Source organism: Trachemys scripta, chromosome 1 (assembly GCF_013100865.1).
Source record: "Trachemys scripta elegans isolate TJP31775 chromosome 1, CAS_Tse_1.0, whole genome shotgun sequence".
In the NCBI taxonomy this organism is placed as follows: Eukaryota; Metazoa; Chordata; order Testudines; family Emydidae; genus Trachemys; species Trachemys scripta.
Window position 1 is genome coordinate 86015167 of NC_048298.1, and position 71534 is coordinate 86086700.

A 71534-nucleotide genomic window follows, 5' to 3' on the forward strand; every position below is an offset into this window, starting at 1 on the left:
AGGTCAGAGCCCCGTCTGCCTCCCAGCCATCTCCCCAGCCAGCTCCTGAAACTCTGCCTTCAGCGACCCCTCCCACAGCCTTTGTTCAGTTTCCTGGGCAAAGGTGTCACCTGGCCTCTAACCCCTTCTCATAAAAAGAACAGGAGTACTTGTGGCACTTTAGAGACTAACAAATTTATTAGAGCATAAGCTTTCGTGGACTACTGCCCACTTCTTCGGATTCATATAGAGTGGAACATATATTGAGGAGATATATATACACAGAGAGCATGAACAGGTGGGAGTTGTCTTACCAACTCTGAGAGGCCAATTAATATCAAACTGTCTGTACTGGGCTAGCTTGATTATCACTTCAAAAATTTTTTTTCTCTTAATTGGCCTCTCAGAGTTGGTAAGACAACTCCCATCTGTTCATGCTCTCTGTATGTCTCATAGACTTTAAGGTCAGAAGGGACCATTATGATCATCTGGTCTGACCCCCTGCATGCTGCAGGCCATAAAACCGTCCCTACCCCTTCCCTGGACTCTGCTGTTGAAGTCCCCAATCCTGTTTTAGGTGACTTCAATCGGCAGAAACCCTCCTGCTAGAGATCCCTGCCCTATGCTGCGGAGGAAGGCGAAAAACCTCCAGAGGCTCAGCCAATCTGCCCTGGAGGAAAATTCCTTCCCGACCCCAAATATGGCGATCAGTAAGACCCCGAGCATATAGGCAAGAGTCTCCAGCCTGACCCCTGTCAGCCATTATACAATTTACCTACCATTTCTTGGTTTTCCTTGACTACTATGTTTTACCATTAAACCATTCCCTCCATAAATTTATCTAACTTAATCTTAAAACCAGACAGGTCCGTCGCCCCCACCGTTTCCCTCGGAAGGCCGTATGTGTGTATATATGTCTCCTCAATATATGTTCCACTCTATATGCATCCGAAGAAGTGGGCAGTAGCCCACGAAAGCTTATGCTCTAATAAATTTGTTAGTCTCTAAGGTGCCACAAGTACTCCTGTTCTTTTTGCGGATACAGACTAACACGGCTGCAACTCTGACACCTGGGTTCTCATGTTACATGCTCAGGTATTCTCCGTCGGTCAGTCTCCCATCCCCCAATGCAGACTATCCTAGCCACACTCCCCTGTCAGCATTCAAAGACCACAGTAAGAACAGTCCCAGTTCGTCACAATATGTAATAGCTCACTTGTTATGGGTTGTTGAAGTAGTTCTCCAAGGAGAAACAATAGGCAGTATGGATTCAATTCAGGTGACTACCCCATGAGTTGTCAGCAGGGACACATGGGAGGGACATATGGGTAATGACCCATTCTTATCTCTGGAGGCTGGCCCCAGAGGAGGGAGTGTGGAGGTAACCGGATTTTCCAGCTTCCAAACACAGGGGCAATAGGCTGCAACAAGGCTGTGGGTTAAGCAGTTGAAGTGAGCAGGCAGGCATCTCTGTGTCCCTGGAGAGAAACAAAGGCAAAAATGGCAGCTCCTTGTTGGGAGTGGGTTTGGAGTGATTTCAAAGGGCATAGAATCTGTCGCCCAAAACCAAACTCAGTTGTCAGGACAGACTCAATTTCTTTCATGTGAAGTAAATAGGGTCTTCCCTCTAGGCAGAAGAGAATAATAGAGGGTAAGGCTGCAGTGTAAGCATTGGTGATGGAACTTGAGCAAATATTCCCAGACTTTCTGGCACTTTAGTTTTATGAATTGCCTTCTAAACTCCTGACATTGAAACTTTTAACTCTTCAAGCTTAACTGCACATTTCTTGACTTTCAAACTTTTTTTTGAATGACATTTTAATATCATTGTAAATTAGTGGTCTGTTTGCAACCTTAGTGTTATTTTATCAAAGTTTGTTGCTTGGGCTTAGTAAATTAGATGTGTCCAATTTATATGTAAATCAGTGCATATCACTAGCTCACATTCACAATGTAAAGTAGGTAAATTTCATTTTTCATGCTTAGTACATCACTAAAATCCCAAACACTATGCTCTGCCATCCATGCATCAAATTGCATGAATTTGCAGCACGAACTATTTGCTCTTACTGGAATTTGACCCCACATAGCACCCCTGCCTAACTCTGAAGTTGGAGAAAGAGACTTTTTTGCATTTATTTAAGCTTTGGGATGCTGCCCTACAAATTGACAAGTATTGTAAACCAGGGATTGCTGAGGGCATGGGAGCCAGATATCCAGAACACAGAAATAAAGAGTCCAGATTCTCCAACTCCTCCATCTGCCTGCCTTCTGCTGCACTCTTGCTTTCAGCTCTAATCTGTTCCAGAAGCTGGCTCTTAGAAAGTACTTCTCTGCAGGACAGCCTTTTACCTCCTATATCACAAGTTTCCTTAACAGGTATAAGACTGATCCTGTCGGATTCTCTTCAACAAAGCCCTACATTTCTATGGTTCTAAAAGGCTTACATAGTCACAAGACTGTCACTGCCCTTAAATCAAGAGGGCAATGGGGGAGGAATATGGGGATTATGAAACTTCATGTGCTCAGGTTTCAGAGTGGGGCATAAACTTTGCCCAAATAAATTTGTTAGTCTCTAAGGTGCCACAAGGACCCCCTTTTTTTTTTTTCATGTGTTCAGGATCCTTCTTATCCAGAGAGAACTGAAAAGGAGAGGGAAAATAACTACTCTTGGTACAAAGGTCTTTGCCTCTGTAGTTTCTGCTGTCTGGAACAGCCTCACTATGGGCCTTCACCTCATGAAGGTCCTGATCCTAAATCCACTAACATCACTGAAAAGTGCCCCAATGACATCGAAACCAACAGGATTTGGATCTCTCCATCTCTTTCCAAATCGTATCTGAAAACATCTCTTCTTCATTGCGTAGACAGCTTGGCTTCACTCTCCCTCTGCTCTTCTTTTATTTATTATTCATAGCATTTCAGGATACAGTTTGAAGGAAAGGTGCGAAATAATTATTTTTGTTGGGGCAGAGCTTGAAGCAGAGGAAAGCAGAGTCTGATGTTAAGTGGCAGAGTCTGTTACCTGCTTCTGCAGCTCTGACTGCTACTCTTTTATTTGCTGTAAAACTGGCTTTTTCTTTAGTAAACAAAAACAACTCGACAGCTACCAAGCTGGTCACATTTGCAAGAAATGATGTTGTCTGGTAGATTCAGTCCAGGCCTGGGAATTAGGAACACTGACTCCTGTGACTTTGGGCAAGCCATATATTCTTTCTGCCTTGATCTCCCCACTGTGAAGCAAGGACAGTGAAACTGGCCTGCCTACTTCACAAGGCTGTTGTGAAGATTACTTATATAATGTTTGTAAAACATACCATGAAAGCACTCTAGTGTTATATATTATTATGAAGAAAAGAAAAATGCCCTAAAATAAAACAAAATAGAGAAATAAGATTTTGTTCAACCATGAACTTCCCAAGCTCAGGGCTAAAACATATATATTACACAAGCAGAATAATGTATGGGCTTTTGATTGTAAACCTTTATGGGCAAGGATTGTCTTCCTGTGTGTGTGTGTGTGTGTGGACATTGTCTAGCACATTATGAGTGCTGCTGGAATACAAATGATAACAATAAATAAATTAAGTGTGGTTGATTTGAATTAAGTTGCAGGGTCAATGGGGAACTCTGCAGGTCAGGGAATTTCAACAGCCAGTTAATGTCAGTGGGGCTCTGCACAGGTGCAGAGGTCCATCAATGTGTAACAGCTTGCAAGATTCAGGCCTTAAGCCCAAATCCTGCTAACACTTACACATGTTTTTAACATTACCTACATGAGAGTCCTCCTGATTTCAACACTACTCCTGTGACTAAGTTTTAACGTATGTGTAAATGTTTACAGGATTGGGTCTTACAAACTCACTAGCATCTCCAGCCCCACAAAAAACTCATCTGCAGCAGTAAAATGCTGCCACCACTCAACGACATTACCAAGTCTTGTACCATGTAGTGATTTACTTAAAGATATAGCTGCCAGAATGATTTGATTATGTGAGAATCTCAGGTGTTTTTGTTTTTTTTTTTAAGTAAATTTCTAGCCTCATGGTTGTGAAAAAACCTGGAAAACGAGAGCCGTAAGGCTCAAAAACCAGAAGGCAAATACAAAGAACCCCACATTACCCATTATTTAAGCACAATCTCATGATTTTTGAACACTTGGGTCCAGCGCTGTTGACTGATGGTAAAAAAATGCTGGTGTCAGTTAGTATGATTCTGGTTGTCTCTCAGTGTGCCTGACATTTGATCCTTGTCTCTCTGTATAGGGCAGAGATCAGCAGTTCTGTCTTTGCACCTTGTACAGCGACGAGCCCAGTCTCGCACAGAGAAGCCGAGGGGAGTCCCACATTAAATGTAACTGGTGGTTCTTACCCCCACCGTCCATTATTTTATTTTAAAATAGAGCTTCAACTTTAAAATAACAATGAAAGAGAAATATAACAATAACAACTACTAGGAGCAATGGGAACATGACCCAACGGCTCCGTGTGCCTGGCAGAGGTCTCTGCCCCGCTCCGCCCCGCCTACACCCACGCCTCCCGTGTGCAGCGTAAGCCTGTGTGACCATCCGGCTGGAGAACTACACTTCCCAGCAAGCCGCGGGCGGCCGCGCATGCGCACCGCGCGCTTTCAGCATGGCCACGGTGCTGTCCCGCGCGCTGAAGCTGCCAGGTAGGGAGCCCGCTCTGCAGGGACAGGCCGAGGGCGGGGCAGGAATAACCCGGCGGGATCCTGCGCGCAGGGGGGCCGGGACCGACCCGCGACTCCCTCGGGGGCCAAAAACATCCGGGTCTTTCTGCGGGGAGGGAGAGACCCCCTCAGGGACATCCGGGTCCGGGCAGCTTGGGGGGTGTCAGTGCCCCTGAGGTGGGGGAGAAAGGGGGGGGTCACTGCTCCTGAGGTGGGGGAGAAAGGGGGGGGTCACTGCTCCTGAGGTGGAGAAGGAGGTGGGGGTGGTCATTGCTCCAGAGGGGGGGGGGAGAGAGGGGGGGGGGTCACGGCCCGTGGGGGGGGGGGAACGGGGGAATCTCTGATCATAGGTGGGGGAGTAGGAGCTGAGTTGGAAGCCAATGGCGGGGCTGGTCCACTTGCTCATCGGATGCCCCTGACACTGCTTCTGTTGAATATCTTAGTCTCTGCACCCTGTCATGCACTCTTATAGCGCTATATTCTGAGATTAAGTAACAGTACATTTTTGCATACTCTTTGCAATACTTTGCTCTCCATTTCCTACAGCTCATATTATTGTGGAACATATTTGATTTTGAACAGATTTAGAACAATGTTTAAATTGCTGCCTTTTAAATACCTTTTGCAGTAAACTAATGCAGCGTGTAAAAAAATAAATAAATGAAGGAGAATGAATACCTAAAAAAGATAAAGAAATGTTTGTCTTTGTCTCGTTCGCTAGTATGTGTCATTCGTATAAATAACCTACTCTTGGAAATCAGGCTCCAAATTCAAGTTCTGTCTCTATATCAGGGTAAATATAAAAAGCCTGCCAAATTTGTTTGTATAATTTCCAGTAATCTCTATTTTATCATTTGTATTGAAAATGGGAGAGAAGAAATATATCTATACCCTGGTAATAGGCTATTCAGGAAAAGGGACTATTAGTTTAGAGAAGCACGTATTTTCGGAGGCATAGATACAGTCAACTATACATTTCTGTGAGAACATTAAAAGGGAATTTTACTGAAAACACATCTTGAGTGTCTGTATTTACTGTAGAACAGGCTGCCAAGGTTTTGTTAGAAAACGGGTGGAGCCAATACAGATGGCAATACTAAACCAATGGGAAAGTGCCCTATCAACTTTCATATCTATTGCTTGCACTCAGGAAAACTGGAACAGAACCAGCTACTGGCTGCTGGAGCTCCTCCCTCCTGCTGGGTCTCACCAGCTTCTTAGTGCTCCCATGGCTTTGAAGTGGAACCTAGTAGGCAGTTGACATGGCCTTCCTTCAGTGGCCCATGAGGACCAACCATGATGACACCTATAAGGCCCCACCTTGAGCATTAATCAATCCAGGGCAAGGTCTTCTACCAAACTGAAGCTCTGCTTTAGTGCTTTTTTTCATTTACCAAACAATTTGTTTGTTTGATTAAAAAGGATGGAACAGTTGTTCAAAGCTGTTTACTTGGGAAAAATAGAAGTACAAAATGGGAGAGTTATAAATATGTGAGCAAAGGGGCATTTTGCAACTGCAAAGACAAATTTCTCCCTAAATTTCTTGACATAACTAATAATGTGTATCCACCTGCAACTGGAAGACATTAATTTGGGTACACAAAGTAAGCTATTTTTAGTTGAACCCCAAGGCCTTTCAAGTGGATTTACAAAAATAATCCTTATATCTGTGCTCAAATTAATTTGTACTTGTGTGACTAACACATAGTCAAAATGTAGCTTTCAACAGCCATGAAAAGTCTGAACTGTTTTTCCTATATCTGCTTTTTCTTTCACTTTTCATTAATTTCGCAAATATGTGCTATCTTCTCTCCCTAAGGGTTTAGATATGTATATGTTGCATCAGCCAACTCCTAAGAGCAAAAAATAGAAAACAAAGTATGACACCAAAGAGGGTTCAAAGAATATTGGAAGCAGATTCCTGTTTTTTAATAATCAAGAAAAACAAGCATTGAAAATTACACTGGTGTAAAGTTCAGGATTTGCTCTCTTCAATCTAAAACCAGTGCTAAAAAAACCCACTGCTATTGGCCAAGAGATCAGTGATAGCTTGGTAGCTCTCAAACTGGCAAACCTTAAACTTTTCATAATGTTCATGTAGTTTTAATACAGGCCTTAATGGATGCCTGACCTCCAATTTATAATTGCATGAATGGAGCACCTTTTCTCCCATGTGAGATCACACAATACCCCTATGACAACCACAGCAGTAGCTTGCATAGAAAAGTAGTATTAGGAAAGTAGGAGATTTTTAAAGGCACAAAGGGCTGTTAGGTGCCCAGCTCCCATTGAAAGTCAGCAGGAGTTGAGCTCCTAACTCCACCTTCGGCCTTTGAAAATCTCCCCCTTAGTATTTGATTATTTTTAATGTCTGGAAACAAAAAGCCCAGTAGCATGTGATAAGTAGCTTGGCCACAGACTACCTGCAATTGGTCTATGGACCACAGTTTGGGAACCTCTATTTTATATCATTAGAAAGCTGAAAACCTTTTTTATATCTGATACTGCACAAGGTATCAGATTTTCTGATCACTGATAAATCAGAACCAGACAGTGCTAGATATTCTTTGGAAGACCAGTCAACTTCTCCAAGTGCTGGTCCAGGACCAGTGATCAGAAAACAAATAGTTTGATCTCTGGAGAGCTTCTCAATAAATCATAATTTCTTAAATGGGTGAATGCTTTGACTTATACAGATCTTAGTGCTGTTTATGTGTCTCTGCTTAAAGTTCAATTGGGGGCTTAAATAGATGGCCTGAAAGCATGGCTCACCCACTTATTTTCATGCTTGTTTGGTCATCTAGTGGGCTTTGCATCTTTAAGTATGGTGAGTTGAAAATGTAGCTGCACACATGATCTTGCCTGAATGTAAAACTCAGGCACATCTCTATGAAGATTTGGTCCAGTGCTTGGAGCTGCACTGACATGTCTGCTGCAAGGAATACAAAACACTGACAGATTGTAACAATAAAATTAGAATGATTGCTTTGACTTTGTAGAGAATCACATTTAATCGGTAATGGAAAATGGAGCCTTTCACCTTTAGGTTGTCAATTTCAGACTGGACCCTGGTCAAGGGAGATAATAGATGGCTCAAAGGATTAAGAATATAATATGGAACTTCTAACATACAAGTCACTGGTTTATTTTTTACCTAGGTCATTAAGAGCTAAAATCCATTACTGCATCTATTCGCCTGTGTCAAATGTGTTGGGGACATCAGACCAGTTTGTTGCAGGAAAGGTGTCCTCGTTACAGAACCTGTACTACAGTTGGCATCTCTGTGGTTGCTCCCAACAGGGAGCTCATGGACTGATTTAGTTATGGAGTCTGAGCTCTTCTCTCATCCCTGGAGGTGACCCTTCCAGGACAGGAGTGATTGAATGGAGGAAGCTTATAGTGCCAATGTTGTGACTGCTCGATAGATTTCAGTCTCCAGAGTGGACAACATGAAACCTTTTATCAGCCCTGAATTGTCTTTAAATTAAAGTGCCACTGGGTGAATCATGGCGTGCAGGCACAACAGGAGAAAGATATTTATATTTGTGGAAATATATGTTCCTATTCTGCATTGTGGTCTCTCTGGGCAGACTGCTTTCCATGCACCAAGCTCCATGGCAGTCAGTGAGGCTCCATGCTTACGCCAATGCAGAACTGGGAAGTAAGAGGTAGTCTGTACACAGGCTTGCACCCAAATGTCCACAGGTGTGAATGAAAACTGATTTAGTTTGGTGCAAGTCTGTGTGTGGACAGGCATAGATCACAATAGAAGTGGCTTTAGAAGTGAGTTTAGATAACTGACCTTAGCTAAATGTGACACTTATCTCCTTTGGTAAGGCTACGTCACCTAATGCAATGGCAAAAAACTAAGTTAAGGCAGAGGCAGTGTTGCTTGGTGGCCTGTCGTCCTCCTGCAGAATACTGAGTTGAGCAAAACTCAAAACATCTGAAAATCAGGAAATGTACAGTTAGGGTTGCCCGTGCCACCTTAACTCAGCCCTCTTTCTGCAATGCCCCACTGTGCTCCATTAATATATATACCTTTACTCTGCCAACCCCACAGTTGCTGAAATGTAAAGGTAGGTGAAAAGCTTGTACAACCCATTCACTCTCACCCACAGGATTCCAGCTAACACTTGCTGGAAGTGGGGAAGGGTTGTCCATGCCACCTTCCCTCTACCCTCTTTCAGCAACATCTATAATATGCACATACTCACACTGACCCTTGGCATTAGAAGATTCAGGAGGTTGCAGATCCTGACACACTTAGCCAACTTCCCAAAAAGAGTACCACATGTGTATAATTTAAGAACCACTTCACAGTCTTTTACAACTCCACTTACTCTCAGGATACCGTCACAACCTACACTTTCACTTAACCATCGTTAAAGTATTAGAATCCCCTCATATTCCATTTCACTGCTGATATCCTTTGCAATAAAAGCTCTCTGCCCTGCTAGTGGCAAAACCTACACTGTTCTGCATAGAAATGGTGCATACTTCATCTTAAAGGTACACATGCACTTCTTCCCTTTCCTCACACACATGAGAGGGTGCAAAACATGGAACTTCTCATATCACAGTCACTGCTGTGTCACACACCTCTAAGTAATCCACAGCTCTCACAAACACACCTTTATCAAGCAGAGCTAACTACTCCCTCCACTATTCAGTACAGCTACACCTGACACACACATTACCTGGAATGCATGCAGATAATAAATGCTTAGACTGCTGTCATATCCCAGCTTGCTATTGATAATACCCTTTGTAATAAGAGCCCTGTGCCCTGCTAATGATAGAATGTACACAATTCTGCATTGAAATGGTGCATACTGGATCCTGAAGTTACACATGTAGCTCTTCCCTTTGCTCACGCACATTGGAAGATGCAAAACATAGATTTTTGTCATATTATGGCTACAGGTCTGCCACACACCTCAAAGTAATCCACGCCCTCCTATCACAAATACACTTTTACCAAAAGCAACAGAGAGTCCTGTGGCACCTTTAAGACTAACAGATGTATTGGAGCATAAGCTTTCGTGGGTGAATGCCCACTTCCTCGGATGCATGCATTCACCCACGAAAGCTTATGTTCCAATAGATCTGTTAGTCTTAAAGGTGCCACAGGACTCTCTGTTGCTTTTTACAGACCCAGACTAACACGGCTACCCCTCTGATACTTGACACTTTTACCAAGCAGCCCCAACTACTACCTCCACCATTTAGGGTAGGTACATGTAACACATTGACTGCATTTTGAGTGTGTGCAAATAATTCCCGTTGGCTACTGTCAGCTCCAAGGGAACAGAGGAAAGATTACATGGGCAACCCTTTTTTGTCCTTTAATAGTGTAAGATGGAATCCTGTGGGTGAACGTGAATGGGTTGTCAAAGGAAGTGAAGAACTTGTACATTTCAGCAACTGTGGGTTGGGTAAAGATATGTGTGTTAACGGCATATTATATTTTCCACATTGTTGAAAAAGGGCAGAGTTAAGGTTGCTTAACGCTGCATTTTCTGGGTTTCAGAAGTTTTGAGTTTTGCTCAACTTAGCGTTCTGCAAGGGGACAACATCCTACCAAGCAACCTTAACTCTCCCTTAAGGTACATTTTTGCCTTTGAATTTTCTAGTTTTTTGAGCAGGAAAAGATATGCTGGTGATAGGAATTAGTAGTCATTTAGGCAGTTGTACACATCATGTCCTGCAATTTGCATACTGAGTCAGCTTGCCTCCACGCACGCACATCAGTCCAGACCTTGCCAGCCATGCCCCTGACCTGTTCACTGCATTCCCCATTCCAACCTGGCTCTCAATCCACTACTGTACCCAGCACACACACACACCCCCCCCAAGCAAGGAACACATCTCCCTGAAGTCTTCACTCCCTGGTATAGGAACACTTTTGTTGCTTTTCTTCCTCCCCTCCTATAACTCAACTGTCATGCAGTGCCTGGAGCGAAGGACAACTATGTTACAGTGGAATGGTATTCCTGGTCATGTTTCAGAGTGGTTGGAGGGTGGAGTTTGTGGCAGGACTGGAGAGAGAAATCACAGACAGACTGAGACAGTGGTTCTGTTCCCAGGTACTGACAGTTTTATGTTTGAGAGAAAGATCGTCTGACCCCTGTCCAATAAATGTACCCCATTGCCAAGAAACCGTGAGGTGTCAGAGTTTGTAATGTTTCTGTGTCATACAATACCCTTTTTCCAGGCAGCTATGAACCTTTCAGTTTCCTAATTAATGTTATTGGAAACACTTATTCATAACTTTCATATTATATATAGCAATTATTCAGGCGCTCAGCCAAATCAGAGAAAACTATCAAAGATCCTGGATATAGATCTCTGATGCAGTTTAAATCTGCTCTCATACCCAGATTTTGCCTGAGTGAATCACCACAAAGTCCGGTAGATCATCTCTTAAATCGCCTGTTAGACACTGCAGCGATTCTTAAATAACGGGTTGTTAGACACTGCAGAAAGGGCAAAATATGGTGTCCCAGTGCAGGCCACCTCTCTCCACCCAACTCCGTGTGTAGTCAGCGGTCCCCATGTCATGGTGTACTCCTGGCTCTCCCACAAACTCATGCAGTCTCATGATCCAGGAATCGCCCAGAATCCACACTTTGGGAACCCTGGCAGCGCACATATTTCTTTTCCCTCTGCAGTAAAGGCACAGGGCTGGAGCACCCACGGAAAAATATTAGTGGATACTTAGCACCCACCGGCAGCCAGCTCCCCCATCCTGTCCAGCGCCTCCCGCCCACCGCAATCAGCTGTTCTGCAGCGTGCAGGAGGTACTGGGGGTAGGGGGAGGAGCGGGGACGGGACCCGCTCAGGGGAGGGGGTAGAACTATGTGGGAAGAGGCAGAGTAGGGGTGGGAAGAGGCGGGGGGGGGGCATGTGTGGAGTGGGGGCAGGGCCTGGGGCAGAGTGGGGATTGAGCACCCTCGTGGAAAGGAGGAAGCCGGTTCCTGTGAGTCAAGGTACCTGTACTGTCAGTTTCAAACCTCTGTGCCTTTGAAAACACCACATTCATCTGCCCTGAGATCAGCAAGTAGCCACTTGCTCCTCACCCCCGTGTCTAGTAAAATACAGATTTTCTCAAACCACCAATCCGAAGTTTGCCTACACCTGTCCTCATTTCTCACCTTCTCCAAAGCCGTAACCTTAACTGTGCATTTCCTGGGTTTCAGAAGTTTTCAGTTTTGGTCAACTCAGTGTTCTGCGAGGGGACAACATCCCACTAAGCAACCTTAACTCTGCCTCAAGATAGATTTTTTGCCATTGAATTTCCTAGTTTTCTGAACAGTAAAAGATAAGCTGGAGATAGGAGTTAGGAGTCATTTAGGCAGTTGTCCATATCATGTCCTGCAATTATCATACTGACCCCAGAGGGGCAAGACCTCCCATATCCCAGCTCACATGGGGGGCTCAGACTGCCTTAGTGGTTCCAGCTCTTCCTTCCCCCCCCCCCCCCCCCTGCAATCTGGGCACACACATGGGAGGGGAGAATGTGGGGCTGACAGGTGCCCTTGCCCGTATTCCACCCCCTTCTCTGCCACTCCTCCCGCACATCCTCCTGCCCAGTATCCCACCCCTCCACTCCCCCAACCTCCATTTCTCCCTCGCTTGAGCCCTCAACCTCTCTCCACTCTCCTCTATCACCTGCCCTCATTTAACTCCCTCTCAATAACCCCCCTCTCTTCGCTGCAGCCCCAAATCCCTTTTCCCCCACTTCCTCTCCCCTGGAAGCATTCACATGTCTATTTTCCTCCTCAAAAACTTTGATTACATTTCCTCCAAAATAAAATTGCCATCCATGACTGTCAGATTGCAGCAATCTCTGGCCACTCAGTCCAAAACTCATTTGGTTTTAGGTGGGGGCTTGTGATTAATTTATCCTTCGGTATGTTAATTGAAGGGTGAGTTCACAGCCATCAGTCTCAGTGAGGTCTGTGATTCAACCAGTCATTAATACCTCTCAGTTTAACAGTACAAGGCAGCAGAAGGAAACTGGGTTTCCGGAGGATCCTGTAAATCAGGAATCCCTTGGTCAAATGTCCCCAAATTTGGATCACTGATCCTACTCTGCACTGTCCTGAGGCACACAAAATTTCAAAGGAATCTGATTAAACATCTAGATTTTAGAGGACTTGGAAAGATCAACTTTTATACAGAAGTTGTGACACAACCTTAACTATAACAGCGCTCCCGTGTTGCCTTAGCTAAGGCTGTTTCTATTTAGAGAGAGGCAGTTAAGGATTTACTGTGACTTAACAGTGTTATTTGATTGGCTTTTACATTAAAAAAATCCTATCGTTTAAGTTACAATTTCAAACATAAGAGAAGAAAGGAAAATGTGAAGGTTCTTTTATGGTACACTGGGTGCACTTCCAACATTTCTACTAGTTGGAGAGAGATTACTGGTTTGGCTGCTCATACTGCTAGAATCTTTCCAAACTGAAGAATTTAAGGATGTTAACTCGGCTGTGTAGCACAGACTGCATATTTTATACATTTAACAACATGACAGTTACGTGCTAAGCTGGGCATTTAAAGAGAAAAACAAATAGGAAAAATTACTTCTGAGCAGTAGGGTTGAATTAACATTACCATGAGAATCTAAAACTTTCTGATTTCTCTTCTTTGGATCATTCCCATTCATTATAGTATCGGAAGGTGGATACAATACACATTTTTGCAATTACCATATATATATTGTTTATATCTAGCAAAGTGTTCCTTTAAACACCTTGAGGCACAGTTTAGCATCTGGCATCACAGCTCGTTCCCATGGAAGCAGCTATGGTGTCACAGAAATTTAGATTGTGACATCACTGAGTGGATCAGGGAGGAGGAGCAGATGAAAAATGAGATATAGAGAGAGGACCCTGCCATGGATACACTATAAAAGCTACCATGTGAGGAAGGGCTCTTTCATGATTAGAGCTTTGAATTAGGAGATTGCTGAGGAGAGTCTGGGACTTAGGTATGCAGAGGGTTAAGCATGAAGATATGTAGGGTTGGCAGAATTCAAGTTTTATTTTTTAAAATGTTGACAGATAATATCAATGTTTATTTTTAAGCATTTTTTTATTCTTACCAATTTACATTTTCACAGGTGTGGAAAATTATGGGTGGGGGGGATTCGACATTAGTGGGGGTCCACCAATAATTGTTTAATGACACTAGATGTCAAGATTGAAAAAGTTAAAGCTTTATAACTATTCAAACCCAAATTGTCAACATCACATTTCAAAATACACAAGGTAATATCCTTAAATCCAAACTCTCTAATAAGTTCCCAAGTAGCATTTTTCTTACTTTGCTTCTCTGTAAATTTCAGTTATTATCGATGGAAATATTTTTTCATGGGTTTGTGTGTGTACAATGAAATCAGCATTTATCAATGTATACCGATGAGATTCTAATCCTTTCAAGCATAAAGACATAGTACGATAGCTCCATGGAACTGTTTCTCATTACAGACCCGGAAAGCTTTAGAGGAAATTAAGCAAATCCTGGAATTGTTTTTTTGCCTTGGGGAACTAAACTGTGGGGATCTGTTTTCTTGTAGCCCTCACTCTGAGACCAGGTGGATGTGCATGGACCCCGCCTTCTCCCTTACACCTCATCCCCTCCAACCATACCCATCATCTGAGTAGACACAAAATACAGACATCCTGTCTTCTCTCTCTCACTCTCCTCCCTTTGGGGCCTGAAAGCGCAGAGATCTTGTTCTTTCTTTCCTTCCCACCAGCCATGCTTGATTCTCTCTCCCTGCTTCTCTCCTCAGGAAAAAAGAGCCCGGACCTAGGGGAGTATGACCCCCTCACTCAGGCTGACAGCGATGAGAGTGAAGATGACCTTGTGCTCAACTTGCAGAAGAATGGGGGAATCAAGAACGGGAAGAGCACTCTGGAGGAGGTGCAGGACCCAGACTCAGAAGTGGAGGTCGAGGTGACAAAGCAGCGGCTATCAGAGAGTGCCCCAGATGGGTACCCTGCAGAGGCCACTGGCAGCCTGGAGCAGAAGACAGCCTCCTCCCTGATGCCATACCTGCGCACAGCAGTCTTTTTGCTTACCATGGTTATCTCCATGATTCTGGTGCTGGTGTGTGCCTTTCTCATTCCTTGTCCTCCTAGAGACTTGCATAACACCTGGAACCGCAACCTAGGCCAGGAAGCAGGTGAGAGACCATTAGGAACAGCAGCTGTGTGAGATTGGGAAGGGGGTAGCTCACAGGCTGGGTGTGGGGGAAAGACCCACCACCTGGGAGAATTTGTTTAGAGCAGAGGAGCAGCAACTTAATCCTCTTCACCACTGCAGATGCTCTGAGGCCATAAATAGGCATATGGCTCATGCACCCAGCCTTCCTCTGATGCCTATATGGTACACGTCACGGGCCAGTCGGAGATAAATCTGTTGTCTAATAAGGTCTTACTTTCTCCAGTGCCAAAAAAATAGCAGGGTTCTTCTGACTCTCCTCCCATGTCACCCCTCTGCCTGGATGGCGTTACCCATTTTGGAATTTGCCCCAGATATAGATGGGCAAGTCCACTTTGGTCCCCATCACTTCCCTATCCAGAGATTGCACTCCACAAGCTCCTCCATTCACATGGGATTGGGGGAGGCAGAGACAACCCATGTCTGCCAATAGTGGGGGGGGCAGAGTGAGGTCACTTGGCTTCAGCAGTATTAATGAGCATGCTCAATACAAGCCAGGCAGCAAATCTCAGGGGCGGGACATGATGCGTCGCCTGGGGTGGGGAGGAATGGATTTTCCTTTGTGTCCGCAAATTGGCTTGACTAAAGTTGTTTCCTCTGCATATTTCTCTCCCTGTTAAATCTATAAATCAGTAATTTAAATGTTCCGAGGTCTTTGTCTCTCCTCAAACAGCCATAGAATAGCTAGATAATCTGTGGTATTTTCTAAAGTGCTTCCCCTCTTGATATCTCCACTGAGACAGCAATGATTGGTGGCGTGATTCTGTTCGGCCCCAATGGGATTCTACTCCTTTTCCTTCTTTCCTCCTTCCATTTCTGGGCTCTGAGAAGCCAGTCAGATGTGGGGCCAGATCACTGCAGTGGGGGCAGATAATCATCTCTGATGGCTCCTGTAGGCCCTTGCTGGATCTTTGGCTGAGCCCAGTGCTGGAGCTGTGCCGTGTGGGGAGGGACATGACACAGCTTGGCTAAACAGTGAAATCCTTGCTGATCTTAAACGCAAGAAAGAAGCTTACAAGAAGTGGAAGATTGGACAAATGACCAGGGAGGAGTATAAAAATATTGCACAGGCACGCAGGAGTGAAATCAGGAAGGCCAAATCGCACTTGGAGTTGCAGCTAGCAAGAGATGTTAAGAGTAACAAGAAGGGTTTCTTCAAGTATGTTAGCAACAAGAAGAAAGTCAAGGAAAGTGTGGGCCCCTTACTGAGTGAGGGAGGCAACCTAGTGACCGAGGATGTGGAAAAAGCTAATGTACTCAATGCTTTTTTTGCCTCAGTCTTCACGAACAAGGTCAGCTCCCAGACTGCTGCACTGGGCAGCACAGTATGGGGAGAATGTGACCAGCCCTCTGTGGAGAAAGAAGTGGTTCGGGACTATTTAGAAAAACTGGACATGCACAAGTCCATGGGGCTGGATGCGCTGCATCCGAGGGTGCTAAAGGAGTTGGCGGATGAGATTGCAGAGCCATTGGCCATTATTTTTGAAAACTCATGGCGATCGGGGGAGGTCCCGGATGACTGGAAAAAGGCTAATGTAGTGCCCATCTTTAAAAAAAGGAAGGAGGAGGATCTGGGGAACTACAGGCCAGTCAGCCTCACCTCAGTCCCTGGAAAAATCATGGAGCAGGTCCTCAAGGAATCAATTATGAAACACTTAGAGGAGAGGAAAGTGATCAGGAACAGTCAGCATGGATTCACCAAGGGAAAGTCATGCCTGACTAACCTAATTGCCTTCTATGATGAGATAACTGGGTCTGTGGATGAGGGGAAAGCAGTGGATGTGTTATTCCTTGACTTTAGCAAAGCTTTTGATACGGTCTCCCACAGTATTCTTGCCGCCAAGTTAAAGAAGTATGGGCTGGATGAATGGACTGTAAGGTGGATAGAAAGCTGGCTAGATCGTCAGGCTCAAGGGGTAGTGATCAATGGCTCCATGTCTAGTTGGCAGCCGGTTTCAAGCGGAGTGCACCAAGGGTCGGTCCTGGGGCCGGTTTTGTTTAATATCTTTATTAATGATCTGGAGGATGGTGTGGACTGCACTCTCAGAAAGTTTGCAGATGACACTAAACTGGGAGGCGTGGTAGATACACTAGAGGGTAGGGATCGGATACAGAGGGACCTAGACAAATTAGAGGATTGGGCCAAAAAAAACCTGATGAGGTTCAACAAGGACAAGTGCAGAGTCCTGCACTTAGGACGGAAGAATCCCATGCACTGCTACAGACTAGGGACCGAATGGCTAGGTAGCAGTTCTGCAGAAAAGGACCTAGGGGTTACAGTGGACGAGAAGCTGGATATGAGTCAACAGTGTGCTCTTGTTGCCAATAAGGCTAACGGCATTTTGGGCTGTATAAGTAGGGGCATTGCCAGCAGACCGAGGCACGTGATCGTTCCCCTTTATTTGACATTGGTGAGGCCTCATCTGGAGTACTGTGTCCAGTTTTGGGCCCCACACTACAAGAAGGATGTGGAAAAATTGGAAAGAGTCCAGCGGAGGGCAACAAAAATTATTAGGGGTCTGGAGCACATGACTTATGAGGAGAGGCTGAGGGAACTGGGATTGTTTAGTCTGCAGAAGAGAAGAATGAGGGGGGATTTGATAGCAGCCTTCAGCTACCTGAAGGGGGGTTCCAAAGAGGATGCAGCTCGGCTGTTCTCAGTGGTGGCAGATGACAGAACAAGGAGCAATGGTCTCAAGTTGCAGTTGGGGAGGTCTAGGTTGGATATTAGGAAACACTATTTCACTAGGAGGGTGGTGAAGCACTGGAATGCGTTACCTAGGGAGGTAGTGGAATCTCCTTCCTTAGAGGTTTTTAAGGCCCGGCTTGACAAAACCCTGGCTGGGATGATTTAGTTGGGAATTGGTCCTGCTTTGAGCAGGGGGTTGGACTAGATGACCTCCTGAGGTCCCTTCCAACCCTGATATTCTATGATTCTATGAATAGTGCTGTTTCTGTGGTTTCCTGTGGATTCCATGATGCCTGGTTATTCAGACCTCTTTTCGTTCATGCTTGTCCTCATCCCCATTGTGCAGAGTGGATTTGGCAGCCATTCTGATAGCAGCTCCTGATTTGCTTTGACTGTCACAGGTGGAGTGCTGTTCCCACTGGAGCTCTCTGATGTGAATGGTGATGGGCTCCCGGACATCTTGCTCTCCTTCACAGCCCTGATGAATGCTAGCGTATTGGGTAAGATTTTAACTGCCAACTTCGCTTCGCCAGGGATGCCAGCCTTGATGGCTCTTTTGTCGGGTTGTCCAGTGATTTTTTTTCTTATTTTCTCCCTGTCAGCCTTTATGAATGGGAGGAGTTCCCCTAACCATCTGCAGAGCTGCCATGCTGTCCTCCTTCAGATCTCTCCTTAAAACAGCTCACATCTGCTGTGAAAGTCCCAGCTGATATATTGATTGATAGTAGTAATTTTACCACACCTGGCTGTTTAATGTTAAACAGCCCACTCTCCCTCAGCAGGCTGCTTTTCATTTCTCTGCTAACATTTGCATGGGAACACAGGGGATACCCCATCAGAAGTCTAGAAATAACTTAGCTTGTCACTGAGTTCTGCTGGTTTCCCACTGCTCCAAGCTTCCTGTTTCTGGAGCTTCCCAGCTGTCATTGTACTGCATCTCCACAGCCACCTTCATCTTGTAGTAACATGAAATCTGTTCCAGTCCCACAGACACAGTCAAGAAGCAAGGGCCCATTATGCTGGAGTGTACTGGCAATATCTGGTGTCTAATTACAATGATTGGTGTAATAGGAATACAGATAAGAAGGAAAATTTCCCTTCCCGCATGGCATAGTGCTACATAAGTAAGACCCCATGTACTCCATTACAAGTGAGATGTAAATTCCACTGCAGGGTCCCTGGAGTCCAAGGAATTCTGGTGCAGTAGATAGAAAATCCAATGGCAGGTTCATTTCAATTAAAAAATTGTGATTATACTGAATTAAATATGAAAATGACTCATTCAACCTGTGCGGGATTCCCCGTGTTCTTTATTTTACACTGTTCCCACATTTTCAGTTTTCAACATGAAGCAGATTTTTGTACTGGCCCCACATTAACTGCACTGTAGATGCTGTTAGGGAGAAGCTGGAAATTTTGCCACCTGGATAAGACCCATGTGGGGCTCTTAGCACCTTGGAAGATGTGGGGACTTTGTTTGGGGTTGTGACATAAGCGCATTAGCTGGATGTTTCTGCTAAAATGATGACCAGTATGTCTGATGTTAGGCTGACCTTAAACTTCTCATCATTAGGCATCAAAGTCAACATTTAATTAAAACATATTGGGGTACTTCATACTCCATTTAGCTATTATTTTGTGCTGTCTGCAGACTCAGGCAGACAACACTGTTTGACACTGTTTGCATGCTTTCAAGGTGTTTTTCACAACAATGAAGGCTAGAAACATAGAGGGGGGGAGGTTACCAAAAAAGAAAAAACTTAAGATTATGGAGCAAAATTCTGCTGCCACAGAATCACAGAACATACAGGACCCTGTGCATAACTAGCCAGGTTCCTAATAGAAGGGTAGTTGCAACTTCTAAGCATTAACCATTGGTCAGCAGAAGAATAAGCATTAAAAACAACAGTAGTCTAGTCTGGTGTGACAGCAGTTAGGGTGATGAATTGAATGGACCAATAGGTGCTCGGGTAGCGCAAATATTATGTTCCTTTGCCAACCAAGAACAGAAACATAACTTCAGGTGTTTCTATGGACAGTTACTGTCAGTTCCATTCCTGTGAGCTAGCAAGAGACTGACATAACCAAACTCATGGGATTCTTCTGACTGCAACTACTTTAACCTTTTCCACTTGGGGACAGCACAGAGTAGCAGCATAACTGAATGCAGTGTCCCCCTGAGATCACTTTGCCTTGTTCCTCTCTCTCCTTTGATTGCAAGGGACCTCACTGCCCCTCTTGTGTGTCTGCAGGTGTTTCTAGGCCATCGGTAACTGTGATGGCCCTTTCGGGTGTGAACGGCAGCACCCTGTGGTCCAGCCACATTCCAGAAGAGACTCGGAGTGTGCAGTGTAAAGGACTGACTCTCACAGCCCCAGCTGAGCCTGTCTGCCTTGTGACTGGAACATCCAAATTCCTCAGCCTTCTCCAGGCCTCCTCAGGTAGTTCTAGGCATGAATGTGTGGATGAACCGATCACCTTGAATAATTCAGCACCATGGTAGCAACATAGGAACAAGTCCATAGCTAAAAGAAAACGGCAGAGTAATACAGAAGATGATCTAATCTAGAGGTTCTCAAACTGTGGGTCACGACCCCATTTTAATGGGGTTGCCAGGGCTGGCTTAGACTTGCTGGGGCCTGGGACTAAAACCAAAGCCTGAGCCCCACCGCCTAGGACCGAAGCCCAAGCCTTGTGCGGCGGGGCTTAGGTTACAAGCCCCCTGCCTGGGGCTCAACCCTTTGGGCTTTGGCTTTGCCCCCCTCTCCACCAGGGGCGGTGGGGCTTGGGCTTTGGCTTTGCCTCCCTGCCGCCCCCCTCCCCCCCACCTGTGGCGGAGGGGCTTGGGTGGGCTAGGGCTTCGGTCCCCTCTCCTGGGGCTGTGTAGTAATTTTTGTTGTCAGAAGCGGGTCACAATGCAATGAAGTTTGAGAACCCCTCATCTAATCGTTAACAAATACCGAATTACAAGGAATAATATGTAATGTAATCCTTTGCACTTCATTAATGTAGCCCTATAACATCCCTGTGATATAGATAAAGGATATAGGAGTCATTTCACCTACCACTGAAATGTAGCCACCTCTTGAGTGGAATGCAGCAGCTCTTTCACAACAACACAGATGCACTAAACATCATATCTAGAGAAAGAGGTGAGGAAGTATGCTGTAGCCAGTTCCAGATTCAGGAGAATTTAGGTTGATAAAAGTATTTACTAGATCTGAAAGAATATTGCATTTTTAGTCATTTTGATTATGTTCCTTTTATGTTTACTCTTAATGGACATCCTCGCAAGTGAATTTGCTAGCAGAAATGTTCATGGGAACAGTGAATTTTAGGCAAATGTTGGAGAATATTTTTGGAGCTTGAATGAGCATTTGCAGTGGAACCCTGATTCTGAGAGTTATACTTATTCAGTTAGGGAACATAGAAATGTTGCATGACTTCTGTGCCCAACAAAAACTAACCAACACAGCTTGACTTTCAAACGGTTGTAATGAATGAATCCGGTGAGACTGTTCACATGTATAAATGTTTGCAGGGTCAGGGTAGTCTCTCTGAACTCAGTACTACTGCTTGTGTGAGTACAGTTACTTGTGTACATAAGCATTTGCAGGATCTGGCCCTAACTTTGTTCTGTACTTTCGAGGGGTGGGGAGGCTTTCCCACAGCAGAAGAGGGAGAAAAGCATGTTAAAATGTGATTGTAAAAGTATAGTAATTGGCAGAGGGACTCAGAGGGCAGGGAGAGCATCTGGAATTACTTTGAACTTGTTTTTTAATTTAGTTAGAAAATTTGTGAATCCTCTTTTACTGGGCCCCTCCGCGGGTCCCCACCAACAAACCGTGTTTAAAATCACTTCTGCTCACATACCTTTATCCCCCCATGTGGAGAGGATAAAGATGCAACAGGGGCTGTTTCCTGTTGGAAATTTTTCAGACACAGATTTCTATTTCCAAAATCTGTCCCTCCAACTATGAGTTCCCATCCCATTCCCCGGGAGTGTCTGCATAGCTGTGACATCAACAATCAGGCTTTACCACTGGCCAGTTAGGACAGCTGGTGTCCTGCAAAGCCTCTCTTATTTAGGATCTGATCCTGACAGTTGAACCTCAGAAGAGTTGCAGGTTCAGAACCAGACCCTGATAGAGATGTCAGAACGCTAATAAAGCAAAGCATTGGCAGGCTGTGACTCAAAAGCAGTTCACAGCAATGGGGAGGAAAGAATTCTACTTTCCACTGTGTGTGAATTCCACGGCCATCTGCTCTAGGTTGGATTTGTTACTCATGCTGTTGGGCGGTAGTGTCTTCTCTCTCTTCCTCCTTCAGGAAGGTTTAGTTGGACTCTCTGGGGATTCTCATGAATTCTGCTTTCTTGACGTGTTGAAGTGCTCAGATGTTCTCTCCTCCTATAGGGAAAACCATCTGGACACTGAACCCAGCCCACCTGCCAAGTGGGACCCTGGCTGCACCAGCCGTCATGCTGCCAGATTTGGATGGGGATAAGGTTGGAGATCTGGTGGTTCTGGCCATCGGAGAGACCCAGGTATGATACATCCCCACCAGAGCTCTGAATGGGCTTGAATCTTTGGAGGGGGAGCAGGGACATGGTCTAAAGAGAGTGTAGTGGGGGAAGGGCACAAATTCCTTCATCCAAGTAGTTTTCTTACCTCAGATTCCCCTTAGGTACAAACCTGCCTTCCTTCTCTTGCTCTGGAGAACAGGATCAAGTAGTAATTACATTGTCTGTATCTTTTATCAGCTGACAAATGAATGTCGTTGTTAAATTAATCATTGCCCACTGGCTGAGACGTGAAAATTGCTCTCTCCTGTGCTTCCCCCTTTAGCAGTTACTGCTTTTGTTTTTAAAGTGGTTTTAGAGCACTAGTGAAAGCTGACAATCTGACAGCCCAGTGATGTGCTCTGTTTAGCTATCAAAGAGACGTCCCTGTCTGGCAATCATGGTGCAAACTTCCCCTATGCTGCTCCGTGCACAATGACTTGGAAGGTACTGCCTTTAAGGTTGATGAGAGAGTTCAGGCTCCAAAGTCCATTCATTCACTGACATCTCTGCTACTGACAAGGGTGCCTAGCATGTTGGGGGTGGGGGGGTTGTGACAAGGATATCGTAACATAAGGAACTAGACCAAGACTAGTAGCTCACACAGGAAATCAAATAGAGGAGGTGAGAGGGAAGAAGAAAGATGCCAAATGATTTGTCATGTGATGCATGCTGCTGTGTGGGGAGGGAATGGCAGAGCTTTTCATTCTGGGGCAGAGAGGCTTTCTACTGTGTGTGAGTCAATTCCCAGAATTCCCTGCATCTCTGTCACCTTTGCAGCCAGACCTGTGCTTTATCCTGGTATCGGGTAAGACGGGAAACCCTCTGGGTGGGCCCGTGAAGTACAGCATCAATGGAGAAGGAAAACTGATCGGCCCCCAAGCCCACGTTACTAGCCGAGGAGCCATCTATATCCTGTTTGGCTTTGGTAAGATGGGCCACTGGCCTCTGCCACTTCCATTTGATCTCTTTTCTAAGGCATTTTAAAGCTGGGATCACTGTGAGCTCTGCCAGGATGTTCCTACCGTGCCTTCCACTGGTGGAGGCTCAGATTGGAGAAGATGGGAGCTCCCCACACCAGTGTAGGAAATGGCGCAGGAACAGTGATACCTGCTTGGAGCTCCTAGGACTGGAGTGGCTTGGAGTTCTCCAAAGCCATTGATGCTCCTATGCATCTTCCTACATTTTGTCCTTCCTGGAGAGGCTGAGACTCTCCTCCTGCTTTTGTTTGATCACTATCCACCTGTAAGTGGTCCCAGCTTCTTGTGCTCTCGGGACTGTCATCCAACAAGTGAGAATCTCAATCTTTGCTCTCCTTGTCACGTATCTGTTAGGTAATGTCCAAGCAGTCGCCCTGAGGGATCTCTTTGCCCAAGCCAGAAACCGTGACAGCTTCCCTCCTGTGCTGCAGCGGGAGGAGCCAGAGTGGGAGAAGCGCAGATCTGTCAACTTATCAGAGCTCATTGACATTTACAGGTAGGTTATGGTCTCTCCATTCGGGCTAAGCTGTGGTTCTGCCTGGGCACTGTTTGAGGTTCCCCTTCCACTTGAATATCTCTAGAGACTAACAAATTTATTAGAGCATAAGCTTTCGTGGACTACAGCCCACTTCTTCGGATGCATCCAAGTACTCCTGTTCTTCTTTTTGCGGATACAGACTAACACGGCTACTACTCTGAAACTTGAATATCTCTGTCCATCAGAGTCACCTAGGCAATGCCTGTGACATCAAGAACTTCAATTTCCCCCCTGTTCCAGTGATTGCAGTGGGCATATGCCATGTGTTATAAAGGGAACCTCTTGTTCCTCTGAGCCCTTGTTCCCCCCTTACAGCCACACATGCATAGGAATATGCCTGAACAGGGGAGAAAAAGTGTGTTTCTAAATCATTAAGAATCCAAGTTAGCAGCTCTGTCTACACAGCAGAGTGGGCCAGGGTCATGTAGGCCCTGCATGTCCCTTATTCTCCACGCAGTGATTCAATGCCCAGCAGAGCCTGGGAAATCCTTTAGTGTGACTGGGAACAAGAAGAAAGCAGCAGGCCCCAATTTAGATGAGGTGGTGAAGTGGGGATTCAGTCACAGGAAAAAACCTAGAACCCATACCTCTGTGGATTAGACACTCACATATTCAAAGGTGCTTAGAGCTTGCATTGGCTGTTTTTATTTAAATAAGTAAATAAAACCTGGGAAGCCCAATTGCCTCATGTTGTCTTTCTTCCTCTCCCAGCGGGGGCGTTGAGTTCCTGCAGATGGTGACGGCTTCAGATACTAACTGCAGCGACCTCCTCATCACCACAAAACACAACCTTACTCTGCTGCGAGGAGAGGACCTGGAGCCCCGCTGGAACCTGGAGCTGCAGGACATTCACAGGTTAGCTACCCTTTTGTTTTTTCTGTGTCTCCTTTTTCTGTTTCTCTCCTCCAGGCACGCACACTCCTGTGGGAATCATCTGGAATTATTCCCCAAGCTTGCAGGGATACCAGGGAGCTGGAGTCATGTGTGTGTCGGTATGTTAGTGCTGTGGGGAGGGGAGAATGGGAGAGGGAAGGAATGAAAGAAAGGGACAGACTGAATCGCCAACATACTAGATTCAAAGAGTGACGTCCATCTTAGTATGCTGAAAGGAAGAAATTCGTCCCTGTGCAGGCAGCCAGCATGTGGTCTATGCAGCACTTAAGCCCCTTGAGATGATGGTGCATATGCTCTGTGCTGGACCTCTGCACAGGGATATATTTCACTCAAAGAGTTTAAGGAAGTTGCAAAATCTCCTGGGACAATAACAACAGGTGATTTCCCCAGCAACCTCAGTATTAACTGGTTGAATGTACACCTGGGCATAGATGGCAGAAGTAATTTGTTGACAGCATAAACAAGAAACTTGTTTTGGTACCTACAAAGGTGGAAACAACTGTGAACTTAGTGTGTCCCTAGCCTCTGTTTGCCAGAAGCTGGGAATGAACGACAGGGGACGGATCACTTGATGATTACCTGTTCTGTTCATTCCCTCTGGGGCACCTGGCACTGGCCACTATCGGAAGACAGGATACTGGGCTAGATGGACCTTTGGTCTGACAGGTAGGAATTTATCCAGGAGGCAAGTGTAGAATCTTCATTAACCAATAGCGATCACTGTACAGTTGGGTGTTCTAATAGATGGCAATACACCTACGAGGATAGAGTGATTACTTTGAAAAGGGCAGATTGCAAAACTTATGCAGGAAAATGGTGAAGATGAAGTGAAAGATAGAGGTGGAAACATAGATCATGGAATCATCCTGCAGCCTGTACAGGACCACTGTGTTAAAGGCCCAGATTAGCTGTTTTTTTTTTTTTTTTCTCAGTGGGTAGATACAAAGAGTAAAAAGGGGAACAAAACATGCATAGTAAAGTAGAGAAGGGGATTAGTTTATTAGCGCTAAAAGACTATCATTTAATAAATGAAAACCCTGCTTAAACAACATAGCACAAAGTTCAAACTCTGCCAGGAAGTGTCACACATGAAACAGCAGGAGGGATGGTGTGTCAGACATACAATATCTAAACCCAGCAACTATTCCTGAAGGCTAAAGAATTTTGGAAAGGGGAACAAAGGAAGATTCTGGGGATAACAGATTGGGAAGCCTCACTTCACTAATAAGGATAGTGATGGCAATTCTCAAGTCTTGTCTTCGTTGGAGATTGGCTCCAATTAGAGCCGCCAGTATTGCCATACAAGCACAGGCATAGGGGAGACAGGTTAAGCTGCAGTTTCCAAATGTGCAGCTTACGCATCCCAGGTTCAATCAGGGACAAGCGCCACAGTTTCTAGTGCTTTGCCCATTTACCCTAGGGTTTTTGTACCGGTGCAGCTACACTGGTGGCTGGAATCCGCACAGCCCCCCAGCATAGACAAGGCCTAAGGATAGAATAGTAAAACACTTGGATAAGTGTCACTCAGAGTCAAACCCACACAGCTTCTGTTAGGGAAAATCTTGCCCTTTTGGAAAAAGGTAACAAAATACAATAAATGATAAAGGTGGCCTGGTTGATATAATTTTATTGGATTTTCAAACAGCTTTTGATAAGATCCTTTAAGATCATAAAGGAGAATCACTAGCCAGAAGGTAAGGGACAAAGTCTGGTGGACTAGAACTTGGTTAAGCAATCGAAAAGCGTGTTGTAAATGGATGATTTTCAGAAGAGAGAAGGTTTAATACAGGCTATCCCAGTAATTAGTGTGGTGGCAGAATTGGTTTGTTACACCACTGATTTGAAAGTGGGAGTTGATGTTGACTGATGGATGACACCTAAAGTATATTTTCAGTTTGGGGGAAAACGCCAGATGGATTCAAACCCACAGGGGAATCAGGAATCTTGATGGCAGAAGAAATTCACCTTAAATAAATGTAAAGTAACACACACAGGCAAAAAGTAGCCTCCACTTCTTGTTTATGCCAGTGTACTTTGAAGATACGGGATTCTCCACGGTCAATGACTTGGGAAACATTGATGCTAGTTTAAAGATATTTGCCGCTGGGTTCAGAGGCAATGAAAAAGGAAATGGCATGCTTGGTGCACTACAAAGGGGATGAGCAAATACAGAAAATACAGTGGTGATAATAAATTTGTTAGTCTCTAAGGTGCCACAAATACTCCTGTTCTTTTAGTGGTGATATTGTATGAAGAATTGCCTGCTCTTATTTGGAGCATTGTGTCCAGACCTGTCCAATTTAAGAAAGATAGAACTCAGATTCAAAAGCCAGAGAGGCAAGCAAGATGGTTAGAAAACTCAGGAGTTTACCTATGATGCAAGAGATCTAAATCTAGAATTATATCGCATAGAAGGAGAAGAATGAGAGGGGACTTGAGCTGAATTATTAAAGATTAAGAAGGGTTTAGTTAAAAAATGGCCAGTGACTCTTTCTCACACTGGCCCATAATAAGGGAACAAGGAGTAATGTGATAAAAATAATGCCTCACACATCATATAATCGGTCTGTGAAACTTACTACTGCAGGCGGTCTGACAACCAAAAACTATTGATGGATTATAGAAGGTCTGGATAATTTTATGACTGCTAATACAAATGTGTAGTTGTGCATGCTAAGGAAAGGGTAATAAAATGTCAGGCTGCATTATGGTAAACTGATTACCATATGACTCAGACAGGAATTTCCCTCTGTGTTTATGGCACTGAAGAATTGCTTAGGAGCACAGTGGTTATTTTTCCCTCCTCTGATATAACGGCAAATGGTTGCTGCCAGTCAAGGACTATGCTTGGTGAATTAAAAGCCTGATCTGGTTTGGCAAATCCTGTGTTAATAGCAGTAGGATGAGTGTCAGTCAGGGGAAAATTACCTAAAAGGGGGTGCATTGTCTCGCTCAATATTCCATGCTTTTCCAGTCACTGTTATTTTCTCAACATTCACAGCCAGCCTGCCCCTGGCTACTTCAATGCTGACCAAACCCTGGACTTCATGGTGCAGGCTCAGAGCAACGGCAATGTGAAAAAGGTAAATCCTGGGAAAGTTACCACTTGGGGAGGACTGTGGTGGGACAGAAGAGAGGACAGGGTATGTGCTAGCTGTAAGGTCCCTAGTCTCTGCCATAATCATCTGTCTCTTCCCATTTCCATGGCTCATGGTGCTCACGCTGTGTCCCCCTCCCTGTTTTCAGATTCTGGTGGTGGATGGTAAATCAGGCCTCCCTGTTTGGAGCTATGATCTCCCGTGTCACATGCAGGAATCTGATGCACTGTCAGTGATGACTTTGGAGAAGAAATCTGTTTTTCTCTTCTGGGCTGACGAAATGCAGCCTGCATTACAAAACTTGGTAAGCGAGAGAGAGCCCTGTTTCCACTTGGAAGCTTTCTGCCTGAGGAGTATTCAGTCTCTCCCCTTTTTCTTATTTCTTCTTCAGTTACAATGTTACTGAACTTAAAACCTTCCATATGGGATGGGTTGTGAGATGGGGGGTCTCTTGGTTCTAAATTCTGAAGGATGCATGTATACACACACATACACATAGTCTGTTTTTAAATCTACTACTAGATTATTAATATTTTTCCATAAATAGCTGCCATTTTTGTGGGCTCCTCACAAATGTGAGCTCCCCTGTACCTGTTCAGCAGTTCAGATCCATGCTGTCATTGATAATGATGTGGAACGCAATCAAGACCCCTCACGTATTAGTTTTTGACATGGGAGACAAGGTGAGACTAAAGTGTATATAGGCCAAGAGGGAGAACAGAAGTGAAGGAAATGCATTTTTGATGGCGTTACGCAAACCCACATCTACATGAAGAGGAATAACATAATGAAATCTTCCACCTGTCTAAGGTCCGGTAAAGTCAGCCATCACCATGGTATCTGAGTGAAGGGAGAGAATAAGTGTACAAGGCCTTCAAGCCAGTTCTATCTAAATTCTGCAGTGATTGTCTACAGCAGTTGAGTCTCACCCCCTAGTGGTTGTAGCTAATGGCTGCAGGGCTTGCTGTATGTCTAGGGGAGAAAGCAGTGAGAGAGCTCTGTGGGATGCTGCAGAAGCCTTTCCTAGTCCGAGTGTCACTGGGACAGTGTGCCATTGGGCTCCCTCCTAAGAATACAGTGTTCCTAAGCCCAGAACTCTTTTATTTGGAAGAGTGTGGGGGGGCGGAGGGAGGGGAAACGTTCAGCTAAACGTGTGTTTTCCAGGAACTCCAGGGCTTAGCTTCCATAATCACTTAAACTAGCATTCCACAGCTTGGTGGGCAGGCTGCTAGACTGGTCCAGGAGAGGGGAAAGCAGTGTGGAAGGGAGAACTAGTAGAGTCAAAAAAAGCTGCATGATCTTGGATCAAAATCACAGCCGTCACTTGCACCTGTGACAGTTCTCAATGGAGACAGTCCCATGAAGAGCTTGCGTGAACGAGCTCAGACAGCAGCCTGCCAAGCCAAGCCTCCCTTTTCTGCTATTCAGCATGCTTGCAAGAGCAGGCGCAGCCTGGCACTATGAAGCCACCAATGGAGGGCAACACCCAAGAGAATGTAGCTTTCTGAATGGAGGCTGGCAAGGGAGGAAAAGAACAAGAGCAAAAAAAAATTTAAAAATATAAAACAAAAAATAGACAGAAGACAAGAAAGGGGGAAAAAAGAACAGAGAGAGTGAAGGAAAGGAATGAGAAATGTGCCAGGGCGTGGTGTGAAGGGACATAGGGATGGGAGGAGGAATGCCTCACAAAAGGGGTTCTAGATAAAGAAAGTTAATAACTGCTGCCTTACGGCTTCTACAGAGTTGCCTTTCAGGGCAGGCAGTAGCCTACAGGAGCCTGAGGAAGGGATTCTTGTTTGCTCTAGTGACTTGTTCTCCTAGGAGCTGGGCTTACATTGGTCCCTGCCCACTGGATGGTTGTGCCAGTTCCTGAGCTTCTGTTGCATTTGCAAAGTCTCACCTGCTGCCCCTTTGCCTCACAGCATTGGTCCCAGTCCTCTCAGCTAATTCACCAGTTTTCCCTGGCTGGAGGAGAGATGGGTTCTCAGAATGTTTCGTTTCTTTTGCCTGTCTCCTCCCTCGGCATGAGTCCATAGAGAAGCTGCTTGGGCTCACACATTATTCTAGATATCCTCCAGGGGCTTCTTTTCATACTGAGAAAGAGCTTCTTCCGTTTGGGGACAGCTGCTGTGGAAGAGCTGTGCAATCAAAGGGGAGATTGTGGGAGAGGCCTCATGTGTGAATGGGTTTCTCTCTGGAGCAGGAGAGCCCATCCTGGAGAAGAACTGAGCTTTTTATAGCAGCAGGTCACAGATGATTTCTGTAGCTCATGTCAGTTAGTGTAAGATGGGGGTTCTCAGCAAATGGAGGGTCCTTCCAAAGCAGGAGTTGTTGTGGAGGATGTAGCCATCCCTTTTTTGCCTTTCTTTCCAAAAGGAGCCTGGCCCAAGAAACAAGCATCCAGGGCTACACCACCTCTACCTCCTGCACCCTACCTTTCCTGCCCTCCTTTTGGACCTCACCAATGTAACAGACACAGTGACTGCTTCAGCCAGTAAGTATGCGAGGGCATGGGGTGCTTCTTAGTCTCATCTCAAAGGGAAACTGAGGAAGGCCAAATGGATGTTAAAAATCCTTCCCTGTTCTGAAGGAGAAGTTGGCTGTGAGGTGGTCTGGGGTCTTGCTGTGCTTCAGAATAAGCAGGACTCACGATGTCCACCAAGTTTAGGCCAGTCACAGAAAATCAGTAAAAACTGCCACCAAGGTTCAACTCCCACTCCTCCTCTCTTGCCCAACACCAGGTCTATAGGCTGGCAAGTAGAAAACTCACCAAATCACTCTTAACATATGATCAATACTAAGGGCCTGATTCTGGTATCACACTGGTTTTACTTTGGAGTAGATCCATTGATTTCAGTGGAGTTATTCATTATTTACCTTGAACTGGGTCATCAGACCCAATCATCTTGCTGTCCCCAATACTGTGCCCGAGGCAGTCACCTATTCTGCGCTATGTGGTAGAACCTGCTCTGCTTCCTCCTCATTCGTTTGAAGAGGTGATTGAAAATTAAGTACTTTGTTTAAATATTAGTTTTTCCTTTGATGGTTAACCTGGATTTGCCTCCATACAAAATTACACAATCAGTGGAATGTGGGAGTTTAAATTACCTCCTAAGAGCATCAGCTGGACACCCAAGGGAGCATACCAGACCATTTGGACCAATGGCCTGGCTGGTGTGGCAGGAGGCAAGATATGGGATTAGATGAACTGGCAATCTGGTGTGCCAGGAGGTGTGGCCCAATGCTAGACATGCCACAACCAAGTCTGCTGTGGTGTAATGATTCTAAGATTCGTAGCACTGTTGAAATAAATGGCTGCCTTGAAAGTAAGTGTAAATTCGTTGTTAGAGCAGGGAATTGGAGATGATGGTTCCTGGATTTTGTTCAGATTATTCTGTTCATTATGGGGCTTTGGACAAGTTTGTTACCCTCCCTCCCTTTATGCCCATTTCCCTATTTGTAAAATGAATAAAATGCCTACTGACCTGAAGAAGAGCTCTGTGTAAGCTCGAAAGCTTGTTTCTCTCATCAGCAGAAGCTCGTACAATAAAAGATATTACCTCCCCCACCTTGTCTCTCTAAAATGCCTACTTACAGGAGTACAGAGGATTACTGTTTGTAAGGTGCCTTAAGATTTGGGGATGAGAGGCTCTTTACATTATGCAAGTATGCGTAGCTGCCAGCATAAGACTCAAAAATGCCAGTTGAGTCGCAAACTTCATATTTTGATCTGCATTGCAATTTATTTCCACTGCAGATTTTCACCTTCAAGATTTTTGAACAGAATGATCCAAATTTATATGTGACTAAAGTTCCACAGTCCTTACGCAGGGTCTGTCTACACTGCAGTCATTGGTGTGACTGCAGCACATGTAGACATACCCGAGCTAGCTCTGATCCAGCTAGCTCCAGCACCAGTAGCAATGAAACCATGGCAGCACAAGCTGAACAGCCTGGTCTGGGGCCCTGTGTATGTACTCAAGAGGCTAGCCTGGGCTACCATTGCTGCTGTTATTGAAGCCAATTAGATCAAAGCTAGCTTGGGTATGTCTGCATGTGCTTCAGTCACATCTCTGATTGCATTGTAGACAGACTCCCACCCAGACATGACTTACACTGAAGTCAGTGGGAACCTTGGCTGAGTGAAGACCTTTTGCCTAAAGGGTGTAATTTTCTCAGTGTTCGCCAGTATTTTCTCTCCCTTTCTTATCAATCAGTTGGAATTAATGATCTCCAAAAAGATGCATTTTACATCACCATGACAACGAGCCCGACCTCCGAAAACCAGCCCCGCCTGCTGTTGGTCAGCAAGCTGGGCCTGCGGTGGGCCATGCTTACTCAGAGCCGAATGGTGCCGCTGAGGGAGACCACCCCAAAAATCAGCCGTGGGGAAGTGAGGAGATTCCTCTCCAGGCTGAAGTTTATTGATTTTCCTCATAAGGTGAGACAGTTCAGAGGGAATCCTTTGCTAAGTCACAGGGGTTGGACAGGCAGTGCCCCTCCCCTCATGGACAAGGGTCGGGGATCTTTCTGCGCTGGCATTTGCAGGATGCCATCCCTTTGAGCGTAAATTGAGTGGACTGTCAGGTTATGCAGATGCTTTGGTAGTTAGGACATGACAGTTGGACTGGAGGAATCTTGGGAGCAGGACAAGGACAGGGGATGGTAGCTGGGGAGGGGCAGAAGGGCAGTGGGAAACATGGGGAAGGCAGGGGTCTCCTATCTGGACTTTGGGCTAGTAGAGTCCTGGCTGATGACTTTTCTCTCTTTCTCCAGTTCTAGCATGTTGGCCCGTCAGGTTTCAATAGCCAGGTGGACGTGTGGTCTAGATGGGGCATGGGGAGCTGCTCGGTGATTCCTCAGGACGTCCGCTGTGCCCAGGGAGTGGGGACTGAGCACTCTCTCTGTCCCCCCCACGCTTGCTGAGGAATGGGAGCAACTGTGTGTGACCCCTTCCCCCCCCACACCCTGCCTGCATGCTTCCTTCTGGGTAACATGGCAATGAGAAGGCAGAGAGGTAGAGCTGTGAATAGAAATGTGTATATTTTTGTATGTTTAATTTATGAACTGGTTCCAGGAAGCTCCCATTTGTGTCCAGCCAGCATTTCCTGCCATTCTGCACTAATCTCTGTATTTTTGTAGTGGAGCCTCTGCCTGGCTCCTATATGGCAGGGCTGGTCATGGACGCTCCACCAGCTGTCCTACCTCTTTATTTTACAGACACCAGAGCACTCCCCTTTTCCATGTCCAGTTCCCAGTCTCCTGAACCGTCCAGCCTTCTATGACCTTGGCAGGTTGGGAATGCGCGCTCCAGAGAAGAAAGGTTCCACACCCCCATTCCAATTACCCCTCCCAACCGGGTTGAAGTGGCTGGTGGAGAGGCTTCCCATTCCTAGGTCGCCCTTTCCCCTTGCTTTGTTTGCAGGCCCAGAGCTCCATAGAAACATGCCCAGTATTCACAAGAACATCACACCATTTGTATCCCAAAGCACATTTGTTACCTGAAGTGGGCCAGATCCTCTGGTACAGGGGAGTGCAGCCATTTTGTGCTGTGCCTCTGGCAGACTCTAGCCTGGATATGTGGCCCCCAGGAATATCTCACCAGTGTGAAGTGGTTCCTCAGATGGTGTAAAGGCTTTTCTGCACCCCCCTGCTTCTTCCATAGGAGGAGGGGCTGGAGGCAAGGGGTAGAGCCAGGAGACCCTTTCCTGAACTGATCCCCAGCTGCAGTTTTGGTCCTTTGTGGCCATCACCAGGTAGCATAAGTTAGAATAGCCAGAAGGTTGCTCTGATTTAACAGTGGGGACCTGTACTACTCACAGCTGCCCCAGAATCAAGAGAGGGTTACGGTAGGCTTTATATTATCACTCTCCCCTGACCTCCCTCCCAGTGCAAAAGCCAAAAGCCGGATCTGTCCCCAGTATGTTTTAATTCTTTGAAATGTAACCTCTGTGTCTCAGGGCGTGCAATGGCCTGTGCGCCGATTCTGCAGTGTGTCCGTAAAGCCTCCTGTGACATAGTGACAACACCTCCTTGGTGACGTCTGGCCCCTACTAACTCTCCCCACTGCAGGGTGCCTTCTTATAGGAACTGGTTTCCCAGCATGCCTCTCTCAAGCTGGCCCTTTACATTTGGCAGAGCCAAGCAGCTGTAGCCCTAAAGTGGCTAACTGGCTGCTGCTTGGTGCATTTTTCTCTCCTCCAGCTAGTACGTCCCCTTTGTTTTCTTCCAGTTCTTCTTGTCTTAGTGCTGAGGAGAGGGCACAGCTTGGCACCTCCTTTTAAAAGGGAACATGAACCATGGGTGTGGTTGGCTCTGTATCCTGGGCTCTTGGCCCAGCTTCTCACTGCTTGTTTCTCTTGCTCTCTCTCCGGTGCAATGCTTCTGTGCAGTCTCTTCAGGGGTAGCTGCAACCCCGAGGCTGGGCCTTGGGCCTCTCCTTATTAATGCCAGAGCCTTTGAACAGTTTGTATATGCTTAATGGTATTTGTGTGTAAATAGCTTTGTAAATATTAGCACAACTGTAGCAAGGGGCTCTGGTCCTGGAACCTGCCTGGCCTCTACTCTCTCCTAGCTGGGTGTGGTGTTTATATGTGTTGGTTGGTTTGTAAATCAGGCTGGCTGGTGGTGGCTGAATGTCTAAGTACCAGTAGGCAAGTTAGGAACAGGGATGTGCTTCCTCTCCACCCCCACCCCCTTGCTGGGAAAGGCTACCTGAAGGAGTAATTCCCCTGAGGTGCTTCCTTAAACTCCTAGGCCTGATAGTCAGTGTCCAGTGATGCTAGCTCCCCCACAATGTGAATTTCTCCCCTGCATTCCCACTGTGAATAAAGACTCTGTCTGTATATTGTTGGGAACTGTGAATTGCAGTGAAACAAATAAATATCATGTACAACATCCCCTTTGTGTTTGACCCTTGTTTTCCTTAGCCTGGAAAGGAGACTGCTTTTTGTTACGGGACGGGCTCCCTCGAGGGCATTTGGGGAGTGAAGAGCGAGCAGGACCTCACCACTGCACCTCTGAGGAGATTGTGTGGGAACGAAATGGACAGGGGTTCTGAAGGGGGAAAGAATGGAGCAAGGAGCATAGACGGGAGCCCCAAAGAGAAGGGGGTTGGGTGTACAGTGTGTAGAAGGGAGCCTCACAGGGGCGGGAGCAGACAGGACTTGGCCGGAGGTGATGGATACCACAGCTGAGGGATGCTTTAAAAGGGGGGTTGGTGGGTGGAGGAGGGTATGAGTGGGGAATGAGACCCTCTTTCTATCCCTGTTCCAGTGGGAAACTCCTGGTTTGAAGCGATTTCTCTGGCTATTCTGGAGGAGGGTCTGGAGCCAGTTTAACTCAAAAGGAGTTTGACTGTAAAATCCAAAAGGACCAGACGTTACGTTCTCCAGCCCACTGGGTGTTTTGAAAAATGGGAACCATTTCAAGTTATGTGGCAAATGGAGCTGGGCATACATAGCCCAAAGCCTCAGGGGGGTTTATTAACGTGGAAGTCAAAATGGTGTGATCAAAAGGAAAGTTCCAGACTCTCACCATTCTAATTGCTGACAGCGGGCATTGTCTCCACTGGGTGAGCCCTTTCCATTTTTGTGGTACTGTTGGCATTGGAATGGCTCCATAGCACCCCTGTGGCAGCAGAGGAGCCCCAGGATACAGGTGGCATAACAGTGTCCAGTGGAAATGGCCTGTGCGTTTACCATTCACGACTGACATGGTAGCATTGCTCTCAACAGAGCAGACCAGCTCCAGTAGCACAAGCCACAGTGTCACTGTGAGTATCCCTGCAGTGCTGCCCAGAGACATCGATAGCAGTGACCACATGCCTTCTCCTCCTCCCAGCCCCCCAGAAGGGTTAAAGAAAGGAACCAGAACACCAGAGAACTTGATAACAATGATAGTAGTATTTGGTTCAGACCTCAATCTCCCTACCGCTTCCCAAACGGCCTGCTCCCCCCTCCCTAACAGTGATCTTCTTCCATGGACTGTCCCAAGACCTCATCTAGCTCCAGTTCAGGTTCCCGCTGTAGCACCTTCTGCTGCAGCTCGGAGTAAAAGTCGACCCCTTCTGAGACGGAATGGAGAGGTTTGTCTCGCTGCTGGTAGTAGCTGCTCATCTGCTCCCTATGGTGCTGCTGTTCCATGAAGCACTGATGGTGCTGTGACTGGTCCTTGAAGCTCCCATCATAGCCTTTGACATGGTTACGCTTGAACTCCAGCACAGTCTTGGTGTAAGTGTTGAGGGTGGTAACAGCAGAGGCCATGCAGCAGGTGAAGGAGGCCCAGGCCATGCTATGAGAGGGGAAGGAGAACAGCACATGCAGTGAGGATCTTTATAAAGTCTTCCATTGTCAGAGAAGTATGATGGGATCAAGAAATGAACCAGATGCATTGCAAGGAGCTAATGGCTTTCTTCTGGAATACCAGGCAGAGGCCACTATCTGGAGATGGACCTCAACTAGATAGACCAGAGCTGTAGCCCAGATCCAAACCATTCTAGCCCTTAAGCTTTATCCTGCCTCCATTACCCTTCCCTTCCCCGTGAACAATGGAGTAAAATGTTGCTAGAGTCATAACATATGGTAGAGAAAGAGGGGGGGGGGAAATGCCATAAGGAAAAAAAAATGGATGCAGCGAGAGAAAATGATAGGAGGACGCTGGAAAATTTGCATCTGGAAAGCACGATCACGAGGCAGACCCCTTAGAGTAATAGGCCAGCCAGGGAGATCCTGAGTATCTTGTTCATTTTGCAGTCCTCAGTTACATTAACCACTCTCTATGGCACCTGTTGGACACTTTGTTTTGTCTTGTTTTCAAATAGCTTTTGATACGGTCTTTTCATAGGATCATTACAGAAAGAAAATAACCCTTCAAATTCAAGTTAGCCAATATGACGTACCTGGCAAAAAAAAAACCTAAAAATAAAAAACTTTTTATATGTATCTAGGTTTGAAACTGCAGGATTCTCCAAGGAATAATTACTCAGGACTTATCATGGATCACTGATACTGCCCAGCATGCAACTGCAGTTAAAATGAAAAATGGCATTTTGGAGAACGTCATAACAGACAGAACAATGTTAATCATTTGTGTTCATTTTTGATCACATTATTGTAAGACAGAGCTGAGACTAAGAAGCTCCACATTAGGGCAGCAAGGCTTGCCGAGATGAAATATATAAATAAGATTATTTAGAATGGCAGAAGTGAGGGACTTGATCAGAGAAGAGGTTAAGAAGGGCACAGTGAAAACTGATCAGGCCATCTTTTTTTATACTGTCCCATACTTTGACCTGGGATTGATTTGAAGTCCCTTGAAGTTAATGGCAAGTAAACTTAAAACCAATGCAAAAAATACTTCACACAGTAACCAGACAGTCAGTGGAATACAATGCAGCCAGAGGTCCAAAGACAAACATTGCAACTAGATTTAATAAGGCCTGGATCATTTTATGGCCAATAATGTAGTTCTGATCATCTAATCTTATGCTTCAAGCTATTAGCTGATCACTATCTGAGTCAGGAAAGAACCTTCCTGCTTCCCTCCTAGGCCTGCAACATAGCACCGTTGGCAGATGCTTTTATTGGAGTTCTGTGTTCCTCCAAAGCACTAGGTATGGGCCACTGCTAGAAGGATCCTAAATTTAATGCATCAGTGATCTGGTCAAGTCTGAAAGGTTTTGTATTCTGGTTGTGTCCCTCAATCCCAGAGTTTCCCAACACCTCTTTGAGCCACACCCACAGACTCACAAAACACCATTATCGGGTCTACATGTTCTCTAACGCTACGTCTATTTCCCTCTTAAATTGGTGGCGCCTGTTATCCTGTGGAAGAGACAGTGTTCCCTTTGACTTATGACTGTATACGGACATTAGTGAGCAGTAGACACTCTGCTCAGTATCTTGGATGCACCAGTACCAGCTTCCTTAATGCATGTTCGCTACACTTATGAGGATCTTCTTGCACTGTGCATAAATGGTGATGGAACTTTATAGAGCCATCATGATGCTGTATATGGAGAAGCATGTTGGATTTAGCATTAAGGTGGCTATGGTCAGGACTACAGACACATAACTGCAGAAAAAGTGTTATACTGACTGATGTGAGCAACAGGAAGACCAGGTAGAAGGCGGCAATGGAGACAGATTGTGAAACCACAGGAGAGGAGGGATTCTGGTGAATCATTTCGACAGAGCGCCAGGCACCATAGTGTCTAGGCACGAGTTTACAGACAAAATGCAAAATAACACCTAAACCGTCCACGCTGGTGGGTTCAGATGGCCTTGTGGGATGTGATGGGAGGCTGAGCCCTAAGCTTGCCGCTGTGTATATGAAAATGCGGGAGTGTGTTAGTTTTATGAGCAAACCATGATGAAAGGGAGAGGATGGATGAATCCAATTCTAGAAAAACGCCTGGTCGTGAAGGTCAGGGCACTTTAGGCCACAGCTCTCTAGGTGGTCGTCAGATCTCACAAGCTCAGCAGGATTGGGCCTGGTTGGTATTTAAATGGACTATGCAGGGAACATTGGGAAATTAATTTGGTGATGCTTGGCCCTTTGATTCAGTACTAAGCCTGTGCCCTAGCATGCTGTCCGGGGGCACTGTGCTGCTGGAGAAGTTGGCTTTTAGGCTACGTCTGCACTATGAACTAAGGGGTATGATTTCCCCTGCTCGTGTACACATACTTGCGCTAACTCTCATTGTGCTATCGTGAGTATAAATAGCCGTGTAGCCACAGCAGCACTGGCAGCAGCAACAGAGGCATGACTGAACTGTGCTGAGTACATACCCACCGGTTTCAGGTGGGGCTGTACGCACGGCTCAAGCCTGCCTCTGCTACAGATACCAGTACTACCACGGCTACACTGCTATTTATACTCGCGCTAGTTCTCATTGCTCTAGAGCGACTATGCGTACATGAGCAGGGGAATCATACCTCTACCTCGTAGCATAGACATAGCCTTAGATATAAATACATGTAAAAGAGAGACTTTCACAATACGGTCATTAAAGGCCCCATGGCACCTTTTGGAAGCCAGCCAGTTCCTGGCCAAACGTCAGTTTGCATAATTACTTTTAGTTTCTGTTCATTCCCCTGGCAGTCTCAGGTGGACAATGTTCTTTTCCTTTCCTAAAAGGACAATTTAGGCTTAATACCAGGAGATATTTGGTAATCATAGAAATGAAATATAGGGCTGAACGAGACCTCAAGAGATCATCCAGTCCAGCCCCTGCATTGAGGGAGAGCCATGTAAACCTAGACAGACCTAGACAGGTGTTCACGTAACCTGTTCTTACAAACCTCCAGTGGTGGGAAATCCATGACCACCCTTGGTAGCCTATTCCAGTATTTAACTACCCTGAGAGTTAGAAAGCTTTTCCCAATATCTAACCTAAATTTCCCCTGCTGCAGATTAAGCCCATTACTTCTTGGCCTACATTCAGTGGACACGGAGAACAACTGACCACTTTACATATTTAAAGGCTGTTATCAGGTCCCCTCTCAGTCTTCACTTCTCAAGACTAACAAGTTTTTTGTTAACTTTCCTGATAGATCAGGTTGAAATAGGGAGGTCTATTAAACTGTAGGATAGTTTCTCAAGGTAAGGGGTGGAAGCTCCATATCTTGGTTCAATCAAAATTGGACTGGACAAAACTCTGGGGAATATATGTTTCAGGGAGCAATCCTGCATTGAGTCAGGGGAGTGGACAGGATGTGACCTAGCTAGTCATCCTCCATCCCAGATCTATTACGTTAACCATGTGAGGCAAGGGTTGAGGCAAACACCTAAGGATCACAGAGAAGCAGCACTGGGGAAGCCATACTGGGGCTGTCTTCCGGGCTAAGTAGGAGGGTGCTGGAGAGGTGGACTGTGACTGAAGCCTACAGTCATAGGGATGTGGAGAGCCTCACAGTTCACGTACTAGAAAGCCCAGCCATAGTCCCACGAGTGCGGTCTCCAGTCCTCTGGCCCCAGATTGACAGTCGCTTGGAAGACTTGTGAGTACATCATGTGAGCCACCATCCCCAGCAGGCCTAAAGCAAGAGGACAGGAAGGCAAAATTGTCACAGTGGAGGCCAGGGCCAGCTGATTTGTTCTTCTGTCTAGGAACTAAGGCTTAGAACCAAATTCATCCTTCCACTCAGCAGGTTCAGCAGCTAAGTGATCTCCACCCTTGGGCCCTGTTCCCCAACTCTGTGTCATCGTCTCTCCTCTGATTCCCCATTATTCTCCCCAGCTCTGCCCATTTCCTTCTCTCTCTCACTACCACATTCTCTCCATGGCCCTTTTCCCCTTCTGCCCCCCGATTGATACACTGAGGCTAATGAATGTGTGAGGTCTTGGCAGCACTTTCTTCCCTGAAGGACTTCTTGAACCCTTTCCTTGATGAGTTTCACTCCCTGCCCTGGGCCACTCATGCTGCCACCCAAGAATGCCTTCATGACCCCATGCCTGCATTGGGGCACCAACCAGACAGCACAGAGGAAACAGCAGCGAAGGCATTGAGCTTCAGCCCGCAGACCGGATTCCCAGTGTACAGCATTTCTATCAGCAGCAGGATGAAACTAATGAGCAGCAAACTGATGTAAACCATCTCCGACCCCAACGATAGCCACAGGATTCCTGCCATGAACCAGAGGAAAGAAGAGACCTCTCAGAGTCAGCACAAAATAGGGTCATGACCTGCCACAGCCCTCCCGACCCTGACCCCCCAAAGGATCCCCACCATAAACTGGGGAGAGAGAGCAGACTCCAGACATTCCCCACAGCCCGCTGAGTAATGCAGAATGAATACAAACATCGGCTAAAAAGAATGTGACTATTCTGCAGGGACGACATTCACCCCTGTGCAGATGGCCTGAAGAGGATGTATATACCACGAAAGCCTTCGAATTAGGGTTTAAATGATATACATAGGTCTTGTGTGGATCCTCTACACAGGTACATCTAGGGCAGTTGAGTAGACTCAGAAAAGTCAGGAGATGACCTTATACACAGGGGTCCTGTAACATCTCTGTTCTGGGATCACCTATCTCCTAGTCCCCTGCTCTAACCACCATTACTACTAATAGACACCTAGCCCTGAAATTGAGCTGTACCTTTCACTGCAAGGGAGGGGGAAGGTGGCTTTAGGACTGTCCAATAGCTCAAATTAGCCAGAGTCCAGTGAATTTCAGCTACACTCCCTCCTTCTCCCAACATACCCACCTCTGGCATGACCCTATGCCAGGAGCTATAGGGAAGAATGCAACATAGAGCCCTTATGCCAGCCCTATGCCACCCAAGGAGTCCCCTCCCCTCACTCTCTCCCCCCTTTACCCATTTCCAGGTAGGGAGGACCAGTTGTTTTCCTGAAGTGAAAAGGGGATGGAATGCAGCCAAGATTTGGCACCCCATCTCTAATTTTATATTGTACTATATAATAACAACAGATGTGGATATTGTATTAAATAGGAGATACACTGTACGCTACACTAACTTCCATAGACATTATTCTGCTTTCCTACAGGATGTTCTAAGCTACTCCAATTATATAAAATATTATGGATACTAATTGGGATCTGTACAAGACCATTTGAAAATCAAACATTCGGGAGCCCTGTTTCATCCCCTGTGCAATTAGCAATTAGTTTGGACTGTGATGGAGTTTGGAATCTTAGCAGGTGACATCACAGTGTCTTGACAGGTGACTTCACAGTGGCATCTGGGAGACCAGGGATGCCAGTTCCAGAAGCTTCTTTCAGCCTTGACTAAATAACAAGGCTCAAACATGATTGCCTTTGAGCACAGAAGCTGAGCTCCTATGCATCAGGAGTCTGGCTTTGAGCTAAGAACGTGAGTGCCAACTCCCTGGAGCTGGTGGAAGGTGATTGTATGGGGAAAGACTGAACTGCCTTGTAAGCCTCGCGCTAAGGAGGGCTCAAGACTCCAGTTGCCCAGCGCCTTCCTGCTACTCCTCCAGTGAAGGAAAAGTGATCTCTGGGTTGTCTCCAAATAAGCCATATAGACCCAATGCAGGAAGAGTTCAAGGTGAGCTTGGAGACTATTCTCCCTATTCTACAGTTCAGGTTCTGATAAGGAGCAGAAAGCATCTAGTTATACTAAGTTCTTCCATAACTGTTTCTGGATATCATTTTCCATTCTGTAAGTTCACAAGTAATTCCCACTCCTGGTTTTGGTCCATCTGTTGTTGAGTTGACTTAGCCTGTAGTTCTACCTGTTAGAATAATTAATAACTGTCATTTAAATACAACAAGCTTTCTGCCTGTTCCTTTAGAGCAGAAGGGAATCCTATTGTGAGGAAGGATTGAGCCTAGTAGTTTATCATGGATAACACATGCTACTCTGTTAAAACTAATTAATACAAAAAGACTAGGAAGATGACCTTGTGCTTGAATAATGTATCCATGCTAAGTTGGTTGGGGGATAGGCAAAGCACAAACATTTAAGTTACCCTGTAGAAATAGCTCCCATTGTGACTACAGGTCAGTTTTTAACTAACAAGTGCCATCAGTAAAAAAACAGATTTGTTATTCCCAAGGAGAACAAGGCACTCTATTACTTATTTAGATTTATATATTAATATAACAGGCTACATATCCCAGGGTCTGAGTGCCGCTGACACAAGTTGCTAGAATAAAGATAAAATGAAACAGCATCTTACCCCCTCCCTGACCTCCACCAGAACTCAATCCCTCTACAACAAAACACAAAACTCCCCTCCCTTGCACAGATCCTAACACACAGCAAACTGCTCTGAACAGCAGCCCACGGAAATCTGGCCACAGGCCCTGTCTGTGTGGTTTAGATTTTGACACCTACAGTAGAGATTTCTGACTCAAACTAAGAACGAAAGCAGGTTTCATGCATGCTTCTGGGAGAGTAGCTTGTTAATACTAAGAATTCTTTGCTCACATATTCTTCGTTTCTCTTCTGTAGATTTCAAGGTGCATTACAAAGGTGGGGTATTCATTATTAGCATCATTTTAAAGAGTAAGTAGGGCCAACATTTTCAAAAGTGGATGCCCCAAAATAGTGGCCAAACAAACACATAGGATGAAATCCTGGCTTCTCTGAAGTCAATGGTAGTTTTGCCATTGGCTTCAGTGCGGCTAAGATTTCACCCTTAGGGTCTAATTTACAGCTGTTCTGATCACCCACAGCTCCTATTCAGCTGGAGTAATGGATGCTCAGAATGACTGAAATTCAGAACTCTGGTGTCTCAGGTTGGGACCCAAAAACTAAAGCACCCAAAATGGTGGCCATGTTTCAACTTTTTGACAGAAGTGACTTGCCCAAGATCATATGTCAAGTTGATGGTACAGCTGTGTTACTATTTATCACTTACATTGACTGCTTGTATGCATTCCGGGTTATGACCAAGATTGGACATGCTGAAACACAGCAAAAAAGCTGTCTTTGTCACATTGACAGTTGGGCTGACAGCAGGAAGTACCAGAAATTATGTGAGGAAGGTTGAGCTTTCTAGCTTTTAGGGGCTGATGCCAGATGTTTTGGGTAAACATTTGGGGTGAAATCCTCAATACTTTGACTTCAGTAGGCAAGGATTAGGTGCCTACAACACCCTCTCAACCTGCTGAAGTTCCCCAATCTCTAGAAGGTGCATTGGGCAACTTTAGTGAGAAAAAGAAGAGACTCATTCTTACCTCTCTCTGCAGGGGGTGAAAGCTCAATGAAGCTACGACATTTCTCATCTGAAATACAAACACAATCAAGCTCAGATTATATGGATTCTCAAAAGATGGTAGGGGAGGATGGAGGAGAAAAAATTCCACCTTAATTGCCTCTTTCATTTCTCAAGCTTGCAGGCTCTACCTATCTTAAGGCCTTCTAGAGTCTGCTGTCTTTCTGACCAAAGAGATGGTTGCTTTGATCTGTTGTGGGAGTCCAGTGCGGAAAGATAGGGAAAGAAGGACAGTGGTCTGTCTGTCTAGTGCAGATGGGGCTCTTATGAGAAAGCTGGTATACATTCACATTCACAAAAAATTAAATACAGCTGAGTATAAGTAAATAGCTATAAATTCAAAACATTAAAAGAAAGCTGTGATGAGATAAAATGCTCCTTTGCTGTCATAGAAGTTCCGCAAGCTGCTTTAACTCTATAACTTCACCCCTCCCAGCTTCAGCTTGGAGATCATAAACTTTCTTCCATCCCACTCTTCTATTTCATGATTTTCCAATATCGGCTACAAACCCTCAAACTCATCAAATAGCCCGTGCTCTATTTGCCTGCCTGTTATTTGCAAACACACCAACTCTTTTTCTCTTACTCCCCATAAACAAACCAGAGAGGTGCCTCTTGTCTCACTCCGACTTCCAACTATCCTAAGAAAACCACAATATATATCCTAATCTCCATAGAAACTCCATCAACCTTTTTTCACTATGAGACATGGAACTCTAATCTACCCCATCCACTTCCTATATATAGACTAGAAACTCCATTATAATTTTCATATATAACTTTCTGATGTGAGTCAGAGACATTGCTCCAGGCCACTTATCAACTGCTGTCCAATCCACTCAACACACACAGGCCAGAATACCCTAGGCACCAAACTAAGCTAAGCCATTGCTTATTGACAATGGCAGAAAGACGAGCATTGACTTGTCTGGAAAATGTATTATGTTCTCATTAATTGGCCAAGATTTTAAAAATACCCAGAGTTGTATCCAGTCTCTGCTGCACCTATGAAGGAGCCTAAACTCCACCAGGGCCCTAATGCCAGTTATAATCTCAGCTGCATTCATCAGGTTGATTCCAGCCTCTGCTAAGGAGCTCATGTAACAGGCACCGGAAGAGCCAGCTCCCACTTAGGACATGGAATTTTCACTTGCCACTGGTCCCGCAGAAAGTAGCTCACAGCTCCTTCCCAATGAAGGATGTACCTTCTCTTAAGAACAGGACACCCCTTCTCCAAAGGAAACTCTGACTCTCCCCTCAGTACAGAATCACTATCACTTCCCTACTCTTAGGCATATACAATCCAAAAGTGCTTTGGCCTCCATATCCCAGTGCAAACTTTTGTCTAATCTGCACAGCCATTATAATCCCTAAAAGTCTCTTTTAGCATGACGGCTTGCCAGAGTTCTCTTTCCCACTGAATCTCCCCTGGGCAGATTATTTCCCCCCATATATATTAACTTGCCTTTTTTCTCCAGATGAATCTCATCTTGTTATTTTCTGCCCACAATTCTAATCTCTGTAAACCCCTTGTATTATATCTTTCCTCTCAGTGGTGTTCAGGATTCCTTCCAGCTCAGTACCATTTGCAGATTTCATTAACTCACTGTTCACTACCTCATCTAGACTTTAATGAAGTTATTAACAACACTGACCCTAATGCTGAGCTGTGCAGTGGCCCCATGAGACACCTTCCCAAAATTCAATACTTTGCAGCTGATCATAATCCTTTGTTTCTGGTCCTTCAACCTGCTGTCAAAACGCATAACAGGGGCTATATGCAAGCCAGTCTGAATTAATTTTGAGTCTGATTTCATGAAAAATGGTGCCAAATGCATTACTAAAATCCAAATCTATCAGATCTCCTTCCCTTCATGCCTCACTGTTATTCCAGTATTGCCAAGAGGCCCATTACATCTCTGAAAACACCTTGAACTCAGTCGAATGATGCCGTCTCTTTCCCAGATCATACCCGCTATTGCCATGGAAAGTAATTACAGCTTTAAGCATTCCCACCTAAGCGCACCCTGTTCTGAACCATTCCTGACAATGCCAAGAACAAACCAGTCCTCTCAGCAAGACCTGAGAGTGACGGAAGCTTTTTTTTTTTATTGTTGTCCTGCTTTTAATTTGTAACCTCTCTGTTTTCAAGCGCTGATCCTAGTGGATCGCAGAAGGAGCAATAGTGCACAGAATGCCTTCTTGAACTGATAGGTTCCATTGTGAGTGCCTTTGAGGAAGGGGGAATGTTGGCTGGCACAGAGGAATGGGGATGGGCTAAAACGCCTTTCATTTCTGTTTTATGAGTTTCAACCTAGCTGTTTGCTGCCTTTGGAGCTAGTTCTGACCCACATATGCCAGGCCATAAAGATTGGCTTGGGGAGAATTCCCCCAGAGCACGTGTGACATGGGGCTGACGAAAGCCACAGCACAGGAGTTGAGGCAGGGGTGGGGGTAAGCAAGTTGGGGTGATAGGAGGCATGTTCAAAGGGCTCTGGGCTGCAGAGCAGTCCATAGGCAGCCTGGGTAAGGTTGTCATAAATTAGACCAGCACCACCAGTCTAATTTGCACTGGGGGCCACACCAGCCCCCCAGCACAGGCAGAATTTGGTTGGCACAAAGGTGGCATGAAGCGTATTGCTGGTGCCAAGCATTCAAAAAGCATGAATGTGTCGTCCACCCCAAACCACGAGCTTCTAAAGATAAGCCTCTTGTTCATACTCCTTCTGTCATTTGCACCTTTAGGGTTCAGGTTTGCAAGCTTTTCTCCACAACTCTGAGGGAGAGAAACTTTGGAGGGACGGGGGGTGTAGTTTTTGAAAATGATAGTTGAAATTCTCTCTTATTCACAGGACTCCAGGGCCTAGGGCTTTAAGAAAAACACCTCCTGTCATGGTACTTGCAATGAAAATGGCGACAGTTGTCAGCACTGCATAAACCCATCACCCTGTCTCTCACCGCACAGGCTCCATCCCCTACTGAACATGACATGAACTGGGGGGGGGGAGGGGAGAGAGGAAGGGTGTTACTCCAGTTCATGCTGGGACCGATGTGAACATTACAAAACCACCCCCCACCACAAATAGCGCTAAGGTGCCTTTTGTTAGCAGTCTCATCTTGTCTCCAAGACCCATTCAACTCCCACACATCATTCCCCTCACTGAGGGATGAAGTATGGTGGTGTGGTGTGTGGGTATGTGTGGGAGGCGGGCACTGCCACTGCCCCAACTCTATCCGTTCTGCAGGTATGGAGAAGGCACCTTTCCCTAGTGTTGTCTGCCTGGCACCTATCATTGACACTAAAGACATTTTGCTGTAATAAGAATGAGGCTGAGGCTGCCTTGATGGAGATGCTACCTGGCCCTTCCATGTTCTCCTCACAGGAAAGCCACATGCCAGTGTGGAAGTATCGGAAGGCAAAGCGGTCGTCCCCGGTCTCCCAGCTGTAGTGCACTACGTCCTGGGATGAAGAATTGCTAGCACCTCCGTCTGCGGACACGTGCACACCGATGCACTTGGTGGCTTTGCCCTTTCCACACAAAGGCTTGGGCACCTTCTGGGTCCCAACACACCAGTAGCTGCCAAGCAAGGCTGTGGTAGAGAGGCTGAGAGCCAGCAGATTCAGGACAACTGCCAAGACAGCACGACGCCAAGGCAGGATCTTCAGCAGTTCCATCTGCAACAAACAAACATGATGGACTCACATACCAGCCATGCATCTCTCTTACTGTGCACAATGTCCCAGACCCTCACCGGTATGTAGGCATCTCACTTCCACTGATTTCACTGGGAGTCAGAACCTAAACACCTTTGAGTAGTTGGGCCTATGTCGTATCCCACCAAAATGTGTGTGCGTGTGAGGGCAAGGAGGAGAAACAGGACAGTCTGCCATCCTCAGGGCATCTTATTACCTCACTCAGGAACGAGAAACCGTTTCCTGACAGCATGATCCCTTAGACTGTGGAATAGTCACTTGAGGGAAGTGGTTGCTTCATCCATTTAAAATTGGACTGAACAAAGGAACTGGAGAATATACTGTAGGGAATAATCCTTCAGTGACAGAGTGAGTGGAGTTTCTCTCTTCAGAGAAAGCTGTGTGCAGAAAACTGATGAAATGATCAGGGCCATGAAATACAAGCACCTCTGAGGTGGCATGCCGCAGCAGTTAAACAACTCCCAGAAACACCATGCAACAGCTTTGAACAGGAAGTGAAGAAGACTATTGTATCCCAATAAAATGCAAATTTGCAATGCCATAGCACATTTTATTGAAGGGTTGCAAAGCATTTTTTTTTTCAAATATGGTTAATTAATTTAGTCCCACATTGTGAGAGGTAAACATGATTATAGTCATTTTGCAGATAGGGAAACTGAGGCAGAGAACGGTTACATGAATTAACCAAGGTCACACACCAGATCAGAGACTTAGGAAGAGAACCTAGGAATCCTGACTCCCCAGCCTGACTCCCCACTAGACAGCCCTTCCCACACAGGAAGCTACCAGCCCTTAGATCAGAATCTGAGTGCGGCACTGGAGTGGCAATACCCCTAATAAAAGCCTCCATGTTACAGTTCATTTGAAAGCCAGCAACTCCAACAGCACCTTAGTATACCAGGGCACTGGCCATTGCTCACTCTGAGGGAAGAGTACCCCTGCTGAATAACTCACACCACTTCCCCTAGAACCCTGGGGTTTTCTCTTGAGGTCTCCCAGCAAAACACTCCCTAGAGCATTTAGATGTTATCTGTCCATCTGCCAGCTTCTCATGTAATCGTTTCAGTGCCTTCTTCCATGGGGCACCCCCAACACGTGGTACAACCTTGCTGAGTTCATTGGCGTGGCTCCTACCTTTCCATATTTAAGATTCTCCTAAAGCCCTAGTTCAGCTGTGCTGCTTACCATGGATAGAGTTGATGGTATATAAATTGCCGCCCACTGTTCCCTTTCCCCATACCTCTTTCTGCTTGTCTGTCTGCCTTTACGCTGCGAGCTCCCCAAAGCAGGGACCACCCCCTTTTCAATGTTTGGGAAACACCTGGCCCATCTGGGGCACAACCAAAAATAAATAATATGTGAGACGGAATGCTGCTTCACTCGTGATAAATTACAAGGACATGGCCCACAGAGGCCACAACCCCTGCTTTGTTAACCAGAAAGCTGATCAGTAAAGGACAGTGCCTGAGATGGAGCAACTTTCCCTCTTGGGTGGGAGTAGGATTGACTAGTCTTGCATCACACACAAGGCCTTGTCTACACTGATGGCAGCATGCAGGGTCTGCATAGCTGCAGGCTGCAGTGAAAACCAGGCTGCATCCACACTGCAGTTTGTAGCTACACAAGGTAGTGAAAGACCTGGAGGGATTGGAGCACTGGGGAAAGGCTTCAGCAGCAAGGAGCCTCCCACCTGCCAGAGCCTTTCCCCTGGGCCAGAGTTTTTCCCTGTGGTGGGGAAGGGCTGCATTGAGGCAGCAGGACACTACAGTGTAGACATGGGAGGCACTGCCTGGGCATAGAGAGACTGTGTGGAGTACATACCCTAAGGTTCTGGCATGTCTTTATACACCTAAACAGTGCCTTGTCATCTACACTGCTGTGTATACCTGTGGTAGGAGGTGTGCAAAGTCCGTACTCTATATACTGCCGTAAGTGTAGACCTAGCCTCAAATAGCGTGACCAGACAGCAAGTGTGAAAAATCAGGACAGGGGTGGGGGGTAATAGGAGCCTATATATGAAAAAGACCCAAAAATCAGGACTGTCCCTATAAAATTGGGACATCTGGTCACCCTACCCTCAAAACACTGTGTGCCCAAGTAGAATGCATTGAGCAAAGGTAAGAAACTACTGAGAATGCCCTTCCCTCTCCCTTCAAAGTCTATTGCTCAGGCTTCTGTTTCCTGTGAGCCACTCCAGTGACAATTACTCAGCAACCTCCCTGTTCAATTACACTGGAAAAGGTGTTGCCAACACTACAGAGTTACTCATTCAATCTCTAATCTGAAGGCATGTTTGACCTTACCGTGTCCAGGAAGCAGATGATTGCCACCTGCACAGTATTAGTTAAGGGGTTATGGCCAGGGCTGGTGGGAAAAGTTTCCAATAACACTTTTTTCTGATGAAGATAAGATTATCAAGAAAACAGTTTTTTTGTGGAAAGTGTCTGCTTTCCTCAAAAATATCCAGCTTTTCATCTGAAAGCAGAAAACCTGAAAACTGAAAATTTTCCACTGAAAACAGTTTTCCATTTTTCAGCATTTTTTTGGTCAAAATTATTCTGTTTGCACTCGCTAAAAAGGGATTTAGCATCAATCGTTATTACTAAAATTTTGTCAAACACAATTTTTTTGATTTTCACCTAAATTTTCCACGAGAAAAAAATTCTGTACAGCTGTATTTGTGTCAGTATCTTAGAATCTGCATAATTTTCTAAATACCTTAGGACTGGGGCAAAGGGAAGAAGAAGGGGCAGAAAATGGTGGTGCCAGGAGGATGTAGAAGAGCGGAGAGAGAGGACATTGGTTAGGAAAGTGAGAAGGCAACCTGAATTACTTCCTTAGACAAACACACCCGGAAAAGTTTCCTTCTACGAAAGCCAAGCACTTACAGCCAGTAACTGGTCAGACAACTTCTGGCATCTGGAAAGCCTCTGCAGCTAACCTCCTGAAATAAAGGAGAGTAGAATTTACCTTGCTGGTGGGTCTTTTACGTGCTGTTGTTTAGTTTTTGGACGGCACAGCTGTACGACTCACTCTTTGCCTTGCTCTCTCCTGCATCTACCAGCTAGATCGTTCAAGAAAACAAACTGCTTCCAAAGCTCTTTCTCCTTCATCTCCTCCCAACCCCATCCAGCCCCCCAACACCCTGTGATTATTAAATGCTCTCCCTTCCAGCCAGCAGCTGTTTTGAGCTGTTTTATAATCCACAATGCAATCATGGCACAGCTGTTCTGGGAGATTATACGGGAAGAGATTGGTGTTGCAAGCTGGGATTAAGCGCAAAGAGTGACCTGCATTCACTGAGGAAAAAGTTTCAATATAATACAGAGGAGACTCCAATTACTCCCATCTGATGGACGTTTGGTAGCCTGTCCAAAATGAGTCGGAGTTTCTCAGACTAATGCCTAGCAGCCCAAAAAAACTACAACCACCATTGGCACTAGCTGGTCCCATTGTTGGCAATCACAACAGAGTGGCAAGGGACTGAATGGGCCATGGAGGCTGAGCTCCCTTGATCCTTAGAGATGTATTCTCCTTGGCAGAACTGAGGCATGTGAAAAGGAAAGGGCAGCCGTTCTGAGTATGGAAGATTTGAGACGCCAAGGGACATCAATCCAGCACCTCTCACAACCTCCTCAAATTTTAATGAAAAAGAAATAACTGGACGGCAGGACAAATATGTCAGACAGCCACTAAAGGGCATAGGGGAGCTCTCACTATGACGCAAGGAACTTGTTTTAAGTTAGAACTTCATTACAGAAAAGTGCCCGTAAGGCATTCCATGCACACCTGCCTATCTGGGGCCAGGAGGAGTCCTTGTACAGAGTGGGCGAGTCTTCCAGTGTTGTTCGGAGTTATCAGAATGGATTGTGTGTGTAGCTAGCCTACTCTCCTGCCTCTTGTCATACCAAACAAAGCAATGGTCTATCTAGTCAGGGGTCCTGGTTCTTATAAATCCCATTGCTAGATGCTTGAGAGGTAGATATAAAATAATATTTGGCACTTGTATAGCACATTCCACCTCCAAAGTACCACACTGACATTAATGAAAATGCCTCACAAATGCCCCTACATGGTCAATAGCATAATTTCCTCCTGATCAATTATATCTTGAAGCAGGAGGACTGATAGCCTTTAGATCACTTTAGTCCTAGCTATTGCATAAGCTACTCTTATGTATATATTTCTTTCTGAGGTTAATTGGCAGCAGTGACTGAATGTTTGGACACCACAACCACTGTCCCCAGATCCTTATATTAATTATTGAGTTGTGTTGAATACAGATTCCTCTGTCTGAGTGAAGAGGGTGAGGCCCATATATAATATTAGTTAGGAGTCTTCTTCTAGTGAGAGAGGCAATTCTTTCCATAGGCCAAAACATTCAAATGGGAGTATGTAAAGTTTGGCGTCTAAATCCATATTTACAGACCTAAATAAAAGTGGCCTGATTTTCAGAGAGGGCGAGTCTGAGAGGTGTTCAGCTCCTCTGAAAATCCTCTTGCAGGCCCTGAGTCAACTCTGGAGCATGCACCTAACTTTTAGCATGTTAGTAGTCCCATTATAGTACATGGAATAACTCACATGCTTAAAATTGGATACATGTTTAACTCTATTGTGGAAGTGAGTTCTAATTTATGTGTCTAGATATGGATTTTAGGTGTATACCTTTAGGTGCCCATGTTTAAAAATACTGGACTTAAGGGCCAGAATTTTGAAAGTATTTAGGTGCCTAAACAGCTTTAAAAATCTGGCCGTTAGTGTTTTTGATGGCGGCAGAATTTATCCTACCACCAGGTGGCAACTTTTCCTCACTCTTTTCTCACTTGCTGCTCTAACTTGTATCACATGTATCTGGGAAGCAACATCCCAGTTTATATCCATCTTCTCTCCCTTTTTTGTTCTGTCTTCTCTCAAAGAACAAATTCTCTTTCTGAGTCTTTCTCTTTTTTTCTGTGTTAGGTTTTTCTAAGGTGCTTATCTCTATCAGCTAAGCCCCAAAGAATTATAAAACCATGAAAATTATCAGTGGCAAAGATCTAATAGGTCACCTGCTCCATCTTTTGGCTAATGCCGGATTGCGCCCTGTACAGTATTTTCCAATGCTTCGCCAAGTCTCATTTCAAATATCTCAAACAATGAGGTTTCCATCCGGAGATTATTCCACCATCAAGTAGATTTCAACATTGGAAAATATTTCCTGATATTCTACTTAAAATCCCCTTAGCTCAATTTCATGCCATTGCTACTAGAAATACCCTCCCAGACATCCTAAACAATTCTGCTGCCTTAGCATGCTGCGGGGAGCACTGTTTCTTCCACAAAAACAATGAGGAGTCTGGTGGTATCTTAAAGACTAACAGATTTTTTTGGGCATAAGCTTTTCTGGGTAGTGGGTTTTTTACCCACGAAAGCTTATGCCCAAATAAATCTGTTAGTCTTTAAGGTGCCGCCGGACTCCTTGTTGTTTTTGTGGATACAGACTAACACGGCTACCCCTCTGATACTTGTTTCTTCCAGTTTTCTCCTCTGGGTATCTGCAGCTTCACACCACTGATCATTTTAAAAGTTTCCTTTGCCTAGTGAAGTCAACACATGAAGCACTTTGACTTCAATGCAAGACACAATATTAATGCAACATCTTTGAGGAGATTTTTCATGTACAAAAGTCAGGTATTTTAAAAGTTAAATTTCCCACAGCATTTTTAGCTTGGCCTCATCGCACATACACATTCAGGGTCAAATCCTGCAAGGAGGTGAGCACCCTCAGTGTCCAAGGACTACAGTGGGATTTGAGGGTGCTGAGCATCAAACTGGATAGCACCCTAAGTCAGTGATACTCAACCAGTGGATCTCAAGAGGTACATGGCTCTTCATAGCCCTGTATGGAGTTCTCTTCTGATGGGCAAGTGAGGGGTCATGCGACGGTCTGACATGGATTCTTCAGTTGCCCTGGGGGAAAATGGCAATATCAACAAAAACACGCATGTTCACTCAGCTAAACTTACATAGACACACTCATACCCACAAACCATTCTCCAAGCTCCTCAGACATTACACCTCTGTATTACCTTCTACCTATAGCTCCTTCTTCTGCTTTTATATGAATAAAGTCCAGAGAAGTGGTCTCCTCCCTTAGTAATACATACACAGCGGATATCTGCGGGTGGTGGTGACATTAGAGCCGGACTTTTCAAAACCAGTGACAGACTGCAAATGCCAGATTTCTCCCTGAGCCCTAAATAATTCTACTCAGATTGAAACCTTTATTTAGCTGTTTGTATGTATGAATTAACTCTTACTTTGCAATGAACTAGTTAGGCATATGTTTGGATTCTAAATCCATTTAAAGGTGAATTTTTGTTTAAAACCATTAAAATTGGTTATACTGTTAGGGACACAAGCTCACTAACAGAATATACGTGTTGAATATACATTGTTTACACATTACAAATATATTTTAAAGGTGAATAAACAAGCTTTTCGCCTCTTAAGACTTGATTTTAAGTTCCTGCATGTCTTCTGGAAAAGGTTCTGTTTGCAGGGGAATTGTTTTTTCTTCATTTATATCTTTATGATTTTGACCTATTTAAGAAGCACACAAGGTTACAGGAAACAAAGGAAAATTAAATGCAGCAGTCTAAATGTTCAGAATTCACTAGGCATGTTTTTGCCTTGAGTTCTAGATGCCCAACTTAAGATACCTTAAGGGATCTCAATTTACACAAAGCGTAGAGCGCCTGCCTTCTTCAAATCGGGCCCCTTTAATGTGGCTCAGATTGGGCACCCAAAAATCGAGGAACCCCAAATCACTAGTCACTTCTAAAAATTTAGGCCAACATATAATATATAGGAAAAGGAAAAAAAACAGTGTCTATAGCTCTATAGTTATATTAAATAAGATTCAGAGCTTGCTTGTGTGAGCAAGGCATTCGGATACTACAGTGGTGTGGGCCATACAAGCCCATAGACAGACAGATTAGATTAGGTAAAGTAAGCATTTATCTCCATCAGCTCTTTGGGGACAATACCCAAAATGGCAAGTATGAAAGAGTGGAAACATGCAACTATTCTTTTTCTTTCATTAAGCATTCATCAGTCATGAATCTCCAGGAAATGTGTCCAGCTGCCTTGAAATGTACCTCATTTGTCATTTTGTTGATGGGTTAATTCTTTCTAAGCTTGCCAATTCATGCATTGTGTAATATGTCACAGAAGCTGCAGGATTTCCACTTTTGCAGAATGTCTCTCTTTGCATTTAGAAATGCTCTTAAAATTAATTGTTGATAGTTTTAGTTATACCTATTATGGGATCCCTTCTAAGAATAAATATCCTCACGAACACCTAAACAGAGCAAAGAACTGTCATAGATTCATAGATGATTTTAAAACCAGAAGGGACAACTATGATAATCTAATCTGACCTACTGCATAACATGGACCATAGAACATCAGCCATTAATTTCTGAATCAAGCTTATAATTTCTGTTTGAGCTATAGCAGATATTTTAGAAAGACATCCGGTCTTGACTTAAAAGGACTGCAGGTGATGGAGAATCCACCACGTCCTTGGTAACTTGTTCTGAAGAAGTGGGCTGTAGTCCACGAAAGCTTATGCTCTAATAAATTTGTTAGTCTCTAAGGTGCCACAAGTACTCCTGTTCTTTTTGTTCCAATGATTAATTACCCTCACCTATCAAAACTTTGTGCCTTCTTTCTAGTCTGAATTTGTCCAGCTTCAGTTTCCAACCAATGGAACTTCTTATGCCTGTCATCATCTGTGCCAGAGGAGATACAGAACTCTAAACTTGGCAGGTGACATGCAACAAAATGATTTTAAATATTTTATTTTAAATGCCACAAATAAAGGCATTTTATTAGAGATGCTTAGTGTGAGCTAATGGTATAGCAGGGAACCCAAATTCCTGAGTTCTGCTCCCGGTTCTGACACTGACTGTATGGTAGTGGCTAAGTAATTTACACCCAATCTTAAATGAGATCTGTGTGGGCTGACCCCATTGCACATGGAGCCTCAATGAAGTCAAACAGGCTCTTCTTAGGAGCAAAAGTCATCCCTGTGCAGTTCATTGCAGGATCAGGATTTAATCTCTGCCTCTGGTTATGCTGTCTTCAAAATTAATATTATTTATTTATTACAGATTAGCGTGGACAGTGTGCTCACTGATGTACAAAACACAAAGGTAAAGATTGTCTCTGGTACAAAGGGCTTAAAATTAGAGCTGGCCAGAAAACAGAATTTCCACAAGTTGGAGAATTCTTACATTTCAAATTTTTTCATTCCAAATCAGACTGAAAAGCCACCATTTTCCACAGAACAAAAATGCTGAAAACTTTTGATTCAAAACCATAGAAGTGTTTCATTTACATGTTGTTGAAACATTGTAATATACAAGTAATATATATACATATTGTATATAATATGAAAAGTAATTTAAATATAATATAAAAGTGAAAACAAAATGAATCAAAACCAAAAGTCGAAATAAAATGTTTTTACCTTATCAAAACTAAAGGTTTTGATGTTATTGAAATCAAACAAGAAAGTTGAAATGAACCATTTTGAATTTTTCCACATCAAATTTTAATCCAACTTGTTTTGACCAGCTCTGCTTAAAATCTAAAGGCTCAGTCTGCATGTGAGTAACTTTACTCATTGATGTCTGTGGGACTAACCATGTTATTAAAGTTACATTCATGCATAAGTGTTTGCAGGATCTAGACCTTAAAGAAAGACTCTGAGTTGACAGAAGTCGCTCAGAACATTCAGAGGAGAGAGTAATGTAGAGTTAGCTTTTTGGGGGTGGGAGGAGGTGTTATTGTCCTTTTGTTATTACAAACTGCCTACCGGTGGGTGTTCATGCATAAAAGACAGCATGGCAAGCGGTGCAGAGACTGGAGCAGTAGGTGGTGGCAAAAAAAGGCATTGAGGCTGGCAGAACTGACAAAGTGGAGCAGGCAGAGGGTGCAACAAGAGACAAGGCCAGAGATTTAGGTCTTAAGTGACATAATAAGAATAGATTGCCCGATGGCAGAGATGGAGGAAGATTAGTTACGGCTGATGCTTGCTTTGAAAACAAAAGGTGCTGAATATTATTCCTGCACATTTTAACTCATGTAATCTGTTAATTATCAGGGATTGTAGTTTTGGGTTTTTGTTTCTTTTTAAATGAGGATTTTAAATCCCTTGTAATTCTTTCGTGGCTCTCAGAGGTCATCTGTTCATTGATGGTCTGCAGGTCTGGTAAATATCATGTGCTGGGTCACGGCATTAAAGTGCACCTTTAACAGCACCAAGTGTAACCCGGAAAACTGCCTCTGTGAGTGCAATGGGGCAGGTTAACATGACAGGGAGGGGGAACCTCAGTGTTTGAATCCCATAAATTGTGTGTGTTGGGAACTGTCTAGCTCAGTGCTGCAGTAACACAGGTACACCCCCCCCCCCATTAATATAAAAGGGAAATTCTGTTAACCAAAAGAGGCTTGGGGAAACTTCCCCCAGCCTTATCTTCTGGGGGAGGAGACACAGCTGTGAAGCCTCCGCTCCCTGCTTTGGAGTCCCCCTAGCAACAGGATTGGTGTGTAGTGCGATGAGCAGGAATGGCTTTCTGTCCATTTCCCAGCCCCCTGGGAGAATTGTAGATCCTGCCTCTGCACAGCCTGTGGCGCGCTCGCCTCACGCGGGCTGATGACTGACATGGACAGAAGCTCGTGCAGGGGGAGGGAGCTGGGGGCCTTCACGAGGCTCCATGGAAAGGGAGCGGCCCACTCAAAGTGAGAACAAGGAACAGTCATGGAGCTGGGCGTCTCCCTCCCTCTCTCTATTTCTCTCTCTCTCTGTTTACTCTGGAGTTGCCTCAAAGCCAGTCATTCTGTTGCCAGGGCAACCCCAGTACCACACTGAACATGTTGTGAATTCTGGAGGCAGAGAACAGGCCTTAGAGTTCCCAACTAGTCGGGCAGCAGAAGGGGCTGAGATGGGTGTGTGGGGGATGTTTCTTCCTCTCCATTTCCTGCGACCGGTACTAACGGCTTTCCTGGAACACTCCGAAGGCAGACAGCATCCAGAGGGGGCAGGGAAAGGAGACTGGACAGAAATACCCCCAAAGAGTAGAATTCAAGTGTAGATGGACAAAAGTGGAGGGAAGAGCGTTGGATCAGGCTATGAAGGTGACGTACAAGGAAGACCAGTAGGCGTTAGTGGATAGGCTGGGAAACAGATCAAGGCAAAAGGGGCTTTCTACTGCTGCTGCTGCTACTGCTTTGGGAATGGCTGGGTGTGAGAAATGAAGGGGAACACCCAGCTGATAGTTCCTCACACTGTGCCAAGGGAAGAGGGGGAGGGTTGCTATAGTAATGGTCTCTGTTGTGTAACCCCCCTTCCTCTCATTCACTCCCTCCACTTCCAGCTGTGTGTATGTGTGTAAGAGAGCGAGAGTCATGGGTATTATTATTTCTTTACACAGCACCACGTGTGCGTGTGATGCGTGCATAATGTGTCACTGTCCTGCTCTGGGGCTCAGACAGCCTAGGAGAACAAGCCCCCTGGTTCTTTCTGGGTATGGCTACTCTGCAATGTAAGCCCAGGGTTAGTGGGACTTGAGTCAGCTGACCCATGTTAGGGAACCTTGGGCTTGAGCATCTACATTGTATTTAAACTCCATGTTAAAACTTTTCTAACCCGTGCTAAAACCTAGGGCTCTGGCATCCCCACTGCAAAGCGCATACCCCTGTCAAAATAACCATATCCCAGAGTCCCTAGCACCTCTCCCCCACTCTCCAAAATGTGGTCACTTTAGCCCTAGGATTGTGGTGCACTGTGGATAAACTTTACTGCCCGCCTTGCAGGGGTGTGGCTTTCATTTTCACTAGAGGGGATTGCAGACTGCTGGGATAGAGGGGACTAAGGAAGTTGTCCCATGGAATTGTAGGATACTTCTAACTGACTCCCGGGACCCAAGTCAAGCGGGTTTGCATCTACATTGCAAAGCAATAGGGCTCAGACCCTGGGTCCCAGCTTGACTTGAATTTGGATCCTCCAGCCCTGCAGGGTCCTGGGACCCTGGGTCCGAGCCCTGAGTTAACACAACTACAGTGTAGACGCAAGGGGGTGGGGGGGTTCTGGGGGCGGTAGGCTTGAGTCCAAACTCAAGCACAGGCTGATGTTGCATTGTATACATACCCTTAGAGGGCTTTTCTGGAGCTCATTAGCTAGGGTAACCAGATGTCCCGATTTTACAGGGACAGTCCTGATTTTTGGGTCTTTTTCTTATATAGGCTCCTATTACCCCTTACCCCCGTCCCGATTTTTCACATTTGCTGTCTTGTCACCCTATCATTAACTGAGGGGCCGAGTTCACAGGACAGGATTGCAAAAGTCTATGAAAAACCCCAATGACTTCAATGGTGCCGGACCACTTTAACCCAGCTGAGAATCGAGCCCTAGATCTTAAGTTACACACCAAAAATATTATTAAAAACATTATTAAGGTTGCAAGGTCAATCAGTCAAAAGTTAAGAAATGCCTGAATGAAGCTTGCCTGTGCAGCCATCATTCAGTCCCCTTGTGCGAATGCATTATGATATAGTCAATAATTACATAATTATGTCCTGTTTTCGCCACAGATCCCTGCCTCATTCACTGCACAGGACGGATGATACTCAATTAACGAGCAGCTATTCAATATTTTGTTTTCTCTTTATTGGTCAGGGTGTGGCCCTAGGCCTTATTTCCTGTGCACTATCCAAACCCTGCTCTGCAGACAGAATTATCAGTTTCCTCATGGGCTTTTCTATGGTGCTCACCTGTGCCTTCCACCTTCTTTTCTATGGTGCTCACCTGTGCCTTCCACCTTCTGCAATAAGTTTGACAGGGGTCCTACAGAGAACAGCCTCCTCCACAATACAACCCTGATTCATCCCCAGAGCCTTGTCCACTCTGTGCACTGAATGCGACAGGAGTCCTGTAGAAAAAAAATAGCATGTTGTCATGTAACTAAAGTCAATGTACACACACAAGGAGACTGAATTACGGTTGCACAGATAACCTTAATTATGGCATTTTCTAATTTGACTGCTTGACTTAGGATCCTTAATCTGCTTCTAATGTAGTTTGTTGCAAGTAATTTCCTAGGTTTATAAAAAAAAGCAAACTGAAAAAACAGAAATTTCATCATGTGGCATCATATTGACCCCCACATGATTAATCAACAGGGTTGGAACATTTAGATTGACCACAGAGACATCTGCCATTTCAGCTAACAGAGAAACCAATAGCAATAGCAGGTTGTCATCTTTTATATGGACAAGCACTAGAGGGGGAGGACACACACACTTTGCCAGTGGGTTTCAAAGATATTTTCTGACAGCAGAGGAATAGTGAGACTCAGGAAACTTGGGTTCCACCCCAGCCTCTGGAGAGGCATATGGTTTAAAAGCCACAGACTCTTCTGCTTTTTTCCCACAAGCTTGACCCCCTTCTAGCCCATCCCCATCAGCCTATCCCTATGGCAGTCCTGTCTCTTTCCTACCCATAGGTTCTTGTCCCAGTCTCATCCTACTAGCCTACTGTGACAGACTGCACCCGCATGTTCACCACTTTTACAAGACTATGATAAATTTTCTACAAAGTATGCCTTGTGAGGTATCATTTAAAAACTTATAATCTACTGATCATTATTGTCCTGGTAAAATGTATGTAGCAACATTGTATGTAAAGATTCTACTCTATGAGATTGCTGAGACATGATCCAAGTTTAGAAAAAACAGCCCAAACCAATTCCTCAGAGGCAAAAGGTTAGCTAGCACCTCAGTCAGGTGTCAACATAGTCAAGTGGACGATTACTGGGCTGAGCAGCTATTCTTTGACAGGAAGAAGGGTGTGAGCAAGCAATTTACATCTTGGCAGACAGACTTGCTGTCGCCTGAATCCCAGCTGGAGATGATTCTCAAAGAAGAGAAATGTTATAAGAAGGAAGACCAGAGGACACAAATCACCTCAGTGGAATGGTAGTTCTCAAAGCAAAGGTAAAAGGTACCCAATAAGAGAGTTAAGGGAACACAGCTATTTAACAGTCCAGATTGTACCCTTGGGAATGTCACACCTACCCAGTCTCCACTCTTCAGGCTTCTCATTAAAGTCTACTTGCCCAGCCAATCCTACTCTCCCTTTCTGGGTTTGCTGTCTGAGTCCCAGTCTTCCCCCAACTCCCAGCCTCTCTCCCTTCCCACACTAGTCCCAGTATCCTTGCCCAGTCAATCTGAGTACCCCTTCCCAGCTCATCTGACCTGCCTCTCCCCACCTCACAATGGTTCCCAGTCCTAGTCTCCCCACACTAGGATCCTCATCCAATCACAGTCTCTCCATATCTCTTTGGCCCAGTCTCTGCCCATCCCATCCCAGTTCTCTCCCTGCACCCTAATTCTTTGTTAGATCTGTCCCTCCTCCCCACACATGGCCCCATTCTCCTCCCTCTGGTTCCTAATCTCAATCTCCTTATCCAGCCAGTCCCAGTATCCCCTCTTTCAGATCCTCGTCTGCTTTCAGTGTTCCCATCACCAGCCAAATTGTCCTATCCACTTTCCCTCACCCACTCGCAATCACAATCTCTACCTCTCCCCCATTGTTACTCATCACAGTCTCCGTACTCAACCAGTTCCAGCCTCCCTCTTGCCAATTCCCAGTCAGAGTTTCTCTTTCTCCTCCATTCCCAGTATCACCAGACTCCTTGTCCCAGTCTACTCCCACCCTCAGTCCAACTCAGTTATTCTGTGGGGGTGACACATAAGAAATCTGCTCAAAGGGAGGAGCTAAGAGAGGCCGGAGCATGCTCAGTGAGAACAGAATCTTCCAAGATTTTAGCTGTTAAAATCAAAGATATCTCCTGAGCATGTGTGAATTGTGATTTTACAAAGGTGTGTACCTTGACCAAATCCAGGCAGATTTCCATGAGGATGGTAACAGACTTAATCATCCCTCATGCAAAGGTGACTCCCCTGTCAGAAATCAAGGCCCTGTTTTAAAGCAAGGTGGCACTAGAGCTATTAAAAAAAAAAGGACGCATGAATATTCTAACATAAGTAAAGCAATGTGTTTTTAAGCTTAGCCTCATTCTCAGAAATGGCTGAACTGTTGTGGCAGATACCTTCCAAAACAATTCCGCCTGAGGCAGGCAATGCATAGAGAAAATTTCAGTCCAAAGTGTTAAAGTTTGGCAAAGTAATATGCAACTGAAAACAGTGTCTCCTAATGGGAATTATTGGGCAACCTTAATAACAGGCGATGCTACCAACCCTGCCTATAATGTTCTGTACAAACACTAACTAATTAATCCTAACAACAATTCCCGTAAGGCAGGCAAGACTTATAATTGCCAGACTTCATAGCCAAACACTAAATAGCTTGACTAAATAAAGACTATGTGGGAGACATGAGCAATATTTACAGACATCTGCAAGGTGTAAATACAATGAAAGAGATAAATTGGTTAAATAAATATAAATATATGGAGATATACCTATCTCATAGAACTGGAAGGGACCTCAAAAAGGTCATTGAGTCCAGCCCCCTGCCTTCACTAGCAGGACCAAGTACTGATTTTTGCCCTAGATCCCTAAGTGGCCCCCTCAAGGATTGAACTCACAATCCTGGGTTTAGCAGGCCAATGCTCAAACCACTGAGCAATTATAAAGGGTATAACTAGGAGAACATGGATAATACTGAGTGGAAAGTGATGTTCTTTCTACCCCTAATCCAACAAAGCCCTTACACACATGTATAAGAGCTTTGCTGGATCAGAGCCTCTGGTCTTACCACATTATCTGGTTTCCATCCAAATGTGAAAATCCACTCCTGAAGGATTTAAATGAAAATCTAGAGCGTAGCTAGGAAATCTTTCCAAACAGTCTCCTGAGGAAAGTGATGGATGCCCCATTGCATAAGCCATATAGACAAAGCTCTGGAGATGTACTGTAAGGGAACAGTCCTGCTGTGTTGAATGTAGGGAGATTGACAAAATGCTCTAACACGACTTCCCCATCTCTAATTTCTATGATATGCTGTTTTTATATAATGCAGTTAGCACGGTTTGAGTCTCTTCTGTATGAGCTACAGAATCTCAGAGGGGAAAAGAAAATGGATCTGTGAACAGGCAGACAGATGACAGAGAGACAGGAGGGCATGGCTAGGATACAATCAGAAGAAGCCTGCAGCCCTGCAGTCGCTGAGGAGCCAGACAGCCTACCTGAAAGGAACAAGACGTCCCAAGAGAGAGGTCAGGGGCAGCAACAGCTGTGGCTGCCGCTCTGAGGGGCTGCTCCCAGTTGGGTGAAACGTGGAGAGCAAGACAAATGAGACTTGCAGTGAGGATTACATGTCGCAAGAATGTTACAACAGCTATGACAGGGAACAAGCCTACCCATAATCAGGTGCTGTGATCTCCAGCATTGCTCTGCCTGACTCAGACCCACTTCCAGGGAGAGCTGTAGAGAGGGGGGAAGGCACAGTCCCAGCCTGGCTCTCACCCATCATTTTTCACAAGAGGATTTTTATTTTAGTTAACTGAATTTGATTTCCCCCATTTTCTCAAAGTAAAAGGGTTTTTAAATCAGGGTTTACAAGAATGGATTAAAATCTAGAATGCAGAGTTTGATGTCTCACCCCTTTGCTAACCCAGTGTGGGCACACCAAACAGCTCTGCCAATGCTCTCCAGTCCTTTGTTGTTCCAGGCCTGGGACTTGGCTCTCAGCTCTGCCAGTGCACCTCAATAGTGGGCACCAACACCCAGACATTACACACTTCAGCCTTGGCATTCTGTTATTCAGCGGCAGAGTATTGCGCTCCGGTATGGGCTCTTTCGTCTCACACAAAGATGATGGACGTACCGTACGACTTAATTCCACCATGCTTATTATTTCAGGCACACTTAAATCTACTCCTCTACCATGGTTACAGGTTCTCTGCAATATTGCTCCGCCCAGTGATTGTAGAGAGGAAAGCATAGCGAAGCTTGTGACAAAAGTAAGTAATATGCCACATCTACTATTAATTAAAGACTTGTTTAATCCACCACATGGTCGTCTGCCCTCAAGTCGCCTGTTGTGGATAAGTTTACCGGTTGAGGTATTTTCAGTAGAGGATGTGTGGCGGGCTTCATGGTCCGCAGAGAAAGTGACAAATAATTATCTTGTCTCAGACCTCACTCAGCTTCAACCCAGGTTTGATTTTCTGCGAAGGCAATGGACCCTTCTCAACCGGTTTTGTACTGGACATGGAATTTGTGTTGCAGCGGAATTTCGATGGCATTGTCAAGACAGTCCACGATGTCAGTGTAGGCAGCCACAAACTATGATACCCATTGTTGAGAACTGCAAAATGACTCAACGTCCTGGAGGTCTTCATGCCTTGAACTTCGTTGATAAAGAATTCTGTGGCTTGGCTTGACCGGATTGCATACGCCAAATAAATAACCTCAACCGTGACACTGGAAAACCTGATATTTCAATCCTAAGGATGTCCCATGGCTCTGCCAACCTGCATTTAGAAATCTGACCTGCAGCACTTCAGTCCTACTGTGCAGCCGCCCCTCCCATTCCCTCCCTTGGCCCGCCTCCTCTTTAGAATTAATATGGGATTCTAGAACAATGCCCTCTCTTTCCCTCTGACAATAGTGCTACTGCAGGCTTGAGTGATTGTTACAGAATATTATAGCATTAGAGTCGGAACAAAACTGTTCCAGAATGTACTTGTATTTTTTTTTCCTGTCTCCAGTCCATCAAGGCCTTTAAGCACATGCATAAGCGCTTCGCTGGATTGGAGCATCTGTGCCTACCCCATTATCTGGTTTCCACCAGGAAGTAAAAAGACACTTTCTAATGATTTGAATGAAAATGAAAATCTAAAGAGAGTAAATTTCCCCATTCATAGCTGTTTCATCAGCTTTACCTCAGGTCAGGAGAACTGGAGGCCTCTCTTCGGAAAGCCCATATGGAGTCTGCAGGGTGCTTTGGGATCCTTTCAGATGGATGGTGCTAGAGAACCCTATTACGTGTGGCTATTAGGAAAGAAATTGTTTCCCTGTCACTAATAGGCTGCTGCTAGCATGGCAACATTTTCAACAAGCACCTTCACATTTGCTTGTTGCCTCAGGGGTGCCCTCATTTTGGTGGGCAAAGGGGAGGGACCCTGGGAAAGCCACTACTCGTACCTGACCTTTGGCCTCCCTCACTATATTACATGGGGGGGAGGGTGATTACTGTAACATTCCCCACCCATGCCCATCCCTCAAGCCTGTGGCTCAGATGCTTCATTGCTGGTGAACAACTTACATTTATATCCAGAGAAAATTATTTCACTTCTTCAGGCTCCCGGCCAGCTATTTGATCACTGCTTGGAAAAGAATCATTGCTTTAAACGTCCAAATCCACACCAAGAAAGTTTTGTCTCCCATTTTAGAGGGCTCCGTGGCTCCTTTTTACTCCCACAGTACGCCGGGGCTGCACACTCCCCAGAGGATGGACCTGCAGGCAAGCGTGGCTTCCACCTTCTGCACTGGAGCAGGTTTGTCAAGAGATTTTATCAGAGCACTTTCACTAAAGCAGAGAGCTCTGTTTAATTACTGTTGAGAATTAATTATTCTGTTTCCATTTCCCAGGGATTTCTTGAGGGCTCTGTCCCAATAACCACTCCTCCCTTTGTAATAAACTTGCTGTACTGCAGGAGTTCATAGATTTTAAAGAGACCATTGTGATAATCAAGTCAGACCTCCTGCATAGCACAGACCAGGGTCAGCAACCTTTCAGAAGTGGTGTGCCGAGTCTTCATTTATTCACTCTAATTTAAGGTTTCACGTGCCAGTCATACATTTTAACATTTTTAGAAGGTCTCTTTCTATAAGTCTATAATATATAACTAAACCATTGTTGTATGTAAAGTAAATAAGGTTTTTAAAATGTTTAAGAAGCTTCATTTAAAATTAAATTAAAATGCAGAGCCCCCCGGACTGGTGGCCAGGACCTGGGCAGGGTGAGTGCCACTGAAAATCAGCTCATATGCTGCCTTTGGCACGCGTGCCATAGGTTGCCTATCCCGGGCATAGACTATAGATCCTCACCCAGTAATTCCTGCATCAAGCCCACAACTTGTCTGAGCTCAAGTGTACCATTTAGAAAGAGATCCCATCTTGATTTAGAAACTTCAAGTGATGGAGAATCAACCATGTCCCTAGGTAAGTTGTTCAAATGGTTTATTAGCCTCACCAGTCAAAAATATGTGCCTTATTTGTAGTCTGAACTTGTCTGCCTGAGCTTCCAACTATTGGATTTTGTTAATGTCTTTTTCTGCTACGTTAAAGAGCCATATTCTATCAGAAATCTCTTCCCCATGTAGGTATTTGCAGACCATGATCAAGTCACCTCTTAACTTTCTCTTGGATAAGCTAAATAGATTCAACTTCATAAGTCTCTCACTATAAGGCATGTTTTGCAGACATAGGGTGTGTCTATACTAGAAACGTAAGTCAACCTATATTATGTCGATTTACTGTTACCATAGATCATTGTTGCAACTGCTGTTATATATTTGCAGCAAATCTTATACAAAGGTTGTCAAGTGAGGTGTCTATGAAAAGGTTATGATTTGCTGATTATGATTTTACTATCTGTATGCATGTATCATTTTTGTATTTGAAGTTATAAGTATTGGCTCTATACCTGGATTTCAAATATTTGCTCCTGGGGTACCACCCACAGGGTAGCTAGCCAGCACATCTTGGAGGGACTATTCAAATGGAGTGGGCCCATCGAAAGGACACTTAACTCACAATGGACCATGGCAGACGCCCATCTACACTTAATGGAATTTCCTGCTGTGACAAGGCGAAATGCATGGACATGTGACTTGCCCATGTGACTCCAAACTCCATCTTGTTGCTGTAATTTTCCACAGTAAGAACAATGGGATTCCCTCCACATGGCAGAAACTATAAAAGACCCTGGAAACACCTCCATTTTGCCTCTTTCCTGCCCAAACCCTCTGGACTTTACTAATGGGATCATTCTAACCAAGGGACTGAGGTCCTTTGAATGATTTGGAAGCAACCAGAGACTTAGTAAGCCAGCACTTGAACCAAGAACTTTGCAATTACTGTATGTATTTGATTCTTTTAACCAATTTTAACTCTCATCTTTCTTTCTTTTTATTAATAAACCTTTGATTTTAGATACTAAAGGATTGGCATCAGCATGATTTTTGGATAAGATCTAAGTTCTATATTGACCTGGGTGTGTGGCTGTTCCTTTGGGATCAGAAGAACCTTTTAGTTGATGAGACTGGTTGTAAAGAACCACTCATCTTATCCAGTGTTGCCTCAGGTGTTTTCAGTGTTTTCGGTGGTAATACACCGACTGGAATGCCCAAGGAAACTGCTTTTATGACTTCTTGTTAGCCAGTGTGGTGAAACAGAAATTTACTTTTGTTGCTGGTTTGTTATATACTATGAGGGATTAGTCACCAGTCTTGGGGTGTATCTGCCCTATTTCTCAGCAGTTCGTCCTGAATTTGGCATTCTCAGTTGTGACCCACTGAGGCATGGTTACACCAGACATAGGGTGTGTCTACACTAGAAATGTAAGTCAACCTATATTATGTCGATTTACTGTCACGACAGTGTGTGCATGTCCACACTACCCTCCTTGGGTTGATGGTGTATGCAGGGCCAGCTCCAGGCACCAGCAAAGGAAGCAGGTGCTGGGGGTGACCAATAGAAAGAGGTGGCAGTCCATCCGTTGTTGGGGCGGCATGTCCGGGTCGGGGCGGCGGCAGTGGCGGTGGCACTTCGGCGGCAGCTCAACCGGTCTGCTTCAGTATTCGGCGGCAATTCGGCGGTGGGTCCTTCACTCCCTGTCTTCCTTGTCGGCAGCACTTTGGTGACAGCTCAATCGTTTTTTTTTTTTTTTTTGCCGCTTGGGGTGGCAAAAAAGCTGGAGCCAGCCCTGGGTGTATGTCCTCACCAGGAGCATTTCCACTGACATAAGAGAGGCAGTGTGGGGAACTGAGAGCCTGGTCTCTCAGCTCCACTGGTAGCGCTCTGTTGGGAGACCCGCTGCCCCACAGGCTCCTGATGGGCTGCCCCCCGCTTCCCATTTCCCTCTGGGAGTGAGGAGAAGCCACCTGGGGCTTCTTGCCTCACCGTTCCCCACTGGGAGTGGGTCCAGCCACATGGGCTTCTCACCCCAGCTCCCAGCTGGGAGCGGAGTCCTGTCACTCGGGCTTCTCAGCTCTCCAGAGGAGTGGGGGCAGCTGGGATCTAGCTGCCTGATTTTCTTGTCAATTTCATGGCTCCTGCAGTGAAATTGACAAGATAGCCAACAGCAGATGTAAGTAATGCAGTGTCTACACAGACACAACCTCACTTTAAATACACCGACATAAGCCTTGTGCCTCTCATGGAGGTGGAGTTATTATGTCGATGTAGTAGGGCAGTTACATCAGCAGGAGCAAGGCTGTAGTTTGTACAGTGACATAATTTGGTCGACATAACTGTGTAGTGTAGACCAGCCCATAGATTCATAGATTCGAAGGCCAGAAGGCACCATTGTGATCATTTAGTCTGACCTCCTCTATCATACCACACAACCACAGAACTTTGCCAAAAGTAATTCCTGGAGCATACCTTTTAGGGGGAAAAACCCCATCCAAACTTGATTTTAAAATTGACAGGGATTGAGAATCCATCACATCCCTTCATAAATTGTTCTAAAGGTTAATTACCCTCACTGTTAAAAATGTATGCCTCATTTCCATGAATCATTCTTGTAGTTCTTTTCTGAATCCTTTCCAGTTGTTCAATATCCTTTTCGAAACATGGACTCGAGAACTGGACTGGTATTCCAGGAATGGTCCCGCTAACGAAGTTAGCAGAGGTAATACCATCTCCCTACCTTACTTAATAGTCCCCGCATACATCCAAAAGTGTGCTCTCCCCCATTTAGCTCCATTGCACTAGAAGCTCATGTTCAGGTGGTTATCAACAATAAGTCCTAAGTCCTTTTCAAGGTCACTGCATTCCAGGATACTGTCTCCCATCTTGCAAATGTCATGGACATTATCTGTTCCGAGATGTATGACCTTGCATTTGGCTGTCTTAAAACACATTTTGTTAAAATGAGCCCACTGTACCAAGCAGTTCAGGTCAGCCTGTATAACTGAACCGTCTCCAACATTATTTACCACACAACTATTTTTTGTGACATCTGCAAATTTTACAAGCAATGATTTTATATTTTCTTCCAGATGATTGATAAACATTTTGAACAGCACGGAGCCAAAAACAGATCTCTTCAGAAACTCACTAGAAACAAGACCACAGGCTGATGAGTCTACATTTACAATTACTTTTTGAGATCTAGCAGTTAACCACATTTTAATCCATATAATATGGGCTACACTCATTTTGTATAGTTGATATTGTCCATGTTCTAAACCTCGACCTCTGGGAGAAAGTTTATGTTTTGTAACAGGGAGAAGTTACATTTCAATGGCTTGACTGTTATATCATGATGTAATAAAGCAAAAATAACCACATTAGAAGGGGAAGGATGTCCTTGTGGTTAAAGCACCGAAATGGCACGCAGGAAATCTAGGTCCAATTCCAGGCTCAGTCATCCACTTTCTGCGTGTCCTTTTTACTAAATTTACCCTCAGTTCCTCATCTGTAGAACGCAGAGAATATTTCTCTACCTCCTAGCAATGTTGACAGGATAAAGCCAAATAAGGATTCTGAGGAACTCCGATGATAAGGCTTTGAGGACTACGTAAGCACTAAGGCAGAATGTAAATGTCACCATATTATTACACCAGCATCTCATGATGGCTCCACATACTCATGCAAACATCACTATGTTGCAATGCAACTATTACTGCGTCCAACACGATTACCCCTCAATGATATCACAAAGTCTCAGCACAGCTATCACTATGTTGCTAGGCAACCATCACAATGTGATGATGCTGTGTCAACCCCAAGTATATTTCAGGACAGTTGTGAGGTAAAATTTTCAGAAGCAATTTTTAAAACTACACCTATGTATGCCTAGGGCGTAGATTTACTCCAGCAGGCAGCATTCACACACGTAGATCAAACAGAAGTCTAGCTATGATTTGTATGCACAACTGCAGTCTTCATACACAAATCTGAGTTTCCAGGTTGTCAAAAACTTGCCTGTGAATTATCATGCGCTGTAAACTGCAAGCAAAGTTTTTGACGTTAGCCCAAAGCTGCTTTGAAAATTTAGACCCCAATGTTGTATGGACTATCCTTCAAAATAAGGGCTCTCTTGAAAATGATGATAGGAACGTGCAACGTCTAATGTGTGGCACAATGCCAACTAGTTGAACAGAACATTCCTTCCATTCTGCAAGTGTAGCACTACAGGGCTCAGTGGTCTTAAGTGCTGAAAGTTCAGATCAAGCTGAGCGAGGACGGGGGTCATTGAATTAGCTCTTATCTGCAAGAGCACTTTGACATGTGGCATGTTTGCTCAGCGTGATTATCTGGGTGGAGAGATCCATAGAGGTTACTATTGCTCAAATAAATTCCTTATTCATGAAACCACAGTATTTGCCTTCACCTTTTCCCTCCTGCTGTCTACTCCAAACACAAATATACCCTAGTGCAGCGGGCGTGCCTGGGGAATACCAGGAAAGATTAGACAGATTGGAAGTAGAGATTTTTCACCGAGGAGTGCCCAGAGAAGTCCATGGAGAGGAAATGTTTGCAGTCATTATTCATAGGTGGGTGGGGCCAGGCATTTCAGAATGAGGCTTGGTGGAGAGGAAATCCATAAGAATCTACCAGACAGGGCGGAGGAGGAGGGGGAGATGATTGTGTTTTAGGCCTGGTCTACACTAGGCGTTTATGTCGAAGTTAGCGCCGTTACATCGAATTAACCCTGCACCCGTCCACACCGCGAAGGTATTTAGTTCGACATAGAGGTCTCTTTAATTCGACTTCTGTACTCCTCCCCGACGAGGGGAGTAGCGCTAAATTCGACATGGCCATGTTGAATTAGGCTAGGTGTGGATGGAAATCGACGCTAATAGCTCCAGGAGCTATCCCACAGTGCACCACTCTGTTGACGCTCTGGACAGCAGTAAGAGCTCGGATGTTCTGAACTGCCACACAGGAAAAGCCCCGGGAAAATTTGAATTTGAATTCCTTTTCCTGTCTGGCCAGTTTGAATCTCATTTCCTGTCTGGACATCGTGGCGAGCTCAGCAGCACTGGCAACGATGCAGAGCTCTCCAGCACTGATGGCAGTGCAAGCTCAGAATAGAAAGAGGGCCCCAGCATGGACTGATCGGGAAGTCTTGGATCTCATCGCTGTGTGGGGCGATGAGTCCGTGCTTTCCGAGCTGCGATCCAAAAGACGGAATGCAAAGATCTATGAGAAGATCTCTAAAGACATGGCAGAGAGAGGATACAGCCGGGATGTAACGCAGTGCCGCGTGAAAATCAAGGAGCTGAGGCAAGGCTACCAGAAGACCAAAGAGGCAAACGGACGCTCCGGATCCCATCCCCAGACATCCCGTTTCTACGAGGCACTGCATTCCATCCTCGGTGCGGCCGCCACCACTACCCCACCACTGACTGTGGACTCTGAGGATGGGATAGTGTCCACGGCCGGATCCTCGGACATGTTAGCGGACGGGGAAGATGAGGAAGGAGATGAGGAGGACGAGGCAGTCGACAGCGCTCACAACGCTGATTTCCCCGACAGCCAGGATCTCTTCATCACCCTTACAGAGATCCCCTACCAACCCTCCCCAGCCGTTACCCCGGACACAGAATCTGGTGAAGGATCATCCAGTAAGTGTTGTAAACATCTAAACATTTATTTGTAACAGAACATGATTATTAACAATTTAAAAAATGGGTTTCTCATGATTAGTTTGATTAACTTAACGGTTCAGTCATGGGCAGTGCAACTATTTGAAAAAAATCTAGCAATGTCCGGTTTTGCATGATTGTCCTGCCCAAGCCGCTCTACTGTTTAGTCCCTGCTACTGCAGCTACAGTAAGATGCGGTCTATATGTCCGGGGATGGAGCAGAAATCCTCCTGGGACATCTCAAGGAAGCTCTCCTGCAGGTAATTTGAAATCCGCTGCATTAGGTTCTTGGGGAGAGCGGCCTTATTGGGTCCTCCGTAGTAGGACACGTTGCCGCGCCACGAGACTAGCAAGTACTCCAGAATCATTGCTTGGCACAGCATGGCGGCATACGGCCCTGGTCTTTGAAGGCTTTCCCGGAGCATTCTCTGTCTGTCGCTCTCAGAGATCCTCATGAGGGTGATGTCGCTCATGATGACCTGCTTTGAATGAGGTAGGGGAATGTTAGTGTTGGGACTGCTTTACCGTTCCTTTACAGAACTGTAA

General features: G+C 45.2%; 2 protein-coding genes across 3 annotated transcripts; one reads left to right on the forward strand and one right to left on the reverse strand.

The window, feature by feature from the left end:
• The first annotated feature begins 4574 nt into the window (after positions 1-4574).
• Positions 4575-34563, forward strand: FAM234B (family with sequence similarity 234 member B). The gene is made up of 13 exons (XM_034774576.1): positions 4575-4650; positions 14474-14866; positions 17995-18093; positions 19846-20034; positions 22009-22139; positions 22935-23082; positions 23489-23630; positions 24384-24527; positions 27568-27649; positions 27813-27968; positions 30041-30158; positions 31882-32105; positions 32441-34563. The coding sequence occupies exons 1-13, from the start codon at positions 4614-4616 to the stop codon at positions 32444-32446; spliced, it is 1869 nt and encodes a 622-aa protein (XP_034630467.1). The 5' UTR covers positions 4575-4613; the 3' UTR covers positions 32447-34563.
• Positions 34564-35575: 1012 nt separating this feature from the next.
• On the reverse strand, positions 35576-58985 carry GSG1 (germ cell associated 1). 2 transcript variants are annotated; one of them, XM_034774588.1, is made up of 8 exons: positions 58943-58985; positions 52931-53037; positions 49977-50032; positions 46731-47049; positions 43336-43383; positions 40139-40291; positions 39591-39702; positions 35576-35956 (listed from the first exon to the last, which is right to left on the reverse strand). In XM_034774588.1, exons 4-8 carry the CDS (start codon positions 47047-47049, stop codon positions 35626-35628), a joined length of 963 nt encoding a protein of 320 aa, XP_034630479.1. In that variant the 5' UTR covers positions 49977-50032; positions 52931-53037; positions 58943-58985; the 3' UTR covers positions 35576-35625. The 2 variants fall into 2 exon arrangements, with proteins under 2 accessions (XP_034630479.1, XP_034630485.1); XM_034774594.1 differs by lacking the exons at positions 52931-53037; positions 58943-58985 and having other exon boundaries at positions 49977-50148.
• Between the last annotated feature and the right edge of the window lie 12549 nt (positions 58986-71534).

Excerpts from the sequence above, each read along its gene's own strand:
- FAM234B (XM_034774576.1), top strand. The coding sequence starts at position 4,614 with ATGGCCACGGTGCTGTCCCGCGCGCTGAAGCTGCCAG. Across the intron at positions 4,651-14,473 it reads CCGCGCGCTGAAGCTGCCAG|GAAAAAAGAGCCCGGACCTA; the intron begins GTAGGGAGCCCG and ends TTCTCTCCTCAG. Across the intron at positions 23,631-24,383 it reads GAGCTCATTGACATTTACAG|CGGGGGCGTTGAGTTCCTGC; the intron begins GTAGGTTATGGT and ends TTCCTCTCCCAG.
- GSG1 (XM_034774588.1), bottom strand. The coding sequence starts at position 47,049 with ATGGAACTGCTGAAGATCCTGCCTTGGCGTCGTGCTGTCTTGGCAGTT. Across the intron at positions 43,384-46,730 it reads GGAGAACATGGAAGGGCCAG|ATGAGAAATGTCGTAGCTTC; the intron begins GTAGCATCTCCA and ends TTTGTATTTCAG. Across the intron at positions 39,703-40,138 it reads TGTTTCCTCTGTGCTGTCTG|GCCTGCTGGGGATGGTGGCT; the intron begins GTTGGTGCCCCA and ends CTCTTGCTTTAG.